Source organism: Urtica dioica, chromosome 5, assembly GCF_054948205.1.
Source record: "Urtica dioica subsp. dioica isolate 48M chromosome 5, U.dioica_male_clone48M_v1_H2, whole genome shotgun sequence".
Lineage (NCBI taxonomy): Eukaryota > Viridiplantae > Streptophyta > Magnoliopsida > Rosales > Urticaceae > Urtica > Urtica dioica.
In genome coordinates, this window is record NC_142760.1 from 22685493 (window position 1) to 22756753 (window position 71261).

The 71261-nt window shown below is 42.4% G+C and overlaps 3 protein-coding genes and 1 long non-coding RNA gene across 6 annotated transcripts; 2 read left to right on the forward strand and 2 right to left on the reverse strand.

Annotated features, from left to right (window-relative positions):
* The first annotated feature begins 4118 nt into the window (after nucleotides 1–4118).
* LOC149397620 (uncharacterized) lies at nucleotides 4119–6549 on the forward strand. Of its 2 annotated transcripts, none has more exons than XR_016297115.1 (6): nucleotides 4119–4362; nucleotides 4448–4819; nucleotides 4915–5424; nucleotides 5699–6172; nucleotides 6248–6319; nucleotides 6403–6549. XR_016297115.1 is itself a non-coding variant. In XM_089615511.1 (6 exons), the coding sequence occupies exons 4-6, from the start codon at nucleotides 5999–6001 to the stop codon at nucleotides 6532–6534; spliced, it is 378 nt and encodes a 125-aa protein (XP_089471637.1). In that variant the 5' UTR covers nucleotides 4144–4362; nucleotides 4448–4819; nucleotides 4915–5424; nucleotides 5699–5998; the 3' UTR covers nucleotides 6535–6549. The 2 variants fall into 2 exon arrangements, 1 of the variants encoding a protein (XP_089471637.1); XM_089615511.1 differs by having other exon boundaries at nucleotides 4144–4362.
* A 1322-nt stretch (nucleotides 6550–7871) lies between these two features.
* On the reverse strand, nucleotides 7872–10332 carry LOC149397621 (uncharacterized). Its single transcript, XM_089614293.1, has 5 exons — nucleotides 10311–10332; nucleotides 9549–9949; nucleotides 9329–9461; nucleotides 8395–9176; nucleotides 7872–8291 (listed from the first exon to the last, which is right to left on the reverse strand). The coding sequence occupies exons 1-5, from the start codon at nucleotides 10330–10332 to the stop codon at nucleotides 7872–7874; spliced, it is 1758 nt and encodes a 585-aa protein (XP_089470419.1).
* An 11349-nt stretch (nucleotides 10333–21681) lies between these two features.
* LOC149397622 (26S proteasome regulatory subunit) lies at nucleotides 21682–24055 on the forward strand. Of its 2 annotated transcripts, none has more exons than XM_089614055.1 (5): nucleotides 21682–21881; nucleotides 21986–22046; nucleotides 22147–22251; nucleotides 22484–22769; nucleotides 23615–24055. In XM_089614055.1, the coding sequence occupies exons 1-5, from the start codon at nucleotides 21741–21743 to the stop codon at nucleotides 23634–23636; spliced, it is 615 nt and encodes a 204-aa protein (XP_089470181.1). In that variant the 5' UTR covers nucleotides 21682–21740; the 3' UTR covers nucleotides 23637–24055. The 2 variants fall into 2 exon arrangements, with proteins under 2 accessions (XP_089470181.1, XP_089470180.1); XM_089614054.1 differs by having other exon boundaries at nucleotides 22475–22769; nucleotides 23615–24052.
* Nucleotides 24056–26198: 2143 nt separating this feature from the next.
* Nucleotides 26199–27884, reverse strand: LOC149397623 (uncharacterized). Its single transcript, XR_016297227.1, has 4 exons — nucleotides 27594–27884; nucleotides 27397–27499; nucleotides 27204–27282; nucleotides 26199–27054 (listed from the first exon to the last, which is right to left on the reverse strand). It is a non-coding gene; the product is annotated as an uncharacterized LOC149397623 (long non-coding RNA).
* Nucleotides 27885–71261: the final 43377 nt, after the last annotated feature.

Sequence of the window (71261 nt, forward strand, 5' to 3'; positions counted from 1 at the left end):
AACAATTATTAATTATTTTTTTATTGTTGGACCAAGTAAATAAATGATTAATTGGGTTTTAAGCAATTGGGCCTTGCACAAAATATGAAAATCGGATTTGGGAATTTCGGCATAGGAGTTGCGCAAATCCCCCTTGGCCGTGTGCCTAAAATTCGACTTTTTCAATATTGGTATTTACCAATATTTTCTCTTTAGTTGTTTAAATAAAGGAGAGAGAATAATATAAGATATTGTCCTATATTTTCTCCTTATTTAAAGGAAAGTATTTAGGAGAATATATGAGAATATATTTAAAGGGAAATAATATATTCCCCTTTATTCTCTCACTAAATAAAATATTCTCTATTTAAATAGAGAATAATATCCCATAGATATTGATCTGATGGATGAGAGAAAAAGTAGGATTCACTTGTTGAGATCCAATGGCCTAGATTTAATCCACTAGTGTGAACACAATAAAATGAAATAAAATATTCTGGAAGATTCCATGAATATCTCCTTTTACTACTATAAATAGGGGTTCATGAGAATGCAAAAATAAGCAATTATTTTGTGAAAATTTCGTGCATCCTAGCCTCTCCTTGGCCGTGCATCTACCTCTCCCTCCCCTTGGAAATTCGTTTCCATTCTTAGTAAAATAAGAGAGAGATCTCGAAACACCTAGTTTCGTGATCTAGTGAGATAAAGACTGTGCCCACTCATCTTTCTTATTCGTCTCGGAGATTATGTTTCGGAAGACTAAGGTGTCATCACATCGAGTCCTTGAAGGAGGAGTTCCTTATCTGATCGTGTGGAGGCTTGTACGTTCAAGACGAAGACGGATTGTGAAAGCTTTCAGTTCGTGAACCAAAAACCAATGTAAGTACTCGTTTACTCTTGTATCGGTTGCTTGACTTATATTCTCTCGTATAATTTTTAATTAACGTAAATCTAGATCTTGTCATATAATCATTGAATTAATTAGCTCATGATTAGCGTAATTAATTACTTTTCCGCATTTATATGGTTATATGGGGGAATCATCCCCGACACTCCTCTCAATCCCCTCGCGAGTCTCGCTCTCTTACTACGTACAGACATCGACATCGTCCACGCCTGCCTCTGCTCGCCCATAAGATTCGGGATCATTGTCACGAAGAACACGATCTCGATCCTCGTGGCTTCTCCCCAGCGTGGGGTCATCGCAAGATCGACATCGTTCTGCCTCTGCTCTCCCAGAAACTTCGAGATCCTTGTTACAAAGAAGACAATCGCGGACTCTCGCGCATCGCCGCAAGACCAAAACGATCTCCGCCATTCTCTTCTTCACTCCTCCGTCGCAGATGTTTGGCTTTTTCATTGGCCTAGCCTTCTCGGAATCGTTATTCTCCACCGTCGGGGTTGGATTCTCTGTCGTGGAATCCATCGACGGTCTGAGATGAACACAGAGCTCGCAATTCAAGCTCGATACAAATATGATCGGTTCGGCTTGGCCATCATGAGTATCACCGGAAAATTCAAGTGGTTGACGTCTTGGACGATAACAGTTTTTTTTCTCTAGAAAGTTTTCTAGAAAAATAACATGGAGAGAAAGAAGAAGATGGAGAAGAAAAAATAGAATAGACAAAGAAGAGTAAAAAAAAGAAAAGAAAAGAGGATGATAAATTTGTACACAAACTTTTACCTTTCCATATTTAGCCAATACTTTGATTTTGGGAAGAAAAACATTGTAGCTCCATTTCTAATCAACCTATATTCCGATCTATTTTGAGATTTGGACGCTGCTAGGAGTAAACAAAAAAAGAGCAATGGATATTCCGATCTATTTTGAGATTTGGACACTGCTAGGAGTAAAAAAAAAAGTGCAATGGATTTTTTTGGACTTTTTCTCAAAAAGGTCAGCAATAGCACTAGGGTATGATAGTGATTTTTTTTTTTACCAAGTCTACCCTTATCTCATTTTTTAATTATTTTTATTTTGTGACCCACATAAAATCTTTTTTACCCAATCAAGATCCTTTACCTCATTTTCTTATTTCATTTCCCAAGAAAACGATACGGAGAAGGAAAACAAGAAAGATTAAGAAGAGAATAAATAAACCCATTTTTAAAATGTTCATAACCTTTGATTTCAACCTCCGTTTTTGATAATTTTGGTATCAATGCGAAGCGCCCTCGAAGACTTGTTTCTTTTAAGACCGGTCTTCAAAATGTTTTCTTTTAAGCCTAAATTTCGTGATCATACTTTCACGACACTCCTATAATAATTAGTTTCGTGACAACATGGTCACTGAACTTAGCAGTTTCGTACAACATGGTCGCGGAATTTTCATTTTTCGTGACAATTTGGTCACGAAAATCTATGAATTTGTGATAATATTGTCACGAAATTTGAGTTTTTTTTTTTTTTTTTTTTTTTTTTTTTTTTTTTTTTTTTTTTAACAAACTCATCCAAAATTAGTGGATTCTTTAGTAAAATTTTGTCTCAAGAAAAAAAACCATGTATGTAATCTTTTACATAGAAGATCACGAGATAGTGACTTGTATTATTTCGTCGTAATATATTTATTGATTATTGTTATTATTATAAAATTTAAAGAAGTTGATATAGTTTAAACTTTTCTGATCATTAAGTTTTTTTTAAATTTGTTGTAATATTTCATGTCATTATCTCATGACCCTAGTGTATCCAATGGCTTATTAGTTTTTAAGTTTGTTTGATTTTTTTATTATTATTTCCAATGCCACTCATTGACCAGTTTGAAAACATCTATTTGTTAAAAAAATCAATTGAATTTGGGTGAATTTGTTATAAAAAAAAATGTATTTCGTTACCACAATGTCATATATATATATATATATATATGGTCATGAAATCGCTAAATTTTGCGACCATGTTGTTACGAAAATGCTGAATTTTTTTGACAAGATTGTTACGAAACTATAAATTTAGCCATTTTGCGACAATTTGGTCACAACATTTAAAAATAAAAGGAAACATGATCAACTTAAAAGAAACTAGGCTCCGAGGGCTTCACATTGATACCAAAGTTGTCGATATCGAATGTCGGAATCAAAGGTTATAGACTTTTAAAATTTTGGGTTTCTCAATTCCCTTATTTTTCTATCTTTCTTTCCTTTTCCTTAAGGGTAGATCTAAAAAAAAACAAAAATTCTCTCCCATTCCTTAGTTCTGTTGCTGATTTTTTTAAAAGGGATATTAACACTGATACTACCATTTTGATGGCATTTTATCTAAGGGACAATGAGCATAGTAGCCCAATAAGCCCACCAATATTAGTAAAATAGCCCAACTTTGAATAAATTAAAGGAATAGCCCATTTAATAATTGACTGCCCAAATTACCCCTCGCACTAAATTTACCCAATCCTAAACCTAAATTCGTTCGGTCCTTGTCCTAAACCTAAATCCATTTCACGCCACCACGGGACCAATCTCCGCCGATCCAGTCCACATCGCCGCCGATCCAGTCCACATCGCCGCCGATCCATTTCACGCCGCCGTGTCGTCGCCGATCGTCGTCTATCCAACCAGCGCTTCTCTCTCGGCAACACGTAGAGCCCTTACGGTGGTACTCCAATTGCTGACACTCTTCGCGAAGGTCAGATCGGCAACAAGGTCAGATCGCGAAGGTCAATCTCATTTGCAAATTCATCGAGGTCAGTCTCACTTGAGTTTTGAAAAATATTACAATATAATCGGGGGCGCGTATAGTCTCAATGCTTATTCTGTAATTAACTGTATATGTTAATAATAAACTGAATGTTTTGCTTAATGTAGGTTAATGAATACAATGAATAGGTTAATGAGTTATGGAATTTCTTTGCTTCGGTTGAGTTATGGAATTGTTCGCATTAGGTTAATCAATTAACTGAATAGGTTAATGAATACACTGAATTGGTTAATGAGTTATGGAATTGCTTTGCTTCGGTTGAGTTATGGAATTGTTCGCATTAGGTTAATCAATTAACTGAATATGTTAATGAATACACTGAATTGGTTAATGAGTTATGGAATTGCTTTGCTTCGGTTGAGTTATGGAATTGTTCGCATTAGGTTAATCAATTAACTGAATAGGTTAATGAATACACTGAATTGGTTAATGAGTTATGGAATTGCTTTGTTTAATGTAATGCTTGCATTAAGTTCATTAATTAACTGGATGAGTTAATCAATTAACTGAGTCATTGTGTTATGGATTTGATTTGCTTAATGTAGTGAACTGAATGCCTGCATTAGGTTAATTAATTTACTGAATGCTTATTAATTTATGAACTGATTTATTATTCATTAGGTATTCAACTGATGAATCTGACCATAGCGTTTATGAATCTGCCTGCATAAATCTGAAGGAAAATGGGGGTAAGCAACTGATGTAGTAACCCAAAGAGTGTATTTTTTTATACATGAATATAGTGTACTCATGTATTTTATTATCATTTTGCAGTCCAAATATAAATGCAATTCAAGTAAATGGCTTGTTAATGCAAGAATAAATACACACACAAAGTTGGAGCACTTTGATCAGATCATCTCGAAGCTTAATGAACCGCAGCGACAACTGTTTAGCAGGTCAGCCTTTGGCTCGTTGTTACCGCTACATCATGCTGAAGCATTGCCAAGTAAAGTCACGAGATTCCCTTCAAGAATCATCAATCATCTAGTCCTGAGGCTATGTCATGGCAGCAACGAAAATGAGCTCACCTTCAAAATCAATAGAAAAGTGAGACGTTTTGGCATCAAAGATTATGCTCTCATGACAGGCTTAAACTGTCAAAAACCCACACAAGAGGAACTTGATTATCTTAAATCACGTAAGGTAATTAACCTAACTACATAACTCAATTTACAAGACATTAAGTTATGCATTGTATCTAGATAAATATTCTAATGTAGTATTTGTAATTGAAACAGGTGGATGAGAATTCCGTCTTTTACAAGACATTCTTCGCCAACACACGACGAGTTACAAAGGAAGGCCTTCTCCAAAAGTATAAAGAAGTTAAATCCGATGAGACCCCTGACGAATTGCTGATTATGCTTGCAAATGCATGCATTATTGAGTTGATCCTATTTCCGAAACAGCCAAACATAGGCATCGACATGAGTCGTGTATGCATAGCAGGTGATGAGAAGCGAGTGAATGAGTTTCCGTGGGGATGACTGAGTTACGAAGCACTTTGCAATTCAATTAATAGTGCATCAAACTCAATCCGAAACAATGTCAATGCGTACGGTTTGGAAGGGTTTTCGCACGCCTTGGTTGCATGGGCATACGATATTCTTCCATCACTTTTAGATCACGGCTATGGACAAATCAGAAATGTTGATCACTTGCCACGAATACTGCGATGGAATTACGTCTACTATCCGAACATAAATGTTGCCACGAAGATGTACAATAATGTCTTTAACAACAAAGAGGTAATTCTTAATTTACTGGTTTAGTTAATTAAATAACTTTCCATGCTTGATTAAATATATCAATTCAATTAATATATCAATTCAATTAATACTGACATTCATAACCTAAACTAAATGTATTGAATGCTTGAATTAGGTATTTGCTCAAGTTATGTCTGTTATGTTAATTCATTTACATATTGAAAATAGATTTAGGTTAATTAATTAACTGAATGTTGAATGTTGGGATTAGGAATTATGAATGGTTGACATTATTATGATGTTGGGCTGGCAGGTACATGTAGGTGTAATTAAATTGAGCGAAGAAGAGACAAACGCTTATTACATGATTGATCTTCTTAAAGAAAATGATAAAGATCAGTCTGATGCTGAAGAGGAGGAGGAGTCAGAGGAAACGGAAGCAGAGGAGGATGAGGAAGAGGAGGCAGAGGCAGAGGAGGAAGAGGAAGATGAGGAGGAAGAGGAGGCGAGGGAGGATGAGGAAGATTCAGTTCAAGAAAAAGATGCCGGGGAAGCATAGGACAGTTCGTCGCTGTTTCAAATTGTGAGCAAGATTGCGAAACAGCAAGCAGTGATGAAGAAAGAACAGGAAAAGATAAAGAAAGAGATGCAGGAAAATCACGAAATAGTGACTACGAAACTTGATGGAATCATTAAAGTAATGAAGATAGTTTACGGAAAAGGTGGAGTTGACCTACAAAACAACAGCGTCAACAGAATTGTAACAAATGAATCAAATCCCGAAGAGGTAAGAGTCTTTGTTAAGTTCAAGTTATTGGTAAATTTATGAACTAAATACCTAAAAAATGATGTTTCTTACTAGGACGATGAAGAACGATCACAAGGTTATGAAGGACAAGGCACAGAGACGCATGCGGAAGAGGAAGGAAATGAGGTAGCTGTGCAAGTCAAAAAAAGTAAATTTAACATAGAAATCAGTTAATTGAATATCTGCATCAATGTTTCTTTGAATAACAGAATAATCGTGAGACTTCTAACAAGGAGGGACGCAGTGAAGAATCATCTGCTTTGAAGGAACAACTTTCTCCGTCATCGGAGAGCAGAAGGGCTGCTGAGAATGACTCAAATGTGGTAAGAAATATAATGTAAAGTAAATTTGATTTACGTACTAAGTTAATTGATTCATGGCCTAAGTTAATTAAATTTACTAAAACATGTTACCTCGCCTTCTTTTATAGCAAGCTGAAATTGAGATGGATGATATTAACAATATCACAGAAATTCAAATTGAAATTGCACCAGTCCCGGCAAATGAAAATGTAAGTAACAATAAGTTTACTTACATCTCAATGTAAGTTTATAAAGTTAATTAATTAACTGAAACATATTCTGACCTATGTTAATTAACTGTACATCTCAATGTCTAATCGGCTGTCGATGCCAATTTGAATGATGTTGTCGATGTGTTTGGAAGTGATGATAGCACAAGTACAAAAAGTGAGGAACTTGTAGCAGCTTCAATGAAGCGGAAATTATGTGAGGTAAATAAAGAATATAGGCATATTTTACATTATAGAAACACATGTTGTTGAGGTAGTTTAACTTGATTTTTGAAGGACAATCAAGAGGGTGATAAAGAGAAAACCCCGACAAAAGCAGCGGAAGCAAACGACCAGCCAAAACCACAGCCACGTAGGTCTCCACGCCTATTGAGCTTGAATGAAGCCTTTGAAGAAAATGTACTAGGAAAGAGAGGTCCTAGAAGACCCAAGCAACCAGCAGTGATGATACGAAGTCCTTACACGACGGAGTTTGGATCATCATTAGAGAAAAGTAAGGCTACAATTGAAGACACCGATTCACCGTCATTTAGTCTTAATCTTTCGCAGTTCGATGACAAAAAAGCGAAGAAGCCCAAGAATTCCAAAAAAAGTCTGGTGTATCAAAGAAAGAAAAACAAAAAATAGACAGGTTGTATGGTTAATTAGAGTATTTTGGGATTTAGGTGTAAAAATGAGAAGGAAGGGCAGGTTTAGATAATGGTTGTAGTTGGATTTCATTTTGAAATTCCTTTTGTGGTGAAAAACAGATTAGTTTCATCAAATATAGAGTAAATTAGTTATGATACATAATCAGAGATGATACTTTTAGTGTTGCTTTGTCAATTGATTTAACATGTTATAATCCATGTGATGAGCTAAATATGTGCGAAAGGGACGAACAAACACCAATCACTTTTTGCAACAAAAACACACAAGTGCATATCAAAGTATAGACTCCCAATAAGTCTGTTAATTAATTAACTTAACATAAGCAAACTGTTAATTGATTGCACAATTCAAAAAGATAATTCAACAATCAATTAGCCTATAAAATCAAGCCATTGTCGTATAGAAAAGGTAACAAAAATATGTGAAAATTTCTAAAATGAAAAATAGTTCAATAAAAGAATTAAGACAAAATTCCAAAATCTTGAAACTAAAACTCTAATGCTTCTTAAGACAGGATCTCTTGTTGTGTCCCATTGCTCCACAATTCGAGCAATTCATCTTCTCCGCAGCAATCGAAGATGATGCATACCTCTTCATCTTCGGCCTTCCCGCCTTTGCTACCACAATGGGGGTTTTAATTGCCTTAAGCAACTCCGATGGAATATCCCAACTGGACATATCATCAATCGGGTACAAACTAGCGGAATAGGTGGCAATATAAAAATCTTTTGTATAATACTGTGAAATGAACGGCATCACTTGTAGCCTGTTTTTCCACATCGTAGCCATCGCGTGTGAGCACGGAAAATCGTTCATTTGCCAATAATTACACGTGCACGTTCGTTTGTTGATGTTGACAACTTCGTTCACTCCATTATCTTGAACTTGGAATTCATCAACATTAATAGGATTGACCTGCAATCAGACAGTAAATTTAATTAACTTAGTAAGTTAATTAAATTAACTCATTCAGGAAAATACATTGATAAGTAAATTAAAAGTATTTAGAGTTACTCACCATTGATCGTGCTTTTTCCTCATTTTCATGAGACATATTCAACGAGGCCCAAGTTGTCAATGATGAATTCATTGATTGGCCCGAGAGTAACCGATCAAAAAACCATCCCTGAAGAATGTTGCGATACTCAATTACTAACTGCGAAACCGGCAATCCCCTTGCCTCGAGCAACCGTGCATTCATCGATTCCGATATATTCGTTGTCATGATGTTGTAACGCTTTCCCGGGAAAAGTGCACGCGACCATCGTAAGGGGTCAGCATCTTCTAGGTACTTTTTGATGCCCGGATCAATTCTTTCCAACAAAGTCATAAACTTTTCAAACTCTTGAGTTTTGTAAGCCTTTGCACATGTTTTGAAGAATGGCTCAATGGCGCCGTGATGGAACCTAGTCTTCAAATTGTTGCATAAATGCTGCATGCATATGGCATGTTTGGCTAATGGAAAGACATTTGAAACTGCCTTAGGAATGCTAATGTGACGATCGGATATGATTACCAAGTCGTCACGATCACCCATACACTCTTTGAGCTTAGAAAGAAACCACTCCCATGATGAATCGTTCTCCGAATTAACGATACCTAATCCAAGTGGGAATATGTGATTATCGCCATCCAAGGCAGAAGCAAGAAGCATTTGACCTCCAAATTTACTTTTAAGAAATGAGCCATCTATGGAAAAAACGGGACGACAATACTTCCAGCCGGCTATGGATGCACCAAAAGAAATGAAGAAGTAAAAAAACTCTCCGCTTGGTTTGATCTGTAAATCTGTAAATGTTCCTGTGTTGACAAAAAGTAGGTAAAATAATTACAATATCTCTGTAAAAGAGAAAACAGTTTCTGGTTAGCATTGTTGTTTCAGTTAATTAATTAACTAATGAAGAACATTAGGTTAATTAATTTACTGAGCCTGAATGATGTCAAATGTTTACCTGGATTCCTTTCCTTCATCATCTTTGCAACAAGAGGAAGCAAAGAATATGACTCCTCGGGACAGCCTCTTATTTCTTTAAGAGTAAGTTGTCGAGATTTCCATGCCTTGTAATAAGAAATTTCGACTTTTCCCTTAACCAACATGGTTGAAATCACATCTTTCGGAGTAACATGACTAGCACTCCTATTCAATTACTCTGTTTTGATACATTGACTGACCAAGGAAGAGGTAGCTTGAACATGACGATTAGAAAAGACTTCCATCCTATGATCCATAGAGTGCAGACTAGTGTACTTGCGTACAGTCCAAAAATGAAAATTCTTGGAAGACACCGCGTTCATCATCCATGGGCAAGAAGGTGCACAACATATCAAATTGAAACGAGTACTTGAAGATCTAAGGACTTTGTACTCGAAATGATGTGTAATAGCATATAATTGCATGACCTTGATCATATACTCCTTAGACAAGAAAATATCATTCTCTTTGATATCAAATGACGTAGAGAAGTTGTCAAAGTTGATATCATCAATGATCGAAACCTGTTTTCCAATATCAACAGTATCAATTGAAGATCCACTGCCGGAAGAATCGTAAAGAATTAACCCAGCCGCGTTTTCTAAGCAAAAAATGAAACAAAAACAGTTATACAACTACAAAGAAACCTATATGGTTTTAGTTAATCAAATTTACTCAAACGATTAATTAAATTAAATGAAAATCTTGTAATTCATCGGATGCACTTCAAGAATGAGATTGTGATGCCATTAACGTTAGTGTACTGAAAAATATGAACACTGAAGATTTAATAAACATAAATATACAAACAAATACTAAACGAACAAAAGACACAAATAAGAAATCAGTAAATTAAATTAACTCATCCGGTTAATTAATAAACGATTCGTCCCTAAAATAAAATAAAAGCTTGATTTGTCTAAGAACGATGATGAATCAAGAATAGGATTGACAGAACACACCGAAATTGAATAAACGAAACATCAATAGAGAATTTTTTCTAATTGCTGTATCAAATACAAAACCACAAAAAAAAAAAAAACCAGCGACTTACCAGGAAATTTAGAGAAGATCGTTCGTTATGCAATGATGATGATGATCGCAAAAGCTTGTTTGATTGGGAAAATCTCGGAGACAAAAGCCTGTCTGATCGCAAACCACAAAAAGCAAAAAACAAAAATTCAGAGAACACCAAGCTTGTTTGAGCGTGAACGATCTTGCGATCTTGAGCGTGAACAAAAATTGAATCAGGAAATTCAGAGAAGATCGTTCGTTACCAGTACAAACGATCTTGCCACGATGATGATGATCGTAAAAGCTGGTTTGATGGTTGGATTCTGGACAGAGAACGCCCAGCTTGTTTGCTTGAGCGTGAATTTGTTTGTTTGAGCTTGTTTGAGCGAATAGCGAATGTATATAGTGAAGGGTATAATTGTCAGCTGATAAAAAATGGGCTATTTGCTTAATTAAATGGAACTTGGGCTATTCCCCTAATAAGAAGTGTAAGGTGGGCTCGTGACAACAAATTTCACTTTATCTAAATCAACCAAAAAGCAAATATTGACACATCTATTACTAAATTGTTTGTGAAAAGACTCTTGTAACCTTTGCCAAAACCAACCCAATTTTTTTTTATATTCCCTTTTTCCTTCTTATTCTTCCTTATTTCTTCTTCTGTCCACAACAATCGTTCTTGTGAACTTCATCGCTGCTGCGGCGAATCTCGGAGGTGCAGGAGCGGGGAAGAGAAGTTGAGCATGGGAGACTCGAGGAAGGTGACAGAGTTGCTGACGAAGCAACAGTGGGAAGCCGCGACACGAGGTAGAGAAGTCGAGGAACTCGTCGACTCATGACGGGTTTCCAACGCCAGAGTTACTGTTATGATGAACTCGTCGACCCAGGACGGGTTGTTTCTAGACCTGCCTCGTCAACTTCGACCTCTCAATCCCATATCTTGAGCGAGAGATTTTCTGATCCGACGCCGATCCCAATCTCAGCGTCGTCGTCAATCCCGATCCCGGTGTCTGTTGTCAATGGTGCCCACAAGAAGAGTTGTAGTCTCTCGAGATAGGAAAAACCGAACCCTGTCGCTCTCTCAAGCATCTTATATTGATAAGGTGATGGATCGCTTCTCGATGCAAGACTGCAAGAGGGGTCAAACACCCTTTAGGCATGGAGTTTCACTCTCTAAGGACCAGGTCCCCAAGACTGCACAAGAGATTGAAGACATGAGGAAGATTCCTTACGCCTCTGCCGTAGGAAGCCTCATGTATGCCATGCTTTGCACTAGACCTGGCATCTGTTTCGCCGTTGGCGTAGTTAGTCGTTTCCAATCCAACCCTGGACCCGAGCACTGGATTGCTGTTAAGCATGTTCTTAAGTATCTTCGAAGAACTAGGAACTTGATGCTTACATACTCAGGTACTGACCTGACTATGACGGGATATACCGACTCCGATTTTCAAGCGGATAAGGATTCCAGGAAATCCACTTCGGGATCTGTGTTCATCCTTAATGGTGGAGCTGTTGTGTGGAGAAGTATTAAGCAATCTTGCATTGCTGACTCCACAATGGAAGCAGAATATGTGGCTGCTTGTGAAGCATCCAAAGAGGCTGTATGGCTTAGAAAGTTCCTTAAGTATTTGGAAGTTGTTCCAAACGTCGACGAGCCAACGACCCTTTATTGTGATAATAGTGGGGCTGTCGCTAACTCAAAGGAACCTAGAAGCCATAAGCGCTCTAAGCATATTGAGAGGAAATACCATTTGATTCGAGAGATCGTGCAGCGCGGAGACGTGGAAGTGAAGAAGATCTCAACGGTGGACAACCTCGCAGATCCATTCACCAAGGCCCTAGCGAACAAGGTCTTCGACCAACATCGTGAGGGATTAGGCATGAAGGACTACACACACCTTCTTTGAGTCAAGTGGGAGTTTGTTGTCAATGGTGCCCACAAGAAGAGTTGTAGTCTTTATTTTGTACATTTGATGTAATAAAGTCTCATGAAGACTCTTGCTTGTAATTGCCTATCTATTCATTAATAAAGTTGAAAAGTTCATTCATTCTTTCTTTGTTTGAAGCTTTATGATAAAACCTTAGTCTTTTAGTCCATAAACAAACTTAACAACTTACGAAGAGACAAATGTAGATTTGCATGAACAAACTCTTCGTAGTTTGCTTAAAACGATATATTCCCAATCTAAGGGTCAAAGGACTATTGACCTCAGTATGATTGTTAGAAGAATCTATGATGTCTGGTTATGAGGCATTGAGAGTTGGAGACTCTATAGTTCTTCTAGGTATCTTCCGAAGGTACTGAATTGACCAGTGCACTTCTAGAGACAATATAAGAACAAACCATTTAACCTCTTATGTCTCGAAGTCACTATGTATGAATTGCATCATGCTTACCTTAATCATGAAATGAGACATGCCATTTCACACCTTAGTATTCTCATTTGAGAAAGTCAAAGTTCGGACTCACTATGTGATTCCGAACAAGGCCTATTGGTGAAGTACTAAGTTGTGAGAATGTCATGAGTAACTTTGTGAAGTTCTCATAGATATGGAATTCATGTACAAGATTGCTGAAATGCAATGTATGTCACCTCATGCTTTGTTCCTTGGAGTGTGAATAAATGAACTAGCCAGTGTCCAAATTGAGTCCTGACTCTTTTGGATGAAACAATGTGACTTGTTAGCTCCTCGTCAATACATTGTTTCTAAGTTATTCACAAGCGACAAAGGAGTTGAGGAAATAACAACTAGAAGGGTAAAATGGTAATTTAGTAAATCCCGACTAGCTGATGACATTCATGAAGGGTAAACATAGATAATATTCAGTGGATCCGCTCATCATAATTAGGTCGAATTCTTGAGTAGAAAATAAATTCATTTGAACCGAGAGATTTTCAGTGTCAGCTCTTTAGTGGAGTCAGTTGGCATTAAGCTAAACTTGGAAAAGGTTTGTGAACACATCGATAGGAATAGTTAAACTGGAAGCTAAGTCAAAACAAGAACGAAAATAGTCAAAATGGTATTTTTGTCTTTTGAGACAAAGGATGAAATGAATGTCAATAAATTTTTTGACAAGTTCATTTGATAACTTAATTCCACTCGGCCATGACTTGATCATTGGGCCTTGTGAATTAATTTCATTTCATAAGAATTTTATTGAAAATTCTTATTGGGCCTTTTTCATGTTGTCATGAACAAATGGAAAAGCTTCTAGAAGCCCATTCTAGAAGGACATAGGCGCCCAACATACCCAACCAAGAGAGAATATTTTGTGCATAAATGTATCAAGATACTTGCCAAAAGAAAAAGAGGAAACAAATTTGCATGAGGATGCTTTAGGGTAATCGGCCAAGAGAGAGACAAGGCAAGGCAAGGAACAAAAATGGAAACAAATCCAAGCCTTCTAGAAGGCATCCTTGGCCGAGCATCTCAAGTGGGAAAAGAGGTAATTGGCTCATGAATATGTGATATTCTATAGAAGAGGAAACTACCTTATAGAAGGTGAGACCTCTCCTATAAATAGGAGCCCCTTTTCCTCACAATTCATTCATCCAAAGTTTTAGAGATTGAGAGCTTCTCTCTCTAGACTTGGCCGCCCCTTCCTCTCTCTCTCTCTAGTTTATATTTTCGATTTTTCTTGTCTTGGCACCTAGGTCCTCACTCGACCTAGTCTTTAGCTCTGCGACTTTGAGACTCGTTCTTAAGTCGTAGCGTTTAAAAGTGCCCACTCACTGATTCCTTCTTTTCGAGTGATTTAGTGATAGAAACTTTCGTGGTTGCTCGAGGTGCCGAGGAAAGAAAGAGAGACGTGCTGCGAGGGGAGACGAGCGTTGCAAACTTTCCACAAGCTTCTTCAAAGTTCAAGCTTCAAGAAAGGTTAGTAAACTTCTAGCTCATATTGGTTTTTAATTACATGTACTTGCACTTGTCTAGGTTAGTAAAAACTGTTTTACTTGTAAAAGAAATTTTTTAAAATTCCGCCGCTTACCGAAGCGTTAATTATTTTCTCAAACCCTAGATCGATTCCAACAGTGTCATCGTCGCCGAATTCGTCCTCTTCTTACACAACTACCCCACCTTCCTGGAAAAGCTCAGGTTCTACCTCGTGGATCTCTTTGTGAGGGAGTGCTTGAACTATCATATAGCTTGAATCGTTGTGTTTTCATTGATGTTTGGGGTCTTTAATAAAATATATGAGTTTTGTTGGTGGAGCATGTTCATTTAGCAATGGTTTTTTTTCTTCTTTTTTTGTGGTGATTATTGTCATTTTACTGGGGTTCATTTTTTAAGCTCGTGTGTTTGATATCTCTGCGTTTGTTTTCCTCTACGATATTCACTGATGTTTTGTATTTTTGTCATTTTCCATATGCATTTTCTTAACATTGGTGTGTCGTTCTCCACAATTCTTTAATTTTTCATCCAAATATTTCATGTTGTTCGAATTTCCTCTTCGTTATCACTGTTGTTTTAAGTCCAGCTCTATTCGATTTTCCATTGCAAATGAATTCCAATAATTCAATTTTCTATCCGTGAGTGTGTTGTTTGAAGGCTAATGTTTCCTGACTGATTTGTGATAAATCGATCACAAAATTTTGTAATTTTGTGATAATTTCGTGATCGATCTATCACAAATTAGAAAATTTTCTAATTTCATGTTAGATCTGTCACGAAAATTGTAGAAATAAAAGTATACAGTTGTCATAGATTATAGATTTATAAGTATACAAATAACAATAATTATAGATATATAAGTCTACAGTTATCAGTAAAAGTATCCAAAAATATAGTTTAATTTATTTTGATCTAAAATATGAAAGTTGCTACTAATCGAGAGGCAATTTCTCCCACAAAATTGTCGAAAGCCCAACGAAATTTTGGCTCGGTCCCCCCCACACACACACACACACTTTTTTTTTTGAGAAATTGTCTAATTTGCCACCAACTTCGTAACATTTTCTCACTTTCCACCAAAATGCTAATTTTTCTCAAAATGCCACCATCCATGTCAACAATGTTGACATCTATGTTTGCCATTCACTTTTAGATGTCAACATTGTTGACATAGAGGTGGTATTTTGGGAAAAATTAGCGTTTTGGTGGAAAATTGGAAAATGTTATGAATTTGGTGGCAAATTAGGCAATTTCTCTTTTTTTTTTATCTTGGGAAATTGCCACAACTACTACCAAATCACTAACTTTTTCCAATTTCCCACCAAAACCATAATTTGGCCAAAAATGCCACTAACTCAAATGTGCAACTACCCTTTTACCCACCACTTAAATTTTTCTTACAACCACACCAACTCTCCCTCATATCCCGCTCATATCTCATTAATACATGAGACTTACATTACCTGACTCTCTCTCTCTCTCTCTTTCTCTCTCTCTCTCTCTCTAAAACCCTCGGCGTCTCTACCCCCACGGTCACGCAGAGCCAAACGCCTACGAGACCCAAACGCCCACGAGACCCAAACGCCCACGAGTTCGTAGTCCAAGACCAGCCCGCGCCTACGAGACCCAAACGCCCACGAGTTCGTAGTCCAAGACCAGCTTGCCCACAAGGTTTGTCTCGCATTTCTTCATTTCCCATAAATTTCGTGGTTCAAAAAGTTCAAGTTCTATGTCATTTTGATAGTTTAAAGAGATTCAAATGTTCTGTTTGGTCTCTTTCTCGCACCAGCTCTCTAAAACCCGAGGACCCAAACGCCGACGAGATCCAAATTCAAAACTCAAAACTCCAGATTTAGTCCAAGATCAGGTCGCGCATAAGGTTTGTTTCGCTTTTTAGGATATTGTTTGGGATATTGTTTGGGTATGTTAAGAATCTTCAGAGTTCATCAGTTGTTTAGGATATTGTTTGGGATATTGTTTGGATGAACTTTGTGGTTAAGATTTTAGGATATTGTTTGGGTATGTTAAGAATCTAGAGAGTTCATCAGCTGTTGACATTAGATGTCAACAATGGACGTCCATTGTTGACATCTAATGTCAACAACCGATGAGAGAAATTGACATCTAAACTCTACAGAGTTCATCAGTTGTTGACATTAGATGTCAACAATGGACGTCCATTGTTGACATCTAATGTCAATAACTGGTGAACTCTGTAGAGTTTAGATGTCAATTCTCTCATCAGTTGTTAACATTAGATGTCAATAATGGACGTCCATTGTTGACATCTAATGTCAACAACTGATGAACGTTGTTGACTCTAATATTGTCAAAAATATGCAGAAATGTCAGAAAAACACTCCACTGAATATCCGGTGACAAGCTATGACGACTTCGAGCCCCGAAAGAGAAAATGTTCTAAAAATGAGGTACATTTTGATGCCAAGCAAAGCTGATTTTCGGTTATTATTTTTTATGATTGTAGACATTCATACCTATAATTGTAGACAATTACTAAAATTGTAGTCAATTGATGTTAATAATAAGGCAAGCGGATCGGAACTCGGTGATGCACAACTCACATAGTTTCAAATGAGCGAGGCTGAGTACATATGGTACTTGGATACTTTTTCTAGTGAGACTGAATCGGGGCCGATCATGTGTCTCGAAAGTGTTATGAAAGAAATCTTCGGAGACGACTGGGAGACTCAGTTGAAGAAAAAAGGAGATTTTATGGAAGTCGTGCCCAAGGGGACACTAGTGTTTATGCTGAAAATCCAGAGAGAGGAACTCCTCTACAATAGGAGGATGAGGATTAACAAGAAATGACTCAGCCGATGAATTCCCCACATCATTGGTCTAAACTTCGTGATATTTATGTATGGATTGTTGTATGACTTGAATGCCTGAAACTGCTTAATATGTCTATTTACACTATGTTTTATATATGAACAAACTAGTCATTGACAACAGATGTTTGACATAAGAGTACATAATCTAGTACATAAACTACAAAAGATTGCTTAATCTATTATATGAACAAACTAGTACTTAAATCAAGAGAATGTCATAATTTAACCAACCAAAATAAAAAGTTTCCTAATCATCATCCATTTCAAAGTCTGAACCAACTTTTGTTGCTATTTTAACCGCCCCGTGTCTGTATAGATCAATTGTGATCTTTTGTCGATATATGGCCATGTCGTCTTGTCGGATTTCCGATAGATCATACCCGTGAGTCACAAACTCGATGGCCTTTATCACAAACATTCCACAATCGCCACTGTTTTTAAAAATAAATTTGAATTAGACATCTTGATTGTTCAATAATATGATATTATTCTATAATAGCAGGACGTACCCATTATTCTGTTGAGGCATGTTCGTGTAAGTTCCGACTTTGAACTTCGACGAACTTGTGTCTTCAATCCCCAGCCCATCAAACGCACCAACAGAACAAAGAACTAAAGGCAGAAATTCAGCAATTTTTTGTACGTGGGCCGTTACCATTTTTCGGTGATGCTTGTTCCCGGACAACGAGTCGTAGATCATAATAGAACGTTCCCGAATCGTCACAGCTAGAAGAAGCCAATGTGACCTATCTGTGAAGCATACGGGAAGGTAAGCTACCTCGACGTCCACCCAGGGAGAAGAATGCTTCAAGGACTTGTTGGTGGCTGTAATGTAGTCATGGATTCGGGACTGGTTTGTCCAATCAAACCTATCTTTATCTTCACAGTTGAGCCATGCTTCGTACCCTTTGATTCAGTAGCTATGAAAGAAACTGCTCATTATTGTGAACGATTCTTTCAACTCACCTGTCATTCTCTTCTTCCTCAGGTAGTACGACACAACATCTACATGCTGCAAAAAGAATGAAAAGGTGAGGGATATTAATATAATATAAGATCAATTGTAAAAAAAACATACAACAATAGAAATCAACAATAGATGTCAATTGTTGACATTTAGATGTCAACAATTGACATCCATTGTTGACATCTAGATGTCAACAATTGACGTCTATTGTTGACATTGATGTCAACTGTTGACAAATAGACGTCTATTGTTGACATCTAGATGTCAACAATACACGTCGATTGTTGACATTGATGTCAACTGTTGACATCTAGATGTCAACAATAGACGTCTATTGTTGACATCTAGATGTCAACAATACACGTCGATTGTTGACATTTAGATGTCAACAATACACGTCGATTGTTGACATTTAGATGTCAACAATGCACGTCAACTGTTGACATCTAGATGTCAACAATAGATGTCAATTGTTGACATCTAGATGTCAATTGTTGACATCTAGATGTCAACAATACACGTCCATTTTTGACAATACACGTCAGTTGTTGACATCTAGATGTCAACAATTGACGTCCATTGTTGACATTGATGTCAGCTGTTGACATCTAGATGTCAACAATTGACGTCTATTGTTGACATTGATGTCAACTGTTGACATCTAGATGTCAACAATTGACGTCTATTGTTGACATCAAGCTTATTACATGAAAAGTAGGTAGATAGTAGTAGTCATACCTGATCGCACAACCATTCTTCTTCGGTTCAAAGGGTGTAAAAGAAAGTCTTTGACCTGACTTCTACCTCTGTGAAATCCCATCTCCATGGTAAATGATCTTCCCTTTTCACATACCATAAGCCTTCATCGTCCTTCTTCTTCCTCAAGCCGATCTTAAGCCAAGTCTCCATTACGAGTACATCCACAAGAGACGTTGAATCGAACTGACCAGTGAGAGGGTTCTTCATCGGGCGATCGATGTTTTTTGTGAACTTCAAGTACGGCCTTGGGATAGGAGTCGGAGTGTATTTCTCCGGAGATCTCGTGATTCGGACAGGTCTTCTCGGTGAATCGTCTATGTTTATCGGAACGATCTTCCATGATTCTCGATTCTCCTTATCCGTTGAAGCGTTGATCTCCTCATCAATATAAATCAGTTGGCTGTCGTTGTACATCTCTCTCTCAAACTGCTCGCAATCTAGTCGTAGAAGGTGCGATCTGGCTTGTGATTCAGTTAGATTTTGAGACTGACTGTCTTCGATCTCGATCAGTCCTGAATGAACAAGAAATAGGAATAGGGATTAGTTAACAACAAATCGGTCATGAATTGCATTTATTGACATAATGTACGTACCATCTATTTCTTTTTCTTTATCGTTTTCTTTTTCTTCTTCTTCTTTTTCTTCTCCTTCTTTTTCTTCTTCTTCTTTTTCTCCTTTTTTTTTTTCTTCTTCTTCTTCTTCTTCTTCTTCTTCTTCTTCTTCTTCTCCTTCTTTTTCTTCTTCTTCTTCTTCTTGCCCTTCTTCTTCTTCTTTTCCTCCTCCTTCTTTTTCTTCTTCTTCTTCTTCTTCTTCTTCTTCTTCTTCTTCTTCTTCTTGTTCTTGGTCTTCTTCCTCCTCGTTGTCCTCTGGTTGATTATCTTTAGAATTCTTGTTGGACAGCTCCAACAATTGATCCTTCACACTCTTGGTGAATTCATGGAAACGTTGTCTCATCTCCATCCGGAATAAGCTCCATTCACCCTTCATGTGGTTGACTGTGTCTTCCACATTTTTCAACCGAGCCTGTGTTAAAAAGATGTTAGAAATGTTATTCATACTTGAAGGAAATTGGTCTAGGTCTTCCACCAACCTCACGTACGTCCAGTCTGGGATGTTGGTATGCGGTGCGGCAGCGAGAAGTACGTTGATGAGAAAATGGAGAAGCAAGAGCTTCACCCGCTTTGTCGGATTTTGCCAACCCTCGCTCTCTTTGAGCTGGGAGGTTAGGACGCCACGAGTCTTGTATGTCCCGTTGTTGAAGACGCTCGTGAACAATCCGTCTTCAACAACTTCGGTATAGTTGACAGCTTCGTAGTTGTCGACTATACGAAGACCCGTGATCTCCGCAAAATGGTGGATGGTAAAAGCTCGAGGTTCACCCCCGAGCTCAATGACGAGCGCATCCTCACTCGCGTGCCCTTCATACTGACCGACCCTCATCAACAAGTGGTTGATTATCTTGGACGACCTGTTGATCTTTGGAAGCTTCAGAAACTGGCCGAAGCAAGACTCTTGAAAAAGAGCCGTCTCCTCCGCTGTCATGTCAGCGGCTTCTTCAAATTTATCTAGTGAACCATAAAAACTAAAATTATGGTCCACTATTTCCCCTTCGGAGACAAACCTCTCCCATCCCTGAAAACCATTACAAAAAAGAAGGAAATAATGAGAAAATCAAAATCAACAATTGATGTCAACTATTGATGGCAATTGTTGACATCTATACGTCAACAACGGATACCAGTTGTTGACATCTAGATATCAACAATTGCCATCAACTGTTGACATCAAAGTCAACAAACATTGATGTCAACTGTTGATGGCAATTGTTGACATCTATATTCATACCATTTGTTGACGTATAGATGTCAACAATTGCCATCAACAGTTGACATCAATGTCAACAATTAGTTCAACAACAACAATATTCATTCAACAACAACAATATTCAATCAAACCATAACAAAACCGAGATAGCCCAATGCAAACCGAGATAACCCAAAACTAGTTAACCAAAACTAAACCGAAATTAAATCAAGTCTATCCCAAAATCAATCAAGGTCCTATCAATCAACAACAAATCAACCGAAAACCCCCAAACTAACCTGAATATTGGCGGACTTGGGGGCTTGCTCTTCTTCCTCGGCGTCAGAAGTGACATGCATGGGCTTCCCCTTCCCACGCCGAGGTTTCTTCGCTGAACTCTTCATCGGTTTGGGTGAACCTGTTGTTTTTCTTTTCCGGGACGGTTTGGGTGAAGACGGCGACTCCTCCGGCGCTTTCGTCTTTGTCCGGGGACTCCGTCTAACAACTTCATTTTGTTTTTTTCCGTGTTGTTTGCGTGATTGAAAGTCGTTATCGTCGTCCATTTCCGGGACGGTTTAGGGTTAGGATTTGGGGGTTGGGTGAGTGAGGGAAATCGCGACAGAGGGAGAACGCGAGAATGAGAGAGAGAGCGAGGATGAGAAAGAGGAAGAGAGAACGCGACAGAGGAGAAGTGGGGATGACGACGGGAAATGAGGAGAAGTTGACGGTTTTAGGAAGAGAAGAGGGGAGTGCCCGTTTGAGGGAGAGTTGGTGTGGAATGAGGAGAAAACGAGGGAGAGATATGAGCGGGAATGAGCGAAAATGAGGAGTGAGATGAGATATGAGGGAGAGTTGGTGTGGTTGTAAGAAAAATTTAAGGGGAGGGTAAAAGGGTAGTTGCACATTTGAGTTAGTGACATTTTTGGCCAAATTATGGTTTTGGTGGAAAATTGGAAAAAGTCAATGATTTGGTAGTAGTTGCAATTTCCCTTTTATCTTCTAATTTTACTTTTGAAGCAGTTTGTCGTACTCTAGTCTCGGCTTAGCTGTGCTCTAAAGTCTAAACCGCTCAAAGAATAACAAAGAACAAAAAAAAAAAAAAAATGGTCGGAACGAATATGAAGTCAGAGACGATGAATCTGATGAACAAACGAACCTCCTTAGAATCCGAAATGAACGGAATTATCGACCGCCTCTGTTGGCCCGGCGGTCCTGGACTCTCCGGCAATCTTCTCGACTTTGAGGTATATAAGCACGCACAATTACACATGCCAATGTGTGTTTTTAGTGTTGTGTTTGATTTTATAAGAATCTGTAACGAGAGTTTTGGTGATTTCTGTAATTTTAGGGTTTTCCTCGGACCGATATCGACATCCCTGTCGTGGTCTCTGAACGACGTCGTCTTTCTGGTAAGTTTCTCATTCGCGTCAATAGGCCTAAGATCATATCTTATTACATCTGTAATGTACTTTCTTGATGGTGAATTCGGTATGTTTGGATAAATTGCAGAGCTGCGAAACGATTACAAGGAAATTACCGACAAAATAGACGCCAATATACAAGTCCTGCATTCTTTGAGGCTTACTCCAAGATCTAAACCCGTCAAAGAGTCGGGTATGGCTGAAATAATTAGAGCGATTTTTATTTTTATTTTACAGAATGTTCGGGAATGTCTAAAAGAAGATGATATACTCACGAATGACTGATACACGCTGTTACTTTGTTGTTTTAGAAGTTTGCTTTCATACCAAATGAGCTTTGTATCCATGATGAAACTATTGGGTTTTTGAATCATGGATTATAATCAACAAGTAACAGTTGATTTCTTATCTATTAGGTGTTGAAGAGGGGTTAAACGGCGTTGCATCTGCGTCCATGGAAACGGAAGGCATTCCGTTTGCAGTGGTCGACGATATAGCCGATGCCTCACCGGCGGCGGAAGATGGTCTACAACTCGGGGATCAAATTGTCAAGTTCGGGAATGTGGAAGCTGGCGATGATTTGCTGCAGAGGCTTGCTTCGGAATCTCAGAAGAATCAAGGCGGTGAGGTGCCTGTTGTGCTGATGAGGCAAGGCACTATTGTCAATGTAACCGTGAAGCCGAGAACATGGCAAGGCCGAGGCCTACTAGGGTATGATCATGATTTATTATTTGCCTCAGTTTTACTAGGATCTTGGGATGCGTTTGAAACTAGTGCTTTACAGCGAAGGAAAACGAAAACTTGAAAGAAAGGTTGAGGGGAACTAATTTTTTACTTTATTCTTGAGTTCGAAGTCGAGGAAATTTGAAGGGAAAGAGAGTCACACGTTCGACATGTGAGGAAGATTAAAGCCCCCCAAATGTGCGAATTCGCTTGATTTTCACTTTCTAAATCTTTTTTTTCCAAGGAAAATGAAATCTCTATTTTTCTATTCACTTTACTTTAAATTTTACCTCAAATTTTCTTAAACTCAAATGACTAAGATAAAATACAGTGCGTTCTCAGTTTTTTTCCACTAAGATTTTCCAGGTTTGGAACTTACCCTTAGATATAATCGTAGCTAATTAGAGGTTGAATCACAATTTTTAGAAGTGTTGCCACTCTATAAAGTACGGATTACGAAAGAAGAGGGTATGGAAATTCTATGAATGTTTTGGAAGGAAGAAATTCCTTTGGGCCTCAAATCTATCAATGTATTCCATCGTTTTATATATTCCATTATCACAATACCAAAAACCGTATCAAACTGAATGATATTGTTGGGAGGGATTATTAATCTGCCTTACCAATGTGCGGGCTTCTTAGTGGAATAATCACCAGTGAAAAAAAGCACTCGACCATTGCTTTAAAGTTAAGGCATTGGTATTTTCAGGTCTCATCGTTGTTTAGCTGTTATAAAAAAAAAAAAAAATTAACGGAAGGTAGAATAACTACAAACTGTTCTCATGATACAAGATTATATAACTAACTGTTGGTTTGTTCACTGATCCTTTCAGATGCCATTTCCAGATACTATAGTATGTGAGGTTTCCTATTCTCCTTGGAGCCGGAAGGTCTTTTGTATCGGATCATCGTTGGTCAAGGCTCCAAGGCAATGTTGAAATTGGAGTTTCATTCCTTTTTCTTACTTGGCATTCTATATCTATGCTCTTGGTACGTAATATGTACTCTTTTGGCGCTCTTTTAAAAATTTGCATACCTAAGTACGATTTGATAGAAATTTTATCTTCTGATATGCAAATGAACTTTTCTTTGATTTACCTAATTTAGTTTGTTCCTGAATTCGTTCCTTCAAAAGCAGAGATTGCTAGGAGATATCATAGTTTTTAAACACAAGTACACTTGTTTATATAAAGAAGTACAAGATTGAAACCTTAGGTGGGGCAACTAGTTAAGGAGATATCGTTGTAGTCTCACCTATAGATAACTTTTCATACATACAGTGTAATTGTCAAACTTACCTGTTTTTTTTTTTCACTGATTTTTGTTATACATTTCATCAGAATAGATAAAGGAAAAATGTCGATTACACAATCATTTCCATGGTTAGGCACATTTTACCCTCTATTACATAAAAATGTCTTACGCTTGCACATTCTCACAAAATCATTTGCCAAACAATAATATTTTTACTCTAATGTTTCAATAATTCTTAAAACTACCAAAGACCCTTGCTAAGCTTTTATTCTTATTTGAAGATTTCCTCACCCAAAATATTATAAAATAAACTAGAATAAATTATATATAGTTAATTGACAGTGAAAAATATTTTATTAATCTATGTTATATTTTAATTATGAACAAAGTATTGTACGTATTTCGAGAAATATTAAAAAAAAAGGTAAAGCAATTATTGACTGAGGGATGATTTTGTTAGAAGCATAAGGTATTATTATTTACCTGGATGGAGATTCATGATAGCCATAGGCAATAGGGGTGTGTACGGTCCGGTCCGGTCTAAAATCGGTCAAAAAATCAAACCGAACTGGTTTAAACGGTTTAAAAAAAATTAAACCGCACCGGACCAAATAAGAAAAAAAACCAGACTAAACCGGTTAAAACGATCCGGTACGGTTTAAACCGTGTTAAACCGTTTTTGATCGGACCGTTTTGGACCGTTAGACCATTTTAAACCGGACCGTTTTATTTTAACTTATTTTTTATTTGTATTTTCTTACATAATATTCGGTCCGGTTCTCTTTTAGACCGTTTTGGACCGTTCTAGACCGGAACGTCTTAGACCGGACCGATTTAGACATTTTTTTAATAATTTTTTATTTGAATACTAACCGGTCCGGTCCGGTCTAAACCGCGGTTTAAAATTTTTAGACTGGACTGGACCATTTAAAAGTTCAAACCGGACTGGTGAAATTATAAACCGTTTAAAACCGGACCAACGGTCTAAAAACCAATAATCCGGTCCGGTTTATGGTTTGGTTTTTTTGCGCCGCCTTAATGGGCAGGGACGAAGCCAGAAATTCATGTTTTGGGGCTCCTTTATGGCTTCGTGCCTGGCCATAGGTGTGTCAAATTGAAGGAATAACTGTGACACAATGTTGAAATTGAGGATTAATTGACATTTTCCTTTAATGAAGACCCCCCCTCAATTCATTTCGTAATGCCATCTAATGATCATGAATCACGTCACTATTGGGACTTTTGATCTGTATCCGACTATGCAAGTTATGTAAGCTATGCATATCATTGTGTTCAAATGATATCCAAGCGTCATAATGATCACCTACTATGAATAGCCATCAAAGTAAAGACCCACTATATTATTCATATATTTTTTCTTCCTGATCTTTGCACATTCTATTTTCTTTCTATATATATATATATATATATATGAATGTAATCGTTGATGAATGATGCCCAAAAATCATTATTGTTAGTTCCTTGAAGGGAAATAATTTTTCTAATGTAGAACCATGATGATGAGTGCATATAATTTGTGGCCACTCCAACACTTGCTTTCCCTGAAAATATATAACAGGAAGTTTCCTGATACACCTTACCACACCATTCACATTCCCATTTTAGCTTTTTTGGGTAACTTGGTCATCTTTTTTTGCTTTGGCTGAATGAACGTGGCCTTTTTATGTATGGGTCCCAGATGAATGTCAGATCTAATTTTATGCATACCAATATTTTGTCTAAAGTAAGTTAAAACTTAAATTCCATTCAATTAGTTAAGGGGAAATTAGCAGCAAATAGATTGAACAGTATTTTTTCCTCAATATATGGTCTTTGGCTAGGCTTCTTAACAGATGATATGTAGAGAGAGAGAGATCTTTTATATTATAAATCATCCGCAAGTTTTTTTTGTTTTTTTGTTTTTGTTTTTTTTTTTGCATGTTATAGTTAAAATTTTCTTTTAGGAAAATGCTATTTTTACATTTTGTTTGTTTGCATTTCATGAGAGGATTGTGAAGCACGTAAAATTAAGATTGTATACGATTCACTACAATAGGTATTGGGAAGAAGCGAGATCTTTTACTTTTCATGAATATATATTTTACTCTATAATATAGGCCATTTGTATATTAGACGCATGTTTGAGGAGGTGATTTCATTAAAGATTAGTAAAATGAAAATATTGAGTTACCAATTTTAAACAACGATAAATCGGAAATAAAAAGGATTCAATTCTCGAGTAATATTTATGGGACACATGGTGGGATCTAGTCTTGACTTGTGGTGAGGTACTCGGGTCACGTTTCCGTCGGTCCCGAGAGGATAGTGAAAGCTTGGGGCGATCCCGAAAGTCACTGTCTCAATAGGGTCCTTGGAATTGCGATGAAGGTGGTTATGCTTCTACGGGTCCCCAGAGAGCAGTGACGAGTTGAGGCAAACATGAGAGTCACTATCCCGAGAGGATCCCTTGGATTTGTGATTGAGGTGATCCCAATTCCGCGGGGCCCTGAGTCGTAATGAAGGTTTGGGGCGAACCCTAAAGTCACTAACTCGAGAGGATCCCTTGAATTAGTGACGGCTGCCTTGTGATGCCTTTCTTTGTCTTCGTCATTGTCCTCGTTGAAATGTCCTCTCATCAGGGTCCTTCACCTAAACAAAGCAGTCAAAACGAATTAGAGCGGCGCGAATGGATTCCCTCCGATGAGCGTTCCGACGCTCAACGATAGTCCGAATAGTGAGGTGGGGTCTCATCTCGCCTCAAAAGTGAGAGAGTAAGTGAGGAGCAAGAACAAGAGTTTTGGCATGCTTGAAATGGTATTTATAAAATTCTTTGAATCCGGGTCGGTGGGTCCCATGTTGTTAGTGAAGACCTCAAGTGGAGGGATGACCCTTTGGTGGTGTGGCGCGAGAGACGGGCTCCAAAAGGCGGTGGAGTGGCTTGTCGGGCTCCGAGTCGAAGTGGCTTTCAGCGGAGCGGCCTTCAGGGTCTGGTGGGCCCCGACTCGTGGCGGCTTTCAGCCTGTGGTAGCAGAAGGGTCAGGTGGAAAAATGCATCTAATATAATTAATACAACTATATGTTTACAACCCAAAACGAAACTTCAAAAATCAATAATCTTTTGCACCTATCCTTCATAAACTCTTCAATAATCAAATTCAACCAATTTACCTCTTGAAGCCCTCTTATGGTCGATTGTTGCATGCTTAACTCGGCTCGGTCTAAGCACAAATCAAATATTTTCTCCCATCTGCCTCCATTAATATGTATCTCAAATACTGATATGCTAACTGTGAAGATTAATTGACGGTTTTGAAGTCCTAACTAAAAAATCGTTGATATCTACAGCTACATGACCAAATACCTTTAGCATTTATAAGCACCCTCCAAATCATGCTCGTAGATTCGTTCAGATTCTGTGTCCACAACCAGGTATCCCTAGGCTCCCAAATAGAGAAATGCCTCCACTGAGAATGCAAAATGAAAAATAAATTATCGAAAACCTAATTATTGAAGGAACCTATGACTGTGTGCACGAAGAAGGAACACTTGGAGTCCAACCCGGCATGACCTCTCTCGCTCCATGAGAAACCCCTGACATTGAACTTCAACTACTCTTCCGACTCAGAATCTGACGAGAACAACCACGACAGCGAAGATCTGATCCTCCAAGGCCGAAGCAAGTTGAGCCCCCGTCCACAACCACGTGAGGGAAATAGAGAGAAATACTTACGGTCAGAGGCGGCAAGAAGGGAAGAGGTAGTCTATGGCCACAGTGAAAGAATATAGAGGGGCGAGAGAGAATGAAGAGAAGATAGAGAGGAAGAGAAGATAGAGAGGAAGAGAGAGAGAGTGAGAATCGTAGAATCAACATAATAAAAGATATTTTCTAGCTTTTAGATGCGACATGTCGCATCTAAAATAAGGTCAAATTACAATGGGAAAAGTTGACCGCGCTTATATTTCACGAAAATTAGATGCAACATGTTGCATCTAATGGTTCTTCACTCAATTAGATGCGACGTGTCACATCTAAATCCTAAAAACCAACTTAAATCACTGCTTTTTTTTTAAAAAAAAAAAAACTTGGTAATATCTTTAGATGCGACATGTCGTATGTAATGATCTTTTAGATGCGACGTGGTGCATTTAATTGCACTGCGCATCTAAAAGCCCATTTTGTAGTAGTGAAAGAACGAGAGACTTGTGAGACATTGACGCGTTTCGGATTGCGTGGGTGCCTCGGTGCTCGATTCGAGTTGTCTGCGCTCGGGCATAATTTCTTTGCTCGCGAACGGCTCAGGTCTTCGCCTGGACTTCTCTTATTTCCTTAGGAGTGTTGGTCCTCGTTCTCAGGGGAGAATCATATTTTAGGCGAGGACTGTGTTCGCAGAGGACCTTCAACGGAGAGGGGGTTTGCCTTCCGTTATGAGGACCGACCTTCGGCGGAGGAACTCTTTGGAGCTTTGGGAGTATCAGTCTCTGCCTAAATTTCCCTATGGTGGTCTTGGGTGTAGGTGTCTACCTTGCATGTTGGCGTGGGGGAACTTCTATGAGGATCTGAGTCTTCGTCTGAACGATTTTTTGGGGCTCGCGAGTGGCTTTTCAAGCTAGCGGCCTCCATAGTCTTGTGTGCTCCGGACTGTGTTGATCCCTTTAGGGCATGGGGGGCTTTAACTTGGATTGGCGTACAGCGATTCGACGAGCTCCATCACAAGAGATGGCCTTCAAGGCCTGGTGGACTTCAAATTGGAGTGGCCTCCAGCGATTCGACGGGCTCCAACACAAGAAGCCGCCTTCATGTCCTTTAATCACCGTGAATGTGCTTGTCAACCGAAAGAGGTTGTTATTGAGGCGTTCCATCCATGCATCTCGCTTGACATGATCGGGACCGGGGGTGGCGTTCGCTTGCATATCCTCTTGAGCCTTGTTTCGCTGAGCTTGGATTTGAGCCCAGGTGTTGAGTGAAATGCTTTCCGTTCATCGGGGGACGGTGCTCTTGGAGATGAAAACACAATTTGACATTTGGAGAGATTTCCTTGTGTCGTCTTTTAGAGTGAAATTCCTAACTTGTTGTTGAAGCTTTTTTAGTGGAGAGAAAAGACTTGACGACGAGAATGTCGTGATTGTTTTCGATACCCCTCATTCTAGAGCCAAAATGTTAATGCAACAGATAACATTTACGGGACACGTGATGGGATCAGTTCTTGATACGTTTTCTGTTTTGATGTCACCGGGGTCACGTTTTCGTCGGTCTCAAGAGGATAGTGAAGGTTTGGTACGTACCCGAAAGTCATTCTCTCAAGAGGGTCATTGGAATTGCGATATGGGTGGTAACGCTTCCGTGGGTGCCCATGGAGTAGTAAAGGCTTGGGGCGACCCAAAAGTCACTACCCCGAGAGGATCCTTTGGATTTATGATAGAGGTGGTCACATTTCCGGGGGGTCCCCAGGGAGTAGTGAAGACTTGGGCGAACTCAAAATTCACTACTCGAGAGGATCCCCTGGATTTGTATGGAGGTTTTTACGCTTTTGCGGGTCCTCATGGAGCAGTGTAGGCTTGTGGGTGAACCCGAAAGTCACTACCCCAAGAAGATCCCTTGGATTTGTGATGGAGTTGGTCACGCTCTCATGGGTTCCCAAGGAGTAGTGATGGCTTGAGGCAAACCTGAAAGTCATTACCCTGAGACGATCCCTAGAATTTGTGATGGCCACCTTGTGATACCTTTCCTTGTCCCCGTCCTTGTCCTCGTTGGAATGTCCTCTCCTCTGTTGTCAATGGTGCCCGCAAGAAGAGTAGTAGTGTCTATTTAAGTACATTTGATGTAATATAGTCTTACGAAGACTCTTGCTTGTAACTGCTGAATAATCAATACAAGTTGAAATGTTCATTCATTCTTTCTTGTCTGTTTGAAGCTTTATGATAATCTATAGTCTTCAGTCCTAAAACAAACCTAACAACACATGAAGAGACAAATGTAGATTTGCATGAACAAACTCTTCATGGTTTGGTTAAAACTGCATATTCACAATCTAAGGATCAAAGGACTATTGATCTCAGTACGATTGTTAGGAGAATCTATGATGTCTGGTTATGAGACATTGAGAATTGGAGACTCTATAGTTCTTCTAGGTATCTTCTGAAGGTACTGAATTGACCAGTGCACTTCTAGAGACAGATAAGAACAAACCATTTAACCTCTTAAGTCTCGAAGTCACTACGTATGAATTGCATCATGCTTACCTCAATCCTGAAATGAGACATGTCATTTCATAGCTTACGTATTCTCATTTGAGAAAGTCAGAGTTCAGATTAACTATGTGATTTTGAACAGGACCTATTGGTGAAGTAATAAGTTATGACGATGTCATGAATAACTTTGTGAAGATCTCATAGATATGGAATTCATGTACACGATTGCTGAAATGCAATGTATATCACCTCATGCTTTGTTCCTTGAAATGTGAATAAATGAACATGCCAGTGTCCAAATTGAGTCATGACTCTTTTGGATGAATCAATGTGACTTGTTAGCTCATCTTCAATACATTGTTTCTAACTTATTCACAAGCGACAAATGAGTTGAGAAAATAACAGCTAGAAGGGTAAAATGATAATTTTGTAAATCCCTTCTAGCTGATGATATTCATGAAGGGTAAACATAGATAATATTCAGTGGATCCACTCATCACAATTAAGTTGAATTCTTGAGTAGAAAATAAATTCATTTGAACCGAGAGATTCTCAGTGTCAACTCTTTAGTGGAGTCAGTTGACATTAAACTAAACTTGGAAATTGTTTGTGAACTTTTGAGTCGAAGTATGTTAGCTCAAGCTTTGTTCTTTTTGATCCATGAGGTCACTGTCACAAATCATATTGCGTAGGAATAGTTAAACTAGAAGCTAAATCAAAACAAGAACGAGACGAGTTTTACGAAAATTGTCTAAGGGGTAATTTTGTCCTTTTGGACATAGGACGAAATGAATGTCAATAAATTTTTTGACATTGTCATATGATGATAAATTCCACACGGCCATTTCAATATATTTGTGCCTTGAGAATTGATTTGATTTCATAGAATTTTACTTGAACATTTTTAATGGGCTTTTCTTATGTTGTCATGAACAAATGAAGAAAAATCTAGAAGCTCCTTCTAGAAGCCTTGCATGTCCAACCCAAGGAAAAGAGAGACTAAATTTCGTGCATGCCATAGTGTGAAAGAGATTTGTTGTCGCTCGTTTTCGGACAACTATTTAGGAGCCCAAAGTGGTTAGACCCAAGGTCGGACCAAGTGGTCTCACTTCGGCTCGAGCGTGTCGGACTTGGTATCCCAAGTCGTCCCTTAGCTGTGAATGTCCCTTGAGTTCGTCCAAGTACCTGTAAAGGAAGAAAGAACAGGTGAACTAGGAAGGGAAAACAGAGGGGGTGCCTCTGTTTACCTCTCCGACGCTCAACATTAGTAGGATTGAGGTGGAGTATAGAGGTTTTAGAGGTGATGAGAAGTCAAAGATGAGCAAAACGAGTGAAGTACGAGTTCGACAGCATTTCAGGACTCAAAATTGGATTACTTGGACCAAGGGAGGGGCCCTTGTATTTATAGGCGTGGTTTGAAGACCCCTTTGGCCGAGTAGAGCATGAGGGGGGCGAATGGAGGTTGAGCCCGGGAGGGCGAGTGGAGGTTGAGCCCGGGAGGGCGAGTGGAGGTTGAGCCCGGGAGGGTGAGTGGAGGCCGAGCCCGGGAGGCCGAGTGGAGGTTGAGACCGGGAGGCCGAGTGGAGGTTGAGCCCGAGAGGGCGAGTGGAGGTTGAGCCCGGGAGGGCGAGTGGAGGTTCTGCCCGAGAGGGCGAGTGGAGGCCGAGCCCGGGAGGCCAAGTGGAGGTTGAGCCCGGGAGGGCGAGTGAAGGTTGAGCCCGAGAGGGCGATTAGAGGTTGAGCCCGAGAGGGCGAGTGGAGGTTGAGCCCGAGAGGGCGAGTGGAGGCCGAGCCCGAGAGGCCGAGTGGAGGTTGAGCCCGGGAGGGCGAGTGGAGGCCGAGCCCGGGAGGGCGAGTGGAGATTGAACCCGAGAGGGCGAGTGGAGGCCGAGCCTGGGAGGGCGAGTGGAGGTTGAGCCCGGGAGGGCGAGTGGAGGTTGAGCCCGAGAGGGCGTGTGGAGGCCGAGCCCGGGAGGCCGAGTGGAGGTTGAGCCCGGGAGGGCGAGTGGAGGTTGAGCCCGAGAGGGCGAGTGGAGGCCGAGCCTCGGCCTCCCAAGCATCGGCTGAGTGGGGCGTCCTTGACCTCCCGGGCGCCGGTCGAGAGTCGACCGGACGGGACGTTGCCGGCCGGGAGTCAGCCGGTCGGGACTTGGCCGGCCGGGACTTGGCCGGCCGGGAGTCGGCCGGACGGGACATGGCCGGCCGGAAGTCGGCCGGACGGGATTTGGCCGGCCGGGAGTCGACCAGACGGGACTTGGCCGGCCGGGACGTGTTGTTACCGTTTTCTCTTGTTTCTAACTGGCCAATAATACAATGTTTTCACGTGGTTCTCCGAACCGTGACGTCTATTCACATCTTTGCCCCTGTCAGTCGTCGACGGGCCGACAACAAGATTAATTTTGCCTTGAAGTATAAAGATACTTGGCAAAAGAAAAGAGGAAACAAATTTCCTCTATAAGGAAGAAATGCCTCACGGCCAAGAGGAAAGGAAAAAGAGGAAACTAATCCCTTGAGGATTTGCATGAGGTGGACACATGGAAGAAGGAATGGGTAACTAAGGATTGCTCATGAAGGCTTGGAAAAAGGAGGAAACTACTTCTTTCCAAGGCCAATCCTTCTCCTATAAATAGAGGCCTCATTCATCTCATTTTCTCATCCCACATAAGTTAGAGATTGAGAGCCTCTCTCTCTAGACATTGTGGCCGCCCCTCTTTCTCTCTCTAGAACTCTCTTTTCGTTTTTTGTTTTGGCACCTAGGTCCACATTTGACCTAGTGTTTTAGCTCTTCGACTCCAAGACTTGTTCTTGAGTCGTCGTGTTTAAAAGTGTCCACACACTAATTCCTTCTAATCTCGAGTGATTTATGTGATAGAAACTTTCGTGGTTACTCGAGTTCTCGAAGAACGAAGAAAAACGAGCTGCGCGGGGAGACGAACGTTTCAACCTTCCTAAGGCTTCTCAACGTGCAAGCTTCACAAAGGTTAGTAAATGAGTAATGCTCTTTAATAGTTTTAATTTAAAAATAAACATGTGCTTGCTCTTTGTCTAGGTTAGTAAAATCGTTTTACTTGTTTAAAAGAAAATTTTTAAATTCCGCCGCTTGCTCGAAGCGTTAAATCTTTCCTTAACCCTAAATCAATTCCAACATCCTCAAGGTTGTTCGCCTAAACAAAGTAATGAAAATGTGCTAGAGGGTCGCGGATGGAATGCCCCTAATGCGCGTTCTGACGCTAAACATTAGTCTAAAGAGTGAGGTGGGGGATATCATCTCGTCTCTAGAGTGTAGAGAGAGGAAGTGAATAGTGAGAGAGAGAGAGAGAGAGAGTTTCAGCATGTTTGAAGGGGTATTTATAAAATTCTTTGGATCCTGGTATGTGGGTCCCAAGTTGTTAGTGAATTCCTCAAGTTAAGGGATGGCCCGTGTTTGTGATTTTAGCATCTCAAATAATCATTTAAATGCAGAAAGAATTAATTACGCTATCATAAGCAAATTAAAACATGGTTATTAAGAAGATCTAGATTACTTAATTAATTGTTATTAAGAGACTTTGACAAGCAACCAATATTTAATGACAAGTTCTTAGGAAACTTACGGTTTTGGCTCAGCTACTGAACTATTCAAGCTTTCTCCTAATCCGTATTCCTTCCTTAAGTTCCTCAACGATCAGACCTGCAAGCTTTTCTTCACGAACTCGATGTGATGACACCAAAGTCTTCCGAAATATAATCTCTGAGGCGAATAAGAAATATGAGTGGGCAACAATCTTTTATCACACTATGATCTCAAATAACGTTTTTAGATCACATCGTGTTTATGGGAACGGAATCACAGAATTCCGAGGGGAGAGAGAGAGATGAAAAGTCGGCCAATAGGAGATGAGTTCTCCTTTTGGACGAATTCTATACCTGATCAATTAGGTTAATTTTTGCCTCTCATGAACCCTCTATTTATAGTAGTGAAAAAGAGATATTCTAGAATATATTATTTCCATTTATTGTGTTCACATTATGGATTTAATCTCAGCCCTTGGAACTCATCTCATTAATCTTACGTTTTCTCTCATCCATTAGATCAGTATCTAGGATTTTATTTTATATGAAAATATAAAATATTTTATTTGTTGAGAGAATTGTTGATATCGATTTTTAGATTGATCAACAATCACAAAAAAAGAAATGCTAAGATATGATATTTCGAGGGGTTTCGAAACACGTCGTATAAGAAACAGTATAAAAATAAAGAACTATAATAATAGAAGAATATTAATTAATTTTATTGATCGTGAAATGGATTACAAGTGGGACGAGGCGATGAACTCAATAAGACGAGCTCAATACAACAAATACACAAATATGAAATGTGGTTGATTGAGAGCTGGGATCGTAAGTTCTGTCTGTGAATTGTCGTCTCCTCTTCTATTTATAGGCGAGATGGAAACTTCAGGCCGAAGACGCGTGCTTATCGATCCACATTCTTCGTCAGAGCTGAAGTCGTCTTAGATCCGGTCTCCGCAGCTTGGTATTCTCTTTGACTGACCGATTCTTCAGACCAAGAAGACGTGGTCGAATCGATGTCCCTCAACGAGCTGGAAAGTGTTATTGGACTTGGGCCGATCTGTCGAGATCGTACTAGGCCCATAATTGATTCCGTGGGCCGGTCTTCAAATGAATACTGGGCTTTGGTCGGGCCAAAGCCCATCCGAGATAATTATTTAAATAATTGAATTTTTATACCCCCACAATTAGTCCCCAAATATTTTGAAAATACTTCGAATATTTTGAAAATATTTATCGGGAAAAATTCGAACCACCTCGAGTAAAAGGGGGAAATTAAATATTTAGGGCCACGTGGCACCATGCGAAAACGCGTCTTCTTCGCTTGTGGCATATCTTGACTGCACCTCGTAGGTCGAAGTCGAAGAGTCGGAAAATCTGTTGATATCTTTGCATATATCAAGAAAATGTCTTCGATTTGATTCGATTTATTTTCCGTAATCATTAGATTTTTTTTCGGGATTTTGGTTAATAATGAAATGTATAAATAAGCGTGCCGAAGAGTCGTTTCTTCTCATTTATATTCTCCTCATCCGCGGTTAAAAGGTAATTTTCTCTTTTGAACCTTTCTCTTTATTTCGAGCTTGAGTTCTCTCTCTAAGTTCTTTAAATCTGCTTGGATTTTTGATACTTTTACTCTCAGTTCGACTAACGAACTCAAACGAGTTCATATATTTAAACACTTCGTCCGTAGAAAACTCTAGAATTAGATGTCGAGTTCAAGACTTCGCCCATCGGGATCTCAACCCCTAGGAAATGAGGATATCCTTCTTCCTTCTGCCGTGACCTTGGCCGATCTTAGGGGAATTTGCGAAAAATACCAGATCCCCCCAGAAATAAAAATTCTTCTTCCCTCTCCTGGAGCCACTGCCGATACCGTTGTGGAGGGTTTCTGTTGTATATACAAAATTTGGTTGGAAAAATGCGGCCTGAAATTTCCTATTCACCCTCTCCTGTTCGACTTCGTTCAGACTCTAGGGTTAACCTTGCCCCAGATGTGTCCGAATTTTGTCAGGATGGTGATGGGTCTGATTGTAGTGGCCCATGAAGAAAAATTCGAACTCACATTGATGGATTTAGACCGTCTTTGTGTTGTTGAGGCGAATTCCAAACACGATCCGAAGTGTTTCTATCTTTCGAGGGCTGCAGGCAAGGGAGTGATTCGGGCCTGCCTTCGAAAGACAAATTTTGGGGAAGGCGATATTTTTACTTCACCGTAAACGAGCATTCACTCGGGAATCGAGCTCGTTCTTTCTCCTCGAAGTGGGCGAGCTCGCCGAGTATGCACAAAAATTTAATTTATTCTATTTTTTCTACTTATGTTTTGTAGGTAGGTGAGATAAACTAACATTTATCTGTTCTGTTTTTTAGAAAAGATCAAGGCGACATCTCTGGGACCAGAGTTAGTCGAGAAGCTCTCGATATTGCAGGAGGGCGAAGTAGAGTGGTCGAACTTTACTTCTTACAGGTACATTTCGGCCAAGCTTTGTCCTCACCCACCAGCTCTTTTAGAAGACTTTGAAGAAGGTTAGTTTGACAAATTCGATTTCGTCCTCTTTCTCGCGGTCAATTGTGTATGTGCCATTTTGATCAAGTTTTCATCATAATCATTATTCCTCGGATCTCTTTTTTTTATTGGCAATTAGACGTAGGGGACAATATGAATACCCCGATCAGTGCTCTCGAAGCGAGGAAACAAAAGAAGGGGGGCGTTGCTTCGACTTCGACCCCAACCCCGGCTGTCCCTTGTTGTCAATGGTGCCCACAAGAAGAGTTGTAATCTTTGTATTATACATTTGATGTAATAAAGTCTCATGAAGACTCTTGCTTGTAATTGCTTATTCATTAATAAAAAATTGAAACGTTCATTCAATCTTCCTCGTTTGAAGCTTTATGATAAAACCTTAGTCTTTAGTCCATAAAAAAACTAAACAACTTACGAAGAGACAAATGTAGATTTGCATGAACAAACTCTTCGTAGTTTGCTTAAAACGATATATTCGCAATCTAAGGGTCAAAGGACTATTGACCTCAGTATGATTGTTAGAAGAATCTATGATGTCTGGTTATGAGGCATTGAGAGTTGGAGACTCTATAGTTCTTCTAGGTATCTTCCGAAGGTACTGAATTGACCAGTGCACTTCTAGAGATAAGATAAGAACAAACCATTTAACCTCTTATGTCTCGAAATCACTACGTATAAATTGCATCGTGCTTACCTTAATCCTGAAATGAGACATGTAATTTCACACCTTAGTGTTCTCATTTGAGAAAGTCAGAGTTCGGACTCACTATGTGATTCCGAAGAAGGCCTATTGGTGAAGTACTAAGTTGTGAGAATGTCATGAGTAACTTTGTGAAGTTCTCATAGATATGGAATTCATGTACACGATTGCTGAAATGCAATGTATATCACCTCATGCTTTGTTCCTTGGAGTGTGAATAAATGAACTGGCTAGTGTCCAAATTGAGTCTTGACTCTTTTGGATGAAACAATGTGACTTGTTAGCTCCTTGTCAATACATTGTTTCTAACTTATTCACAAGCGACAAAGGAGTTGAGGAAATAATAGCTAGAAGGGTAAAATGGTAATTTTGTAAATCCCGACTAGCTGATGATATTCATGAAGGGTAAACACTGATAATATTCTGTGGATCCGCTCATTACAATTAGGTTGAATTCTTGAGTAGAAAATAAATTCATTTGAACCGAGAGATTTTCAGTGTCAACTCTTTAGTGGAGTCAGTTGACATTAAGCTAAACTGGGAAAAGGTTTGTGAAGTTTTGAGTCCAAGTATTTTAGCTCAAGCTTTGTTCATTTGGATCCATGAGGTCACTATCACGAATCACATCGATTAGGAATAGTTAAACTGGAAGCTAAGTAAAAACAAGAACGAAAATTGTCAAAAGGGTATTTTTGTCTTTTGAGACATAGGATGAAATGGATGTCAATAAATTTTTTGACAAGTTCATTTGATGACTTAATGTCACTCGGCCATATTGAAATAATTGGGCCTTGTGAATTAATTTCATTTCATAAGAATTTTATTGAAAATTCTTAATGGGCCTTTTTCATGTTGTCATGAACAAGTGGAAAAGCTTCTAGAAGGCCTTTCTTGAATGAGATAGGCGCCCAACATACCCAAGAGGTAGAGAGAATATTTTGTGCATAAATGTATGAAGATACTTGCCAAAAGAAAAAGAGGAAACAAATTTCCTCTAAGGGAAATGAGGTAGGCGCCCAAGTTGAGAAAGAAGCAAGGCAAGGAACAAAAAAGGAAACAAATCCAAGGCTTAATGAAGCCTACCTTGGCCGAGTATGTCATAGAGGAAAAGAGGAAATTGGCTCATGAATATGTGATATTCTATAGAAGAGGAAACTACCTTATTGAAGGTAAGACCTCTCCTATAAATAGGAGCCTCATTCTTCTCATTTTTCTCATTCCACATAAGTTAGAGATTGAGAGCCTCTCTCTCTAGAACTTGTGGTTGCCCCCCTTCCTCTCTCTCTCTAGTTTATTTTCGATTTTTTGTTTTGGCACCTAGGTCCTCATTTGACCTAGTGTTTAGCTCTGCGACTTCAAGACTCGTTCTTAAGTCGTAGTGTTTAAAAGTGTCCACTCACTAATTCCTTTATTTCGAGTGATTTAGTGATAGAAACTTTCTTGGTTGCTCGAGGTGCCGATGGAAGAAAGAGAGACGTGCTGCGAGGGGAGACGAGCGTTGCAAACTTTCCAAAAGCTTCTCAAAGTTCAAGCTTCAAGAAAGGTTAGTAAACTTCTATGCTCATTATAGTTTTTATTTATATGTACTTGCTCTTTGTCTAGGTTAGTAAAAAATTGTTTTTACTTGATTTTTTTTTAAATTCCGCCGCTTTGCGAAGCGTTAAACTTTTTCTTAAACCCTAGATCAATTCCAACATCCCTGTCAACGATCCCAAGGTCGAAGTGACCGGGGTTCGTTTGACGTCCGAGATCCCGGTCGTTTTGGTGCCTTCTGACGAGGTACCTGAGATGACCGAGATTGCTCCGATGGATGTCCAAGAAGCCGAAGCCGCCGGGGCCGAGGAAGATCGAGCCCCCAAAAGGGTCGAAGAAGATCGAGCCCCCGAAGGGGCCGGACAAGATCGAGCCCCCGAAAGGGCCGAGGTCGTGGGGGCGCCCAAAAAAAGAAAGATGTCGGTGAATCGGATCCCTGAGGGCGGAGCCCTTGGAGAAAGGAAGAAGAAGAAAAAGAAAGATCCAGTCCCCGACCTCGTCGGAAGGGACGAAGAAGAGCCTGCCCCTGAGGCCCCCGCGACCGTGGTGACTCGGGCGGACAAGGGCAAGGCCGCAACGAAAAGGAAGCAGGTCTTCCTCGAAGTTGAAATTCGGAGGCTGAGCTGACTCCGCCCCGTCTGCATCCCGGAAGAAGAAGCATACCATCAACTTTCACTATGCGCAGGATCACATGCTGTGCGATGATATCTACTCTTCGGCGGGGTTTCTTCGTCAACTGACTTGTTCCGGCATAGGGCTTCCGAAAGTCCCTGAGCTCGCCGAGGCAGATTGGTACAGGATGATGGCTTCGGCCATAACCGGGGTGAGTCTTTTCATTTTTATTTTATACACAACCGACCTGTTATACTTTGAGAAATTTTTTTATGGAACTTGTTACGGTCGAACTAATGGAGAGCTTGGTTAATTTCAGCTGTCCACCCAACTGAACCGAGGCGTTTTTCGCTACGAAAAACATCTTCATGATGCTAAGGTTGAGCAGGAAAAGCTCACCGAGGTTCAAAAGGGGACGGAGTCTCTGCAAGCCGAGCTCCAGGGCATGAATGATAAGATCGCCACCCTTCAGGACGATCTTCTAGCTAAGGATGCTCTCTTGGAGAGGTCGAATGGTGAGATTGAACGCCTTCATGGAAAAGTTCAATTCTTATCTGTCGACGTCGATGATAAGAAGAAGAAGATCAGGGGATGGGCGGCCCGTTCCAATCTGGCAGCTCGGGACAAAGAGCTAAAGGATGCTCTCGAGGAGCTCGCTCGATCGAAGAGGGCGGCGAAGGCGGAGCGGGATCGGGCTGTCCACGCAGCGAAGAAGGCGACTTAGCTTAAGTATTGAGAACAGATACTTAAGCATCGTGCGCAGAAGGAGAAGATGGAAGAGGCGGTCCTCATCCTAAAGAAACTCGAGCAATGCCGGGGGAACAAGGAGTTGATCTCGGAGGCCTTGAAGGGCGAGATCTCAGATTGGGCGGCCGAGATGAAGGATACTGAGGATGACATCGCCCAGTATGAGGCCGATTATGCGGCCATCGCCGTTCCTGAGGTTGAGGACATCCCGTTCACCCCTTACTCGGACCGATCTCTTGCCGACGCCTCTGCGACCGAAGGCGAGGCCGTAACCATCAATGAGCATGGTTCGATGCTTGATCGAACTGACGAGGTCCTAACTCCATGCCGGAGGGGAACAAAGAGGTGGCGGTGTTCACGCCCACTCCAGAGCGTCGAGATGTCGAAGTCGAACCCCAGGACCAAGCTTAAGCCTTCTCCAGCCGTCAGCAAGAATTCCATTTTGTTTTTCTTTAATTTCAGTAAAAATATTTGTTATATTTTCCGGGCCCGTGTGTTTTGGGCGAAGTTTTTATCATTTTTAATATAATTATAGTGGGCTTCGGTACCTCTATTTTATATCTGGATTATTTTATTATATTTTATGCAATGCAATTTCATTTTTTATAATTTGCCAAGTCCTTTAGCTCGCCAAATTTTCTTTTGCATGCACATATGTTTATTTTCTGTCTGTTATTTAGTCCGTCCGACCGATCTTAATATGTTTAAAATATTATTTAGTTCACCCCCGAGATAACTCGGACTTGCAAAATCTGTTAAGTCTTTTAGATCGCCCGTACTCGGCCTAAAATGTTTCTTTTAAAGATTTCAGAGGATTCGCTAAGTCTTTTAGATCGTCAGTAATCTAAAAATTTTCCCTTAGGCTGAGGTTCTGTATCGGTTTGTCGTTCAAAATCTAACAAGTTGTTCGGATTATTGCCGGTCCGAAACGTTTCACCTTAGATTTGAAGCCGCAGTCCGCAAATAAATTTGGTCAAGATTCTGTTAAGTCTTTTAGATCGTCGGAGATATAAAAAGTTTCCCTTAAGATTTTCGGATGAGGTCGACTTTTCGGGGTGCGACCTCCGATCTAGATGACGCTGTGAGATGTCGGTTCTCGCTAGAGATGTCGTGAGGTATTTGCATTGTTGGCCTAGTCCGAGGTCGGGGTTATCGGCCGACATGCGAGCTCCGTAGCTCAAAAAGGTGGGGGACTGTGCCTTTGTGGAGTAGGGCTACCTACGTACCCTTATACAGGGATCAAGTCGGACGTAGTTTGATTCTTACTGGTTTTAACAGTAGTATTTTTTGAGGTTCGAGACGTTCCATGATCTTAAAACCAGGATTCCCTTGAGTGTTTCAAGTTCATAAACGCCGGGGTATGCTACTTTGGTGACCCTATAGGGGCCTTCCCATTTCGCCCCAAGTTTTCCGGCATTTGCCTCGGCAGTGTTTTGGAAGATTTTTCGGAGGACCAAGTCCCCTACGTCAAATCTTCTCGTGTTAACGTCTTTGTTGTAGAATCTGGTGATGGATTGCCTATAACGGGATAACCGTGCTAGGGCTGAATCCCGCTTTTCCTCCACAAGATCTAAAGCATCGCACAGTGCCTCATCATTTTGGCTCATCCTCAGAAGCGTGTATTACCCTAAGGGTTTGCACCTGGTGTTCGATTGGGATGACAGATTTGATTCCATGGACGAGGGAAAACGGAGTTTCCCCTGTCGGCCTTCGCGGACTGGTTCGGTATGCCCATAGCACACCTGGCAGCTCTTCTGCCTACCGCCCTTTCTTGGCATCGAGCCTTTTCGTTATGGAATCTGCTATGGTCTTATTTGTTGCTTCCGCGTGCCCATTTCCTTGAGGATATCGTGGTGTTGACATCCTTATCTCAATGTTATTATGGAAACAAAAGTTCTTGAATTTTTTCGATATGAACAATGACCCGTTGTCCGTTATGATCTCGTGGGGAGTTCCATGTCGACATATTATATTTTCCAGATGAATGTTGTGACGTCGACATCTTTTATCAAGACGAAGGCGCCTGCTTCCATCCATTTTGAAAAATTATCTGTTAAGATTAATAGAAATTTTAAATCGCCAGGGGCGATCGGTATTGGTCCCACGATGTCCATAGACCATTTCATGAATGGGTATGGAGTCGAGATAGAGGACAACTCTTCCGCGGGTCTTTTTATGTTAGGAGCATGGCGTTGGCATTGATCGCAGCGGTGCGAGTGCGCCTCACAATCTTCCAACATGGTCGGCCAAAAGTAGCCTTGCCTCTTTATTTTGATGGCAAGCGCTCGCCCGCTGCGTGACTTCCGCATTCTCCTTCATGCACGTCTTCCAGTATTCGCTTGGACTCCATCCCGACGCACTTGAGGTAGGGTCCTGCGAAGCTTCTCTTAAATAGGTTTCCGTCTATGATGCAAAACCTCGCGCTTCTCAGCATAAGTTTGCGTTTTGCCATCTTATCGGATGGGACCGTACTAGTCGTGATGTAATGCAGTATTTCATCTCTCCAATCCCCCCTTCTATTGTTATGACCGCGGTAATGGTCATGGAAATGGAAGGTTGTTTGATTGTTTCGACTGGGATGATCCTTTTGAGGTTCGGATCCGAGGTAGATGCCAAGGCAGCCAATGCGTCGGCCGAAGTATTCTCGCCTTGAGGAATCCCTGTCAAGGAGAATTCTTCGAAATGTTTCGTAAGATCTTTTACGACTTTCAAGTAAGCTTCCATTCGCTCATCCCTAGCCTCGTATTCTCTGGATTATTGGTTTGCTACGAGTTGAGAATCACAGAAAGCTTCCACTTTCTTTGATCCGACTGCAGTAGCCAACCTAAGTCCGGTGATTAGTGCTTCGTATTCGGCTTCGTTGTTTGATGCAATGAAGTCAAGGCTGAATGATTGTTCTATAGTCTCACCGTGAGGGGACGTCGGGTGTATTCCCACTCATGCCCCTTGCTTTGACGATTCCCCGTCCACTTTAAGTGTCCAGGTGTCTTCGACTTCGGTCACGGTGGGTCTTTCTCTTGGGAGTTCGATGATGAAGTCCGCCAAAACTTGCGATTTTTTTGATGTCTTCACTCGGTACTTAATATCGTATTCGCTCAGCTCAACGGCCCACTTAGTTAATCTTCCCGATTGATTGGGGCTGTGTAGGAAACTGCTGAGCGGATGCGATGTCATTACTATTATGGTGTGAGATTGGAAGTATGGCCGAAGTTTTCGCGCGGTGGAAACGACGGCCAAGGCCAACTTTTCTATAACAGGATGTCGAGTTTCAGCATCGACTAACGACTTGCTTGTATAGAAGATTGGTCGTTGGTCCCCTTGCTCTTCTCTAACGAGTACTCCACTAACGGCCGCTTGAGATACTGCGATGTACAGGTAGAGTGGCTCCCCCGCGACGGGTTTTGCCAAGATTGGGGGTGTCGATAGAGACTCTTTCAATCTTGTGAACGCCTCTTCACACTTGTCGTCCCATTCGAGCTTCTTGTTTCCTTTAAGGAGCCGGTAGAAAGGAAGACATTTATCTGTAGACCGAGAGATGAAGCAGTTGAGAGCAACAATGCATCCCGTCAACAGTTGGACTTCACACCTATTACGGGGTGAAGGCATTTCTCGCAAGGCGTGCAGCTGATCCGGGTTAGCCTCAATTCCTCGTTGGGTAACTAAATACCCAAGGAACTTACCGGATGAGACTCCGAACGAACATTTGGTGGGATTGATTTTCATTTGATACTTATTCAATACCTCAAAACATTCCTCCAAATGCCCTATATGGTCGTTCTCCCTTGGGATTTTACGAGCATGTCGTCGATATACACTTCCATCGTTTTCCCTATCTTTTCTTTGAACATTTCGTTGACTAACCTTTGATAGGTGGTGCCAGCGTTTTTTTGGCCCAAAGGGCATGATCTTATAGCAATACGTGCCTCGGTCGGTGATGAAAGCTGTCTTTTCTTGGTCGTCTGGATGCATCAGGATTTGGTTATATCCTGAGAATGCGTCCATGAACTACATGATTTTATGTCCCGTGGTTGCTTCAACTAGCTGGTCGATATGAGGCAGCGGAAAGCTGTCTTTGGGGCATGCTTTATTTAGATCGGTGAAATCAACGCATACCCGCCATTTTCCATTATTTTTTGCACGACGACAGTGTTTACCAGCCAATCAGGATATTTTACTTCGCGGATTGAATCTGCACTGAGCAGTCTTTCGACTTCGTCGTTGACAACCCGTGCCCTGTCGGGACCGAGCTTTCGTCTCTTTTGTTTGACAGGTTTAAAACTGAGATCGACGTTAAGTTAGTGAGACGTAACATCGATGCTTATTCCTGGCATATCTTCGGTTGACCAGGCGAAGGTGGACTTGTTTCGTTTTAAGAAATAGATCAGCTCTCGCCTAATACCATCTTTAAGCTTAGTTCTGATTCCGACACACTTGGAAGGATCGGAGCCATCGAGCTGTACTTGGACTGTTATCTCGGTATTCGGCGCATCAAGGGAGTCAGGTTCTTCTAGCGTAGAGACGCTCTCGGCCGACTCCACATTCATTAGTTGCTATTGTTCTTCTTTAATTGCTTTAGCGCAATGCTTGTGGCTAGTGAGATAGCAACTGCGGGAGGTCGCCTGATTGCTTCGGATCTCTTTTATCCCCTTAGACGTAGGGAAATGAATACATTGATGAAAGGTTGAAGGCACAACCCTCATCCTATGTATCCACGGTCTTCCCAAGATAATATTGTAAGCGAAGAGACAGTCTAGTACTTGGAATTCTATTATTTTGTTGATTTCATGTGTTTTTACGGGCAACCTGATCGTTCCTAAGGATGGAGTAGTGGACGCATTGAAACCTGTCAATTGGGTTTGTTCTCTTTCAATCTCGTCTTCGCTGATTCCCATCCTGGCCATGGTATCTTTGAATATAAGATCTACGGAGCTGCCTCCATCAATTAGAACTCTCGCGACCTCACAGTTAGACACGTTAATCGTGATAACGATGCGTCGTCGTGTGGATCGGTTGTCCCTACTGCTTCTTTTTCGGAGAACGAGATTTGAACATCTTGTTCTAGTCTGATTCTGGTGGTCTGGTTACTTAACTGACGTTGATGTGCTTTGATTGAGTTAACTGTTCTGTTGCAAAACTTTAAGCAGCCCATTATGAAGTCAACCCTGTGTTTTGCGACGGTCGGTGGGGAATTTGGTACCCCTTCCTCATCGGGTCTTGCTCTCTTGGGGGAGGGGTTGCCCCTTCCTCTTGTTGTTGTTAAAGACCTTCTTCTTTGGCGGGGGTCCTAGATCAACGTCTTTTAGCTCCCTTTTTGCATATTTTTCTGCTAAAGCCTTACGCATGGTTTCACAATTAACCGTGTCGTGGCCGTTAGCTTTATGGAAACTGCAATACGCATTGGTGTCCCGTGTCCATTTCTTTGCCTGAGGACCTCCCTCCTTAATGTCATCACCGACAATGAATGTGTAATTAGGAGGGGCGTGTTGCTTTCTGGCATGGGGCATAGCGTCGTGGGGATTGACCCTGCGAGGGCTGCCCCCAGCATTTACAGGCCTTACCCAAGTGTTGGAGGGCAGTTTCTTTTCAGCCGCGCGTTGCCTCTCATAGGAAGCGAATTCCTCTTCAGCTTTCGCATAATTCGCGGCTTTGTAAATCGCATCTTCTAACATGAGGGGACGGTTAACAGTCATCTCTAGTTTCAGCTTAGAGTCGTGCCTTAACTCGTTCCTTAGAGAGGTTATGGCAGATTCGTGACATACGTTAGAGTTTTCTTGAGAGCACATCCTTGTAACGGATCATGAAATCCTTCAAGGATTCGTTCTCTTTATGTTGAATTCCCCATAAATCTGCTATAGTCAGATCGTCCTCCACGAACATCGAATAGTGTTTCAGGAATGCAGCCGATAGCTTGTCGAAACTATCGATAGAGTTCGGCTCGAGTTTGGAGAACCACTCTAAAGCGGCCCCAGATAAGCTTTCTGCGAACAGTTGGCAGTAACCTGCCTCCAGTTCTCTCTCTGCGAGCATAACCCATCCCATTGCGATTCTGAAGGACAAGATAAAAGCTTTCGGGCTTGAAGTGCCACTGTACCGCGGCAGGCGAACCTTCCCGGTATCCCCCAACTGTACTTCGGTAATATTTCTGGCAAAAGGGGTCCTCCTCGTTTCTTCAACGAGGCGATCTATTTCGGGGGCCGAACTGGTTGCAGAATGAAACTCTGAACTAACGGCTCTCAGTTCGGCCGTTACTGACTCCTTAATCCGATCTAGTTCGGTCATGCTGGGTTCGCCCCCGTGAAAGAGGCGAGGTCCCATATGGGTAGGCATGACCGCGGTCGTACCGAGCGGGCTATGACGGGTCTGATTCATCCCACCAAAACGTTGGTGGGTGAACATTTGATAGGTCGCCGAAGGGCGAGGTCCCGCATTAGTCGGGAAAGACCCGGATGGTGCTCCCCCCGGGGGAGGCAGAGGGAGACCGAAAGGGTCGATCGTGACTTCTGTCGCGACTTCGCCAGTAGTCCCCCCAAGCTGAAAGCTTGTGCCGGGGGACTGGTCTGTTCCTTGGGTGACCTGGATCCCAGAGAAATCCAGACGGACTCCGGGAGGGAGTGCCCGGCTCCTTTGCGCGGCCAAGGCTGCTTGACGAGCTGATTCCAAAGCGGTCGTATCTCCGGATCCCACCTGAGGGTCCGGGGTGTTTTGAGGAGTCGAGAGAGTATTCAACCGGTCGTTAAGAGCACGGTTGGTCTCCGCTTGCTCGTCTATTTTTTTGGTCAACATATCCAGGATTGCCCTGATCCCCGGAGAGGGATCTCCTCTCCAGATTCGTAGTGAGTCGGAGTGGAAGACATGACAATTTTTTTTTTATTTTTTTTTTAATTTTTTATTTTTACGAACTGTGTCTTTCGAGGTTGGTCTTTCTGAAAATGTTTCCCACAGACAGCACCAAATTGTTGATGTCGATTTTTAGATCGATCAACAATCACAAATAAAGAAATGCTAAGATATAATATTTCGAGGGGTTTCGAAAGACGTCGTATAAGAAACAGTATAAAAATAAAGAACTATAATAATAGAAGAATATTAATTAATTTTATTGATCGTGAAATGGATTACAAGTGGGACGAGGTGACAAACTCAATAAGACGAGCTCAAGACAACAAATACACGAATATGAAATGTGGTTGATTGAGAGTTGGAATCGTAACTTGTGTCCGTGAATTGTCGTCTACTCTTCTATTTATAGGCGAGATGGCCTTCAAGCCGAAGACACGTGCTTATCGATCCACACTCCTCGTCAGAGCTGAATTCGTCTTAGATCTGGTCTTCGCGGCTTGGTCTTCTCTTTGACTGACCGATTCTTCTGACCAACAAGACGTGGTCGAACCGATGTCCCTCAACGAGCTGGAAAGTGTTATTGGAGTTGGGCCGATCTGTCGAGATCGTACTAGGCCCATAATTGATTCCGTGGGCCAGTCTTCAAATAGATACTGGGCTTTGGTCGGGCCAAAGCCCATCCGAGATAATTATTTAAATAATTGAATTTTTATACCCCCACAAGAATATAGGAAAATATTTCTCCTAAATATTCTCCTAGATATAAGGAGAGAATATAAGACAATCTTATTTCCATATATATTATTCTATCTCTCCATTACTTTAGGAACAACAAAGAGAAAAATTTGGGTTTTGCCTAACTGATATAATCGGCCAACAAGCAGTAGAGAGATGCCGAAATTTTCTCAGTGCAAGGCCCAATTGCTTTGAACTCATTTAACTCTTATTTACTTGTCCAACAATAAATAAATAGTTTATTTACTTGATCCAACTATAAATAAACAGTACTACTATAAATATTTATTTAATTCCGCAAATACACTTTTTTCATAATTAATGTTATCAATTACCATTACAACTTTGTGAGATAATGAAATCATTATTATTAGAAAGTTCTTATTCACTTTTATCGAAGCAAAATCGAGAACGATGGACCTAGTATTTTAATCTTAACAATATCGATCAAAGGACGAAATAGTCCTTTCTCTTTTACGTATCGATTTGTCTAATCTTGGTCAGTACTCCACCGTGTAAGCCAAGGCTACACTCTCCTTTAATACTAGAATTATATTTACGCATCGTGACGAGTGTCCACTGATTTAGTCAGTATGTGATCATGATTCTTCAGGTTTAACCCATATCGAGATATGTCAATTTGTTCCGTTACACCTTTCTCGTTACATACATGCCCTAAGCAAAGTTTCTTCCCCAGCAAAAGATTCTTCCGAATGTAAGCCAACTTAGGAAGTACACGCAATCAATCAGTTCTGGAATCAACCCTTAGGTGAGAGAGCATTTACCTTCTTTCAGGAAGGCTGGATTCCGTATTTGTAAATCACTTCCTCATACGACCATGTCTTGACCTCCCAAAACACGTATTTAGTTAGCGTTTCATTAGCCTTTAACGTGGTGAATCAAAGAACCCGGTAACATGATCTAGAAGTCCATGATTGCTTCAGGATTTAGATCAAGCGTCACTGTGACCATCACAAGTTACCTCGGCTAGTGTATCGTAACGGTCCTTAAACGAGCATCTATCCAAACCAAAACGTGTACAGGTCGTACACGTTCTTCAAGTGTAGAATGCTCCTGCTGAGTGATCAACCTTCACTCATGTTCCACATATATGACGTTAGATATGACTTTCCAAGTGCATATCAATCATCGACCATGTTTTAGTTCACCACCTGAACTTGGACGCCCAATATGGGACTCAATTTAATACGGAAACTATGGAATGATAAATGATTTATAAATCTTTGGATTAAGATTCTATCGCTTTCAACTCAATTATATATTAAATGTCAAAACTTTATTTTATTAAATATTTCAGCGAGAAGTTACAAATAATATCTTCTCGTGGGCAATAATTCCTAACAGCCCGTTGGTGGTGTGGCTTGAGAGGCGTTCTTTAGAAAGCCGTGGAGTAGCTTTTTGGGCTCCGGATCGAAGTAGCCATCAACAGAGTGGCCTTCAAGGTCTAGTGGGGCTAGCCTGTAGTGGCCTTTGTCCAAGTTGCCTTCAAAGGTCTTGTGGGCTCTAGCTTAAAGCAGGCATCTAACGGGCTCCACAATCGCTCTAATACCAGTTGATTGATACATTATTTCCATAAAGGTTTAATTATGGTTCCCATGTATTGAACATAAATGATCGTTTCTATATTTCTTGTTATAACAGTGGAGTTGCACAGGCTCATTCATGTTGGGAACAACCTCCAGTTCGGCTAAGAAGTTCTTAAGCCAAACAGCCTCTTTGGCTACCTCGGAAGCTGCAATATATTTTGCTTCCATTGTAGAGTCTACGATATTGGATTGCTTTTACGCTTCTCCAGAAAATTGCTCCTCCATTGAGAGTGAACACTGACCCGGATGTTGACTTCAACATGTCATGGTCTACTTGGAAATCAGAGTCAGTGTAGTATTGTACCACCAAGTCATTACTTGTGTATACAAGTATCACATCCCTAGTTCTCTTAAGATATTTGAATATATGTTTTACGGCTCCCTAATGATCACGACCAGGGTTAGAGTGGTATCTGACTACTACAAATACAGTTTTTCGGTGCGGATTACTTTTGGGTGCGACTTTTCGCACCTAAAAGTCGCACCAAAAAGACTTTCAGGTGCGAATAGTCGGACCCAAAAATCAAATAAGCGCTGAAAAATTTTCGCGAATTTTTTTGAATTTGGGTGCGACTTGTCGCACCCAAAAGTGTGTTGATACTTTTGGGTGCGACTAAGTCGCACCTAAATGATCTAAATTTATCCGCGGCCAAAATTCCCCCCTTTTTTTTACAAATGTCATTGGGTGCGACACAAATTCAAATGTCTATATAAATTAAGCAGCAGCTCGGTTTTCATTCTATCCGAGCCAATTACCATAACCCTTATTCTCTCTCTCCGAAACTCTTCTGCAATTTCTCCGACGACCACCTCTAAACCCGTCGCCGCCACCACTAAACACGTCGCCGCCACCACTCGGACCTCTTCCTCACGCGACCCCCTCGAGCCAGACTCTGACCGAGACGAACAACCACCGAGCCTCCGAGACGCCGTGAGCCGTGAGCCACCGAGACGCCGTGAGCCACCGAGCCACCGAGACGCGTGCGCCACCGAGCCACCGCCGTGTTCTTCGTCTCCTTCATCAAGGTAAGGATTAAAAATCCAAAATTAGGGTTTATGAAGTGGATTTGGGGCTTTGTGATTCTGAGATTAAATTGATGATTTTTGGATTGGTTTTATGCTCAGATTTGTGACCAGCCGCCCCTCCACGACCAGCACCGAGCCGGCCAGTCCCGCTGCAGCCCCTCCGACGACCAGCTCCTCCGTGACCAGCACCGAGCCTCCGCTGCAGCCCCTCCGACCAGTCCCGAGCCTCCGCTGCAGCCCATCCGACGATCGGTATTTTTCATAATTTGTTTAGTATTTTGATTAGAAGTTTAGTTTATAATTAGTTAGTTAGTTTATAATTGATTTGTAATGAATTAATTAGTTAGTTTGTAATTAATTTATTAATTGAAATTTGTTCTAATTAGTTTTAGGTTGTTTAGTTTAATATTTACATGTTTAGGTTGTTTAGTTTTGATTAGTTTAGGTTAATTGAAATTGTCAAATTGAAATTGTAATTAGTTTAATAATATGTTTAGGTTGTTTAGTTTTGATTAGTTTAGGTTAATTGAAATTGTCAAAATAGTTTAATGATATGTGTTAAATTGTTAATCATGAAATTAAAATTAGTTATGTTATTGTATAATTTAGTTTTATTTCACACATTTTTTTATAAATGAGTTGAGATTATTGTATTTTTGTTGTAAACGAGCCACAGAGGTTCTGTTTAGGGTTTAGTTGATTATTAGGATAGTTTTGGATGATTTGTATATGCTTTTAAATGAGTTTGCAGGTTTTTGGTTTGTTAGTATTATAGGGGAAACTCTGCCGAAATTTAGATTGAGTTTCCAATCTATTATTCTCAAAACTCTAATTTTTTCAATTCGACTTCAAATAACATAAAATTCATAATCTCATCTTCATTCATTGATCTTCGTCACGTAGCAATAAGTAATCGACTTCATTCGTCTTCGTCACTTAGCAACAACTCTTAATAATTGTTCTTTTTCCCTTTCGTTTAGCGAAATCAATGTCCAATCCAAGTAGAGATTGGATCACCAAGAACAATCGGTTGTCGTTGCAATATAAAATCGGAGTTAATGAATTTATCCGCGCTGCAAGAAGATTTCCGAACGATAATTACGAATATCGATGTCCTTGCAAGCCTTGCAACAACGTGAGATGGCACGACATTGGGGTTGTAAGGCATCATCTGCTAAACAAAGGGTTTACCCCGGGCTACACAGAATGGTATCATCATGGCGAGGTCATGCGTTCCGTCAGTCATCTTGAAGAAGTCCCCATCGGAGAAACAGCCCAGAGAGGAGTAGGAGGAATACATGCTGCTGTGGAGGATATAAGAGATCACGAGGATTTCGATGGTGTTACGGAGCCGGCTCCGAGCGATGTGCGTGCGGAGGAGCAAGTGGAAGACTTGTTCGTTGAGTTGGAAGCGGAAATGTACCCTGGATGCAAGGAGTTTTCGTCGTTGTCATTCTTGGTTTAGTTGATGCACCTTAAAGTCACGAACCATTGGACGAACAAGTCGTTCACAGAACTGCTGCAGCTTTTGAGGAAGTCTCATCCAGCCGGTAATCGAATACCGGAGAAGCACTACGAGGCAAAAGCAAAGCTGAAGCGTTTTGGCATGGGATACGAGATGATCGACGCGTGCATTAATGACTGTGTCCTATTCCGAAAACACCTCGCGAACGTCGACGTGTGCCCGATATGTAACGAGAGTAGATGGAAGCCAACTGGTAAGAAGATACCGCAGAAGATATTGCGATATTTTCCCTTGAAAGATCGATTGAAGCGACTGTACGTATCTCGACACACGGCGCTTCATATGCAGTGGCACGAAAGAGATCGCGTCAGGGAAGCTGGCGTTCTACAACATCCTGCTGATGGTACAGCGTGGAAAAATTTGGACTAGAGATACCCAGGTTTTGCTGCAGAGCCTCGGAACGTGCGGCTTGGGCTAGCTACGGATGGATTCAACCCGTTTGGGGATATGAACCTATCATACAACATGTGGCATGTAGTATTTAGGGCGTACAACTTGCCGCCTTGGTTGTGCATGAAGAAAGAGTACCTGATGCTCACGCTTCTGAAAGAACTGTGGGAGAAAGGAGTCCGCGTTCATTATGGAGCCAGAGATGAAGTGTTTCGGTTGCGTGCCGTGTTACTTTGGACGATAAACGATTTTCCGGCTAGATCGTATTTATCGGGATGGAGCGGCCAGGGGTATCTCGCTTGCCCTATGTGCAACTTTGACACGCCGTCCCTAAAAGTCAGAAATAGGATCGTCTACTACGACCATCGTCGGTTCTTAAAAAGGCGTCACCGATTGAGGAAAAGCAACGATCACTACAAAGATAAGCACGAGAAACGAAATAAACCCGAGAAGTTGACTTCGCAAGACATACTCGCTCAGTTGGCTGGTGTTTCTTGCACGACTACTGGCAAACATGCTGCCTCTGTAGGCAAAAAACGAAAGCGAGCTGAGTGCGAACTGAATTGGACCAAGAAAAGCATCTTTTACGAGTTGCCGTACTGGTCCGAGTCGCAGTTGAAACACAACATGGATGTGATGCACGTAGAGAAGAACGTGTGTGAGAATCTTCTCGGGACGATGCTCAGTTTGGAAAAGAAGAACTATGACACCGAGAAGGCGAAGCTTGACTTGATGGACTTGGGCATCAAGACCGCTTTGCACTTGGAACCAAATGGGGGTGGGTATTACAAACCGCGAGCGTCGTACGTTTTGACCCTTGAGCAGAGACAGCGATTTACAGAGTACTTAAAATATGTCAAATTTCCCGATGGTCTCGCTGGGAATTTAAAAAAAAATGTGACAACTAATGGGAAGCTCACAGGTTTGAAGTCGCATGATTGCCACGTGATCTTGCAAAGATTGTTGGCTGTTGGTGTCCTTTTGTGCCACAACCAATACATGATACGATCACTGAGCTTTGCAACTTTTTCAAGTTGATAAGTTCGAGAACATTAAGAGCCGAAGATCTTGAAAGAGCGCAAGAGTTTATTGAAGATAAGAAAGCAGTTGGCGGCACAACAACTCGCTATGGATGAGATGAGGCGAGCCCAACAACAGCAGATGGAGGAGATGCAGCGACAACTGTTCGCGTTCACGCAGCAGTTTTCACCCTTGCCTCAGATGTCGTCCGGCACGATGCCACAGATGCCTCAGATGTCGCCCGGCATGTTGCCACGGATGCCTCAGACGACGCCGTCGCCTCAAATGCACCCGTCGCCTCAGACAACGCCGCCATCAGTTTCAATGGCAGATGCTCAGACGACGCCGCCAGCTTCAGCAGATTACCAGCGAGAGCGTACGAGCGGGAGTGGACGAGGAGGTAGCAGCAGTTCCGGAGGAAGATTTGGCGGAAGAGGGAGTAAAACATTCAAGAAGTGGTTTACAAAGCAAGGAAAAGGAAAGGGAAAAGAATGAAGATTTGTTTAATTATTTGTCGTACATTATAATAATTATTGTAATCGAACAACAAATGTTTAGTTTTTATTATTATTATGAATATTAATTAATGAATTTTCTAATTAATAAACTATTTAGTAAGTATTATTTGATTATAATCATAGAATTTATAAGCATAATAAACCAAAAAAAAAAATTCAAAAAAAAACTATCGGGTGCGACTATCCGCACCCGAAAATTGAGCGGGTAGACCTTTGGGTGCGAATAGTCGCACCCAAAGGTCAACATTCCCCGCCACATAATGGCGGGAAGGTTATTAGGTGCGACTTGTCGCACCCAATAATTTGGCGGGTAGGATAACGGGTGCGACTAGTCGCACCCAAAAATTTGGCGGGTAGGCCAACGGGTGCGACTAGTCGCACCCACAGGTTTGGCGGGTAGGCCTTTGGGTGCGAAAAGTCGCACCCAATGGCCTTTCCGCGGACTTTTTCGCACATCTTTTCTGACTTATGGGTGCGAATTTGGGTGCGAAAAACCGCACCTAAAAGTCGCACCTAAAAGTCATGACCATCGGGTGCGACTTTTCGCACCCATCACCTTTAGGTGCGAACTTTCGGGTGTGAAAAAGTCGCACCTAAAGTCGCACCTAAAGGTATCATTGGGTGCGACTTTTGACTTTTAGGTGCGAAAAAAGTCGCACACAATGATGTTTTTTGTACTAGTGTCTACTCACTACTCCCACTGCATAGCAGATGTCAGGTCTTGTACACAACATTGCATACATTAAGCTCCAAACTGTTGATGCATATGGTATTCGACTCATGTCCTCCATTTCTTACGGTGTCTTAGGAAACTGCTCTTTAGATAGGTGTAAACCTGACCGGATCGACAATAAAGCCCCATGAGCGTTTCGCATCGAGAAGCGAGTTAGCACCTTATCAATATAAGCGCCTTGAGATAGAGCTAGTAGTTTGTTCTTCCTATCACGAATGATTTGGATTCCAAGAACAAAAGCAGCATTCCCCAAATCTTTCATTTGGAATTGCTTTGCCAGCCACGCCTTTATGTCAGACAGCAACGCTATGTTGCTTCCTATGAGTAGGATGTCATCCACATAAAGTACTAAGAAAATCACAACGTCCTTTCTCGAATACTTGTAGACACAAGGTTCAAAGACGTTTCTTTCGAAACTATAGGTCTTGATTACCGCATCAAACCTTTGATTCTAGGATCCAGACGCTTGCTTAAGTCCATATATGGACTTCAATAATTTGCAAACCTTGTGCTCTTGACCCTTTTGTTTGAATCCGTCTGGTTGAGCCATATAGATTTCTTCTTCAGGATAGCCATTCAAGAATGCTGTCTTTACGTCCATTTTCCAAATCTCATAATCATAAGGAGTGGCAATGGCCATGAGAACTCTGATGGATTTAAACATAGCTACAATGAGACAAAGTTTCGTTGTAGTCGATTCCTTCTCTCTAGGTGAAACCCTTAGCCACAAGTCTAGCCTTAAAAGTTTCGACTTGTCCATCAGCTCATTTCTTTTTCTTATAGATCTACTTACACCCAATCAGTCCAATTTGATCGGGTGGATCTACTAGAGTCCAGACTGAGTTCGAGTGCATAGACTCTATCTCTTGATTCATCGCATCTAGCCATTTATATTTGTCCAAGTCGACCATAACGTCATTAAATGACATAGGGTCATCGTCGTTCGCATCCAATGCAACGATGTTTGCTTCAAAGCCAAAATATCGGTCAGGCTCTCTAGACACCCTCCAACTATGACGAGGGTGTATAACACTTGGACCAATGTTTGTGTTTTCTTCTTCATCTCCCACTCTCACATCAATTGTAGGTGAAGATGGATTCCCTTCGACATTAGTTGTCGGGGTTGGTCTAATCGTTTCCTCAAGTAAAATCTTACTACGAGGTTTATGGGTTTTAACATAATCATCTTCAAGAAAAGTAGCATCAGTAGAAACAAAAGTTTTCTTATCAATAGAGTCATAAAATATATCTCCTTTTGTCCCTTCAGAATAACCAAATAAGAAGAATACACTTGTTTTTGGTTCTAATTTGATCGATTTCGTTTTCAAGACATGAGCGGACATCCCCATATACAGACGTAGCGCAAACCAGCATTCGCTCCGTTCCACAATTCCACAGGGGTTTTGGATACATATTTAGAAGGACCATGATTCACACTAGTACAAAATATAGCTTCAGGTGCAACTGTTTTTCGCACCTGAAAGTGCAAAAGTCGCACCTGATAACACTTTCAGGTGCGAAAGTCCGCACCTGAAAGTCATTACTATCAGGTGCGACAAATATAGGTGCGACTTTTCGCACCAAAAGTCGCACCTAAATTTACTCCAAAACAATATATTAAGGCAGGATATAGAGTTTCAGATGCGACTAGTCGCATTTGAAACTTTAGCGCCAAATGTATCAGATGCGACTAATCGCATCTTATACTCCTTCCCGCCTAATATTTTGGCGGGATACAAGAGTATCAGATGCAACTAGTCGCATCTGATATCGTTGGCGCTGAAGTTTCAGGTTTCAGATGCGACTAGTCGCATCTGATTCTCTTTAGATTTTTTTTTATTAAAAGTTGATTCTAATAGAATTAGCATATAATTTTCATATGCTGATTCTATTAGAATCAGCTTATAATTTTTTTTATAAAATTAATTAAATATTTTTAATTATATATATATATATATATATATATATATATATATATTGATTCATATAATAATTATATAGATCATTTGATAGTAATTCTAATATTAACTGTTGTCGCAGTTTTTCGGACAACGATTTAGGAGCCCAGAGTGGTTAGACCCAAGGCCAGACCAAGTGGTCTCACTCCGGCTCGAGCGTGTCGGGCTTGGTATCCCAAGCCGTCCCTTAGCTGTTGGTGGTGTCGATCTCGTCCAGGCACCTGAAAAGCAAGCAGAAAGAGGTGTGAACTACAAAGGGGAAACAGAGGGGGTGCCTCTGTTTACCTCTCCGACGCTCAACATTAGTAGGATTGAGGTGGATATAGAGGGTTTAGAGGTGGTGAGAGGCCAAAGATGAGCGAAACGAGTGAAGTACGAGTTCGACAGCGTTTCGGGACTCAAAATTGGATTACCTTTGGGAGAGGGCAGACCTCTCTATTTATAGGCGGCCAAGGGGTGTTTGGGGGGCCCCTTGGCCGAGTGAGCACTTTTGGGTCGGCCATTGGCCGAGGCAAGCCTTGGGCTGGCCAATGGCCGAGGCAAGCCTTGAGCCGGCCAATGGCCGAGGCAAGCCTTTGGCCGGCCAACGGGCGAGGCAAGCCTTGAGCCGGCCAATGGCCGAGGCAAGCCTTGGGCCGGCCATTGGCCGAGGCAAGCCTTAGGGCCGGCCAATGGCCGAGGCAAGCCTTGGGCCGGCTAATGGCCGAGGCAAGCCTTAGGGCCGGCCAATGGCCGAGGCAAGCCTTAGAGCCGGCCAATGGCCGAGGCAAGCCTTGAGCCGGCCAATGGCCGAGGCAAGCTTTGAGCCGGCCAATGGCCGAGGCAAGCCTTGAGCCGGCCAATGGCCGAGGCAAGCCTTGGGCCAGCCAATGGCCGAGGCAAACCTTGGGCCGGCTGTTGGCTGAGGCAAGGCCGAGGCCAGCCCTTCTGCCGACCGGGAGGCTGCCGGCCGAGAGCTTGCCGGATGGGACTTGGCCGGCCGGGAGGTGGCGTTGTGATTTTGCCCCTGTCGATCGTTGACGGGCCGAAAACATTAGCCCTCCGAGTTTCCGGTCGAGCGTGGGTCGAGTGGAAACTCAAGAATCATGTTGACGCGCGGACTTCAGACGAACACTCTCGAGTTCGCGAGTGCAACGCAGAAAGGTTTTTAACGCATCGCGAGAGGTGGTTTTGGTGCGTCACGAGGGACGATCTTTGCACGTTGCGAGGGACGATCCTTTGTGCGTCGCGAAGGGCGACTCTCGTACGTCGCGGGGGACGGCCTTTGTTGCGCGTGGCTTATTTTCTCGATTTACCAACGAAGGCGTAATCGATTTGCACGTCTTTGTTGTGCGCGACTTATTTTCTCAACCTACCAATGAAGGCGTGATCGATTTGCACGGCTTTGTTGCGCGCGACTTATTTTCTCGACCTACCAATGAAGGCGTGATCGATTTGCACGGCTTTGTTGTGCGCGACTTAGTTTCTCGACCTACCAATGAAGGCGTGATCGATTTGCACGGCTTGGGCCCCGGGGGGCGTTGGTGTCACATTTGAGTGATTGGGTTCTCCGCGGACGCTGGCTAGACCAGGAGGAGACATCAAAATAGTGGCCACGAACGAAGACTTTCCCAAACTCGGGGTGATGTGGCTGGTCAATTTCAGAAGATAAATTCACAATGCACTCCTTCACCAGTCTTGGGTAATAAGGGCCGATTCCAGAGACATTTTTGATGAGTTGGGCGTCGTATAGAAGTTCCATGATGACATCAATTTTCAAGGCTTCCTTAGACAGTTCCTTTTCAGGAAACATAGTTCTGTGATATACATACCTCCATTTTCTGACACGATTTTCCTCATGAAAGGAGACATTATCAAGAGGAGCGGGGGGAACATCTTTTGGAAGTTTTTGACCCCCGATAGATTTCCTGGAAGCAAGAGACAAGTTCTCAGGATGAGCAGATTCTTCCTCTTCGTCCTCCATATCTCTCAGAAAATCAGGAACATTCTTCTCATCAGATTTTGCCTTCAACTTCTTCTTGTTTAAACCCATGTTTACCAGTTTCTTATTCTTCTTCTTTTTCTCAGGGTCGGGAACAACATACATACTTTCTTCCATCATCTTCCTCTTCTTCTTTCTTTTCTCAGCCATAAGAGTCGCAATGCACATGTCATCATCCTGCTGGACCTTTTCCTTTAAAGAGGCAAGAACATCTTTTCTAGCATCATGTCTTCTATCAGACTCATCCTCATGCATCTGAGCAGAAGATGTCGGAACATCCTTCACAACATCTTTACTTAACCCCAAAATTCTGCCAATCGCATCAACATGAGGGGGTTCTTGCTCATCAAGAAGAGATTCCAAAACATTGTTGTCGGTCGTTTTCGGAAAACCCGAGACGCCAAAAAGGCGCGCCGTTCAAAGGGCCGATGGTCAGGCCGGAGGTCCTGAAGAGCAGCAAGCCTTCTGTCACGAGTCGACTGGCAAGTCCTCGTGCCAAATCCTCACGCCCCTCGAGTCGAGCCTTGAGTCGTTCTCCTCGAGTCGAGCCTCGAGTCGTTCCTCGAGTCGAGCCTCGAGTCGTTCTCCTCGAGTCGAGCCTCGAGTCGTTCCTCGAGTCGAGCCTCGAGTCGAGCCTCGAGTCGCTCCTCGAGTTGTTCTCCTCGAGTCGAGCCTCGAGTCGTTCCTCGAGTCGAGCCTCGAGTCGTCCTCCTCGAGCTGAGCCTCGAGTTGTCCTCCTCGGGTCGAGCCTCGAGTTGCTCCTCAAATTGAGTCACTCTCGTCAAGTAGAAACCTTCATATTTCGTGTGGTATCCGAAGACCCCTAAAGGCCCACAAAAATACGACAAAACAGGCCGTGCGCCGCATCGGCCAGCCGCTCACAGCAAGCCGCGCCGGCCACCGCTCACAGCAAGCAGCGCGTCGGCCGCGCGGCTCGCGCGCCGCGCCAGGCAGGCCGCGCGCCGCGCCAAGACGCGCCCGCGCCGCGCGCTCCATGCGCCGCGCATCCTGCGCCGCGCCCAGTGACCTGCGCACCGCGCCCAGTGACTTGCGCGCCGCGCACCCTGCGCCGCGCGCCGCGCTTTGTACGCCTTGCGCGCCGTGCGCCTCCACTTGACGGCGCGCGCGCCCCTAGTCCCACATGGACAAAAAAGGACCTTCTAAGGCCCTGAAACACCTATAAATACCCCTCTCATTGAGGGGAAAGCCATCCCAGTCTTTCTCAAGGAACTTGAGACTTCTCTCTGCTTCTCTGGATGCCATCCTTGGCCTGAAGCGGATTCTCCTCCATTTCTCGTTCTCAGAGATTCTGAAGCGCTTTCCGGGGACTCCCGTGTGCCGCCTCTCTTGATCGAACGATTAATCTCGAGCCCACGAGTGCTCTAACGATTTTCGACTGAAAATCGCCTACGCGTCTAGCACCCTAGACGTGTCCACCATTTCTGACAAGAAATCGCCTACGCGTCCGGCATTTCCGACTAGAAATCGCCTACGCGTCCGGAATCTCCACCACAACAAGGAACTCTTGACTTAGAGTCTTCCACGTCTCCAAAAGAGAGAAAATACACATTCTCTCTCGCGCTCGCGATCCCCGAAGTTCTTAGACGTCGCCGAGGACTCCTCCGCGCACCGTCTCCTTCGTCGAGTACACTTCTCCACCAAGGCTCCGCGCCTCACACTGCGTTACACACGCTTGAACTACGTTCTGACCTGATCCCACACACGGGTACGTAGCTCGAGACTTTCGAGTTCACACTCTTGGCCCGGGTGCGATCACTTGGTCCGGCCTTGGATCGAACCGCCCGAGGTTTTCAATAGTTGTTCATTTTCGTGCGACAACATTTTGGCGCTAGAAGGAGGGGACTTCCCGACCTGTTCAGCCCGAAATCCCTTCTGTTCATCTTTTTCTTTTCTTCTACAAACTCAACTTTTTTGAACTTGAGAAAAGAGGAGTAGTCAACCACCCGTACGTTCTGAGGGCGTTAACAACCCCGATAACGTCACGGGGACCAAAAAGTACTTCTTGCGCTCCTGAGCGCATGGTGACGAAGAGTCGCTCCACGAAAAGAGCTCGACCCGCTCACCATCTCCATCTCCAGATAGCAGGGACGACCGCATCATGGAGTTGGAGGAGAATGTCCGCCAACTGAAGGCGAAGAACGCGAGGTACCACAGCTGACTGGCTGCAAAGCGACCTGCGCATGACACGGTAATCCCCAACGGGGACCCTGAGAACCTCAACGAGGAAAGCCGCGACCGCGACCCTGATTACGAGGGTACTAGTGATTCGGAGGATATCGAGACTTCTCTCACGAAGGCCGGGGGACCCCCCGCCGTGTTTGAAGCCGGTCCATCGAATCCCCTACCCCGGACAGGTGACGCGCCGGTAGCTTCTCAAAAGGGGAACTCCCGATGTTCAGCCCTCGACCGACTAGGTCAAAGGGAGAATGTTGCAGAAAGTCAGGGCACGCGGAGAGCGCGTCGTCGCAGACGAAGCCTGCGCCTCCGTACGACTAGCCTTGATCTTAGGGACCACCTCACTGCTCAACGCATCGAGCGTGACGATGACCTAAGAGAGCGATTAAGCTCTCTGCCAAAAATCCCCGTAGCAGCCCCAACTAACGGGAACCGCCGCACGGGTCAAGGGTCAAATGAAAGGCGACAGGTGACTCCTCCCGAACAGGGAGTTACTCCGACTACCGGTCTCGATGTGATCACAATGATCCACAATCTTCAAAATCAAGTACGAGATCTCCGAGAACACCGAATAGGCGGAAGTACCTATGGGGTCGTCGAGGAGAATCCATCGCCATTCACGGCTCAGATATTGGCCGAGGTATGTACGGGAAATTTCAAACTCCCGAACCTCGCTTCCTATGATGGAAAAGCGGATCCCGCTTACCATATCCAGCACTATGAAACCTGGATGACGATGCAGGGTGTCGCTCCCGGCGCCATGTGCCAAGCTTTTAGTCTTACCCTCGCCGGACCCGGCTTCGAGTGGTTCAAGAACTTAAGGCCGGGAAGCATCCGATCGTTCAAAGACCTGAAGGGCATGTTCCTAGCACGCTTTGCTACATCTATGGTCCAAAAGAAGACCAAGATGTACCTGTGGTCAATCAGGCAAGAGAATGGTGAGTCTCTTAGACGATACCTCGCCCGATTCACTGAAGAATCGAATAAGGTCGACCGCTTTGACAACAAAGACGCAATCACTGCCATCATTGAAGGCTTGCGCACAAGTGACTTCCTTAAGTCCATCGTCGGCCGTGTCCCTTCTACCATGGCCGAGTTAATGACTCGAGCCAAGACCTTCATGGGAGTCGAAGATTACCTCGATGGTATATAATGAACTAATTCCAGCGAGCATAACTATAACTCACAACACACAAGAAAAAATACATAGAATGAGCTAACTTCAGCGAGCGTAACTATAACTCACAAAACATAAATAATAAAAATGAATGAACCGGTTTTTTGTGTTTTAAGCTAAACCGTGACATAGGATACCTATTATAAGTTTATCATATTTTAATTCGGGGGTCCCGTAGAGTAGTCGTACCAATTTTCAGTGCGCACTTTGGATACGAAGATATGGGGTTGCAACGTCCCATACTTCGCTCCATCATATAAACTTATAACATATGAGAAATTTCCCCATTTGAGCCCGTAAGTCGGCTTCATAAATTCTCCGTAAGACCTCCATAGCTCGAGGCAGTACGACTCTCTTACTTATCTTTTCACTTGATTATTTTCATTACATATATGAATGACATATAAAATAAACATACATAATAAACATATATGATAACATAGCCAGAAATAAAAATATGTTATAAATATTCTAATTTACAACGTATCATCACATAACACAATATACCATATCATATCATCAACTCGACATATCGTAACATTTCACATACTAAACTCTCATATCGTATCATATCATAACATTTCACATACTAGACTCTCATATCGTATCATATCATAATATTTCACATAACATGACTAACAGACATGTCCAAACAAATAGACATATATATCTAAACAAACATATCCAAACAAATCACACAAATAAAACACACACTCTATCTAATTCAGATCATATAGTCAGAGTATATATTTTCGAACAAATCCATATTGCAGTGAGATTATTCTCACCTTCGTTTCGGAAGGTACGACCGTTGGTCCTGGACGGCTCATGAAAACTAGACGGCTCAGAAAAGCTAAGAGGCTCGGAACCTAATCGACGGAAGAGAATTTTGGGGATCAGCTTAGAAACGGATTTCAAGACATACTTTAGATTCTGGAAATTTTCTGAACCGAAATTCAACGTGAAATTACTAAAATACCCTCGGCTACTAGGGTTCCGGGGGAAAAATAAAACTCTGTAAAAACTTCTGTAAAAAAAAGAGTAACTATAAAACATAAATTTGAGGACTTTTTGTAAAGGCAGCCAAAAACATCTTTAACTATTTCTTAAAAATAAAACAAGTATAACATGTTACTTTAAAATCTTATGAAAAACTGGTCTGCGGACCGATCATAAAATAATAAAAAAATATTATGTATAGCATAAAAATATTTTTTGATTACTTTTTTATAAATAAGACATGTAAAACTAGCGTTTCAAAAAAGAATCAACGCAAAATAATAATTTTTTAATCCACAGTAAACGTTTTAAGTCTGAAAATAGGAAATAGATTAGACCAGCGAATCAGGTCTGCGCACTGATTTTAAAATAATCGGAAAATATTCTGTATTTCATAAAAATAATTTTCGATTAATGATTTAGATAGAAGACATTTAACCTAACTTTTTCAAAAAGAATCCATGCAAAATAACGAATTTTGAATACCTTTTTAAGAGGGTGAGAGGCTCAAGAAGAAATGCATACCTTTTTTTTTAAATGATTGAGTTGCCTAATTTGAGCTACGAATTTTGGGAGAGAAAAAGAGGAATGGAAGATAGATGACTGAGAGAAAGCGTTAAAAAAAGGTTGGATATTATAGATAGAGCGTGATTAACCCAAACCCTAAAAGCCCAAAACTAATCTTATTGCTACTCTTAACATATTGATTATTATTAATAATTTATAGAAAAACATAATATATGCACGTAGTAACATTATTTAGATTACTTATTATATTTATATAAGTAATATATGCGTAACATTATATTATATTATATAACGTAATATATATATATATATATATATTAATTTTATATCACACGTACGTATATGTTAAGTATGTATATATATACACACAAGAACTTATTTATGATATATAACGTATATATATTATATCCATATTTTGAAATTTAAAGAGTATATTAAAAATAAAAAACAGTCTAAAACAAACATAAAAAAATAAAACTTCAAAAACTACCACATAAATAAATAATTCACTACTACTTTATATATAAAAAAAAAACTAACGTCACTCGAACACCAATATTTTAGTTTTTTTTAATTAAGCTTAAAATTTGGGATTTCAAAAGAGGGTCAGAGGTGCAGAAACATCGAAGGAGAAGATGAAGATCAAGTTCAAAGTTTCCGAAGTTCATATGGACGAGGTTATTGATAAGGCGATCGAGAAATTCAAAGAGTCCGAGGATTTTTCCAACGAGCTGGCCAAATACTACTATGTTGGCCGAGTAAAAGCTCCAGATTGCCTTAAGGTTAAGAATTCTCAGGAGGACGGGTCGAAGAGCCATAATCCAAATATTCTAATCAAGAACTTCAGCCAAATGATTCCTGGACAGTGGCTCCGACCAACCCAAGTGCCGAGAAATCTTCAAAAGACCTTCCTCAACCTTCTAAGTGAAATAAAAAACTGTTTTATTTTCTTTTGCTATAGGAGAGCATTCAAAATGGTCATTACGACAATTTAATGTGTCTGTAATATTTTTATTGCTTTTCTTCTTTTTGAGGAAAATGTCTACAACTCAGGCTTTAAGTGTGAAACAATATAAAATTATTTCAAAGGTGTTCGGTGAAAGTTTATTCTGACCAAACTATTTTAAGAAAGAGCTTAATTTTAAAAATATAGCTAGAAGTTACAAATTTCATGACCCTGTGACAAAAAATTGAGTTTCATGACTGTCCGATCCTATTTTTGTATAAACTTTATCAAGTAAAAAACGAAAGCTGATCATGAAGTAATAAATTGCAACGAGCTAAAATGAATAAAGCAAGTGTTTTAAAAAAAATGTATTAGTCGGTGGAATATTGTTCTTCGAATAAGCTTATACAATTCGAGAAATGATAAATTTATTATTAGTAGAAAAACAAGATAAAAAGAAAAAACTTGATGTTTTCCTTTTTTGGATTCAACAGTATTCAGCTAAATGCTTTTAGAAAGCAACTTGGCTATATTGTTCTTCGAATAAGCTTATACAATTCGAGAAATGATAAATTTATTATTAGTAGAAAAAGAAGATAAAAAGAAAAAACTTGATGTTTTCCTTTTTTGGATTCAACAGTATTCAGCTCAATGCTTTTAGAAAGCAACTTGGCTATGAGCCTTGATTGAACTTAAACAACTTGGTCACATGCCTTGATTAAATGAGAAATTGCCCCATTTGCCTTCAATTTTATAATTTTTTCCCACTTTCCACCAAAAGACTAATTTTTCCCAAAATGCCACCATCTATGTCAATAATGTTGACATCTATTTTTGCACTTAACTATGAGATGTCAACATTGTTGACATAGATGTCAACAATGTTGACATCTCGGTGGCATTTTGGGAAAAATTAGTCTTTTGGTGGAAAGTGGGAAAAAATTATAAAATTGGTGGCAAATTGGGCAATTTCTCTGATTAAATACACAAAAAACTTGGAATATTTTGTATTACGGGTAGAATCGGATCAAGTGCTCGGCATTCCATGAGTTCGTTTCTTCTTTCCCTCCGCGGCTCAGTCTATATGCGCCATTTTTGAGGGATAAGATGACCGTGTATGGTCCCTCCCAATTTGACCCGAGCACTCATTCTGTGGTGCCCTTCGTGTGTAAGAACACTTTCTGTAACACTTTGTCGCGTACTCAGAATTCTCTTGATATGCTTGGTTAGCCAAACTATGCAACATTCCACTTTCTCTTTTTTATTCTAAGAAATCGAGTTCTAGTTTATGGTTGATATTATTTACATCTTCGGAGTAATTCTCCCAGGTTGGAGGGTTGATGCCGATGTCGACCGTTACTGTTGCCTCGGTGCCGAATGCCAAGGAGAAATGCCCTTCTCATGTAGAACTGAGCTTAGGCGTTCTATACGCCCATAGGACTCTGGTCAACTGGTCGACCCAACTTCCCTTATGTTCACCGATCCTTGTTTTCAGTCCATGCTTAATTGTCTTGTTGAAAGCTTCGACCAAACTATTGGATTCAGTTCTAATCAGTGTGGAGAAAGCTTTATGTATTCCAAATCGCTCACAGAACTGTTTGGAATTCTTACAATCAAACTGTGTACCGTGGTCGGTGATAATTTTCTATGGAATTCCGAATTTCGAGATAATGTTCTTCCATAAGAAAATTTCCATTTTCTGTTTGGTGATGTGCGCCGGTGGCTCGGCTTCTACCCTTTTAGTAAAGTAGTCGATTTCAATAACATCATATTTGCAGGTTCGTCTTCCTTTCACTATATGCCATTTAAATCAATTCTCCACTCAGCAAAGGGCACCGAGCAGACAAAATTTGTAAGATTGGAAAGAGGCTTCATCAGGATATTGGCGAATCTTTGGCATGATTCGCAATTCCTCGCAAACTGCTTTGCATCCTCCTTTAACGTGGGCCAGTAGATACATTCCCTTCGTATGTTATGGGCAAGCACCATACCTCCGTTGTGGTTCCCGTATATTCCCCTGTGGACTTCTCTGAGTCCATAGTCGAGATTGTCCTCATTTACACACTTCGAGAGTGGTGATGAGAAACCTCGATTGTATAAAGAGTTTCCTTGGAGGATGTACCGAGTTGCTCGATACTTCAAGTTCCTGCCTCGATTTTATATTCGGGGAGGATTTCATACTTGAGAAATTGAATGATTGGCTTTATCTAAGACTCTCTTTCTTTAATCATATGAACATCTGCTTTGTAGACGCTCGACATCTCAATGTCGATGATTGGTTGCTCTTCGGCTGTGCTGGCACCGAGCTTAGCTAGAATATATGCTCTTGTGTTGTCTTCCCGTGAGATTTGCTTGAATTCCATGTGCTCGAATGCTTCCTCCAGAGCTCTGGCTGTGGTGGTGTATATCATCATCCTCTCACATGACATTCATTTGTTATTTGATTAACAACTAGCTGAGAGTCCGAATAGACTTTCACTTTTTTAATATTGCAGAATTCCGCTAACTTTAGCCATATGGGGTTCTCAACACCATCCCTGCTCCCGAGCCGTGGATATTGGCTCCACCATCGACGTATAGTTCCCAGATTAGACATTCTACCGGTCAGTATGTGAATTTTTCTAAGAAGTCAGCTACCGCATGTCCTTTAATTGCTGGTATGGGTTGATAGCTAATGTCGTATTGGGTAAGCTCAATCGACGACTTCATTAGTCGAGCAGATGCATCTGGCTTCTACAGGACTTGCCGTAATGGAAGTTGGTCAGGACTGTAATTAGGTGAGCCAAGAAATAGTCATGGGGTTTTCTTGATGCCATCACTAATGCTAAGGCTAGCTTCTCCAGCTCAGGATACCAAGTCTTTGCATCTTCCATTGTCAATATAGGCGTTCATTGAGATTTCCAACTAGTCGGCAAACATTAACTTCACTAACCTTTGTTAAGTTGCTCTTGCATTCTTTAGACTTAATGACATGACTGTATAAAAGTATAGGCCCCGATCAATAAGAAATGTCGTATGATCTTCATCAAAAGCGTACATTTGGATTTGATTATATCCCAACTAGGCGTCCATGAAGCTTAGTAGCTCATCACGTACTGATGAGTGTATTTCATACGTGCAAATCTATCGTTCCTGAGGGTGAATTTAGCGAGTTCTCAAGTGTATTTAAGGTTATTTTTGTGTTTTATAGTGATTTCAGGTTTTGGGTGCATATTTGAGCTTCGGAATTTCACGAGAGTCAGTTAGAATAAAACAAGAGTCGAAACGGAGCTAAAACAAAGAGTTACGAGAAAGTCAAAGTTGGTCAACATACTAGCGCGGCGCGCTTGACTTCGACACGCCACAGTGAAATCCTGGAACAGAGCGCGGTAATTTACGTTATGTATTGCGGTGCGTTGGAGTCTGGCGCGGTGCACCGGTGACGATTCTTGAAGTGTTTATTTCCCATTTTTTTAGCGAAGATGGAACGTTGGATCTCATTTAAAGGTCCAGATAGCTCCGAAAATAACCCATAAGCTTATATATACGACTCTCGTAACTAAAAATACATATTTTGTTTTTCCTTTATTTTTGATAAAGTGTTTGGTTGTTTTTTTAGAGCTGTTGGAAGATAAAAAGTGTTCTTCGCCGAAATTGACAATCCGAGGAGTCTCCGAACTTCAACTTAAATAGTTTTTCTTTCTTTTTCTCTTTTATTTATTTTATCGCTTTGAGTTATTGTTGAACATCAAGTTTATTTAATATGAATTCTCTTTTGCTTTCAATCTTTGTTTTATTGCTTTTAATTATTGTTGTCGCTGTTTTTCGGACAACTATTTAGAAGCCCCAAACGGTTCGACCCAAGGCCGGACCAAGTGGTCGCGTTCGGGCTTGAGCGTGTCGGACTTGGTATCTCGAGTCTTCCCTTAGCTGTGGTTGGTGTTTGCCTCGTCCGTCGTTTGTCCTGCAAGAGAAGGTAACGATGAACTACAAAGGGGAAACAGAGGGGTTGCCTCTGTTTACCTCTCCGACGCTCAACATTAGTAGGATTGAGGTGGATATAGAGGATTTAGGTGTTTAGAGGCCGAGACTTGAGAGAAACGAGCGAGGTACGAGTTCGACAGCGTTTCAGTACTCAAATTCGGATTACCTAGACCAAGGGAGGGACCTCGGTTTTTATAGGCGACTAAGGGCCGTTTTGGGGAACCCCTTGGCCGAAGATAGCCTTGGCTCGGCCATTGGCCGAGGCTTGCCCTTGGGCTGGCCAATGGCCGAGGCTATTTGGGCCGGCCATTGGCCGAGGCTGGCCCTTGGGCCGGCCAATGGCCGAGGCTATTTGGGCCGGCCAATGGCCGAGGATAGCCTTGGCTCGGCCATTGGCCGAGGCTGGCCCTTGGGCCGGCCAATGGCCGAGGCTATTTGGGCTGGCCATTGGCCGAGGCTGGCCCTAGGGCCGGCCAATGGCTGGGGTTAGCTTGGCTCGGCCATTGGCTGAGGCTGTCCCTTGGGCCGGCCAATGGCCGAGGCTGTTTGGGCCGGCCGTTGGCCGAGGCTGGCCCTAGGGCCGGCCAATGGCCGGGGCTAGCTGCCGAGACGCGTTTGACGCCGCTTCGCCATCGTTCGGCCACGATCGGGGTCGGGCCGATAACATTAGCCCCCCGAGTTTGCTGCCGAGCGAAGCTCGTGCGGTAAACTCAAGATTCTCGCCGTCGTTGGCCCACCGGAGCAGCCCGTCGTGAAAAGGTTTGACTCGAACCCTTTTAATTATTATTTTTTCGTTTTCTCCGGTCACTTTTTGTTTTGTCTCGTTGCACGCGTCAATGGACCCTACCAGCCACCTGTCGGGGTGTGGGTCCATCGAGGACGACCTTTCCAATTTGCTCGGGAACCAAGATGTGAATCTAGACGACTTTTGGGCGCAATTCTCCTCCCCTTTGGCTACCCAAAACGCAGCGCCTCCATTTCCCTCGAGCAACAGAGTGGTTGAGATGGCCGGAGACGATTTTCACTCGGTCGAAGCATAGCTGGCCGACGAGGGGGAGGGCACGCGCGCGGGTGACTGCCTGCGCCGGCAAGGGGGCGTCGGCCCAGACTCGCCGGGCGCCGAGAAGGCCTTGGCCGACCAGTGCGGGACCAATTTGGTTGGGGGGTGCGCCGGGCACGCCGCGCGCGCAGACTGGGCCGACCTGGGCGGAGGCGTGCTCGGCGAGGCGAGCCTAGGCGAAGGTGCGCCGGCTCTCGCCAGTGCTATCTGCGCCGGAGGGGACCCAGACGGTGCCGGGGACACGCACGGCCTGGTTGGAGGCGCGCTCGGCAAGGCAGGCCCGGGAGATGGTGCACCGGCCCTGGTCGGCACTGGCGGCGTCACTGAAGGAGGCCCACGCGGCGCTGGGGGAGCGCCCGCCCATGGAGGAGTCGCGCCGGCCGAGTCGGGCGCCGGGAGCGTCGCGTCGGCCCTGGGTGCGACACCGGGGCTGCTTGGAAGGCGAGCGGCGGCGAGGGAGGCCCGGGCAGCCTGGTCCCGGCCCTCCCTGAGGAGGGGCGCTCCAGTGGAGGCCGGCCGAAGATGGGCGGCGCCGGTGGGAGGCCGCTGGAGGCGAGCAGCGCCGCTGGCGGGAACGCCGGCGCCGGAGACGAGGAAAGCCGGCCGGACAGCGCCGGTCGGGGGGCGGCGGCCGAGGTGCTGGTCGCCCTAGCCCTAGGGGCCGGTGGGCTAGGGCCGCACGAGGGCAGCCCACCTGACGGGCCGGGCTTGCTGCCGGGCTAGATGCGCGCGTCAACGGGCCGGCGAGAACCCAAGGGGCATAGGCAACCTGGGCGCGCGAAGGAGCTCGCCTCCTGGGCCGGGCGCTGGTGAGGCCGGCCCAATGGCCTCGGGAGCTCATTATGGGGACTTGGACGAGGTGGCCCTTGGCGGGGATCGCCCACCTGGCCCGGGGCCGAACGCCGACGATGGGCCCACTGCCGAGCCGGCCACAGGGGGGACAAGGCCCGTCGGACCGGGCGCACGCGTAAGGGGTCGTTCGGTTGGCCCGGGCGACCGCCGTGAAGGGCTCGCCGAGCCGAGAACCGCCTCCGACGTCGAACGCTCGGGCGAATCATCGGGTCGTCGCGCCACACCGATCTCCACCGTCACTCTGACTGCGCAAGAGGAGTCCCGAGCCTTGGCCTTTCCGATCGGGGAATCTGCAATCCGAGGCGACCTGGATTGCTCGGGCGTCAATATCCCTAGCTCGCTTTCGCTCGCCAATTTCCTAAGCTTGAGGAAGCGTTTCGCCATCCCGTCATCCATACTGATCCTACGACCGTTACCCGATGATCTCCCGACTCGCCCACGAAAGGGGTACGCCGCCATCCACGAGGCAAGTCTCCGCGGAGGGCTACGGTTGTCCTTTCAGCCAGTGATCCAGGAGCTACTAATTCGGTTGGGGGTGCACGCGTCGCAGATGTCTCCGTCCTTCTATCGGGTAATCGCTGCGTGCCATATGATGCTCTATCGAGCGAAGAAAATGGGGGTCACTGCAGACGATATTCAAGACCTCGTGGTTGTTCGCGGTGTCCCGGGGAAACCGGGCTTCTACTCGGCGTTCACTCGGAAGCGCATTTCTGTCGTTACCAAGGTTACCTCAAAGCATCGGTACCCTTGGATGAGGGTGTCCGAGTCGGCCTTCGGGGCGGCACCCCTATCGTTCGGGCCTGCGAGCGACTTTCCCTCCGTCGGGGATGTCGAGGATTCCAAACTCGTAGCTGTGATCAAGGCAATCCCGGACTCGAGGCGGCAGGGGTCATTATTTGAGTCCCCGGACCTAATGGCGAGGACCGGGTGGTTCGTGCCGGGCGGCGACGCTCCTCCATGTCCTGGCCCCGACACGGAGGTTGTGGAAGGTCCTGAATCAGAAGCGGGGGGTTCGTCTGCCCCTCCCCCCGACGCGGGGGGTACTAGCCATGCATATGCTCTCGCGTTATCGCACATTTCGTTGTCTTACGCTTATTGTTACGTTCTAACCGACTGATGCCCTTTCTCCTTTTCAGGTACCATGACCCGACGACATCGACCGCGCACACAAGTGCCGAGAGTGGCACCTACTGTCGAAGCTACGACCGTGGCTCGTCCCCAAGCTGAGGCTCGCCACAGGGGGTCGCCATCGCGGGCGAGGAAGGAGGCGATCTCTTCCAACAAGCGACCGTCGTCGTCGACTTCCTTGGGA

What these genes read in the sequence shown, in the direction of transcription:
- LOC149397621 (XM_089614293.1), bottom strand. Translation starts at nt 10,332, where the DNA reads ATGTTTCGTTTATTCAATTTCG. An exon ending in TTCAAGCTACCTCTTCCTTG is followed by an intron (nt 9,462 to 9,548) that starts GTCAGTCAATGT and finishes ATGTTGGTTAAG; the next exon opens with GGAAAAGTCGAAATTTCTTA. An exon ending in GATGAAGGAAAGGAATCCAG is followed by an intron (nt 9,177 to 9,328) that starts GTAAACATTTGA and finishes TTGTCAACACAG; the next exon opens with GAACATTTACAGATTTACAG.
- LOC149397620 (XM_089615511.1), top strand. Translation starts at nt 5,999, where the DNA reads ATGAAGAAAGAACAGGAAAAGATAAAGAAAGAGATGCAGGAAAATCAC. An exon ending in ATGAATCAAATCCCGAAGAG is followed by an intron (nt 6,173 to 6,247) that starts GTAAGAGTCTTT and finishes GTTTCTTACTAG; the next exon opens with GACGATGAAGAACGATCACA. An exon ending in CGGAAGAGGAAGGAAATGAG is followed by an intron (nt 6,320 to 6,402) that starts GTAGCTGTGCAA and finishes TTTGAATAACAG; the next exon opens with AATAATCGTGAGACTTCTAA.
- LOC149397622 (XM_089614054.1), top strand. Translation starts at nt 21,741, where the DNA reads ATGGTCGGAACGAATATGAAGTCAGAGACGATGAATCTGATGAACAAA. An exon ending in GCAATCTTCTCGACTTTGAG is followed by an intron (nt 21,882 to 21,985) that starts GTATATAAGCAC and finishes CTGTAATTTTAG; the next exon opens with GGTTTTCCTCGGACCGATAT. An exon ending in TGAACGACGTCGTCTTTCTG is followed by an intron (nt 22,047 to 22,146) that starts GTAAGTTTCTCA and finishes GATAAATTGCAG; the next exon opens with AGCTGCGAAACGATTACAAG.